The sequence below is a fragment of the Uranotaenia lowii genome, chromosome 2 (assembly GCF_029784155.1).
Source record: "Uranotaenia lowii strain MFRU-FL chromosome 2, ASM2978415v1, whole genome shotgun sequence".
Lineage (NCBI taxonomy): Eukaryota > Metazoa > Arthropoda > Insecta > Diptera > Culicidae > Uranotaenia > Uranotaenia lowii.
This window is the reverse complement of record NC_073692.1, coordinates 237429971-237502059: the sequence shown is the minus strand read 5'-3', so window position 1 is coordinate 237502059 and position 72089 is coordinate 237429971. Positions and strand designations below refer to the sequence as shown.

The window sequence follows — 72089 nt, the reverse complement described above, 5'->3', positions numbered from 1 at the left end:
ATACAATTTGATACCTTTTCTTTTCTATCTCATCAGACAGGTGCAGCGATCAGCTGCTAATTAGAGATGTTGACAGTTCCCAAATGAATCTCCCTTAATCGTCCGTCTTCTTCAGTGACTCAGTGTTGTAAGAAGGGTCTTCGATACGCTCTCTAGTAACCCAACATCCTCGCCCATCCTGAAACCGCTTGCGTTTCTGAAAATAAAAGAACAATCTCACGAACACAAGGGGGTGGTCTGATCTGTCTGGTTTTCGTAGGAACGTGGGTCATCTTCTTGAGGTTGAAACGCTTCTGGTAGTATGCAGAGTTTCTCAATTGGTCGCGTCGAAGGTCCTGTAGCGGTCTTCAGAGTTACTACTCTCACAACACCGTCTGATCCTGGATACAGCTTCTCAACTCGTCCCATCTTCCAGCGGCAGGGTGGTAGATTATCGTCTTTGATGATGACTAGTCTCCCAACAGATATTTTAACCGGTGACTTCCATCTCTTATACCGTCCTTGCAGCTGCGTAAGATACTCAACACTCCATCTATCCCTGAAATGCTGAAGTTTCTTTTGTAGAACTTGGCTCTGATTTAGTCGATTCATCGGTATTTCACTGTAGTCTCTTTCTGGTAGTTGTTGAAACGCCTCACCAATTAAGAAATGGCCGGGTGTCAATGGTTGAAGATTATTTGGGTCATCGCTTAACGCAGTAATTGGTCTCGAGTTCAAGCAGTTCTCTACTTGAACTAGAATCGTGGTCATATCTTCGAAGGTAACAGCGTTTTCTCCAAGAACCTTGAGAAGATGCTTCTTGGCCGATCGAACTGCGGCTTCCCAAAGGCCTCCGAAGTGAGGAGCTGCTGGAGGGATGAAATGCCATTGGATATGGTTTGTTGCACACTCCTTGGACACCTTCTCCTGATGTTGACGATTGCGCAAAAGATTTAGCAATTCTCGTAGAAAGTTGCGAGCTCCAACGAAGTTAGTCCCATTATCTGAATAAATATCCGAACAATGTCCTCTTCTCCCAGTGAATCGTCGCAATGCTTGTAAGAAACGGTCCGTTGAAAGGTCTGAGACTAGCTCGAGGTGTACCGCCTTTGTGCAAAGACAGATGAAAACTGCTACGTATGCCTTGATTGCTGGTCGTCTTGGTGCTAAGCGAACGTATACTGGTCCAAAGTAGTCTACACCGGTCTTGGAAAACGGTCTGGATCTTGTTACACGTGCTAAAGGTAGTTCACCCATGAACTGCTGAATGGGACTTGGCTTGGAGCGGAAACACTGCTTACAGTTGTGTACAATCTGTCGGGGAACATTCCGACCTCCAAGTGGCCAATACTTCAAACGAACGGAACTGAGCAACAACTGTGATCCAGCGTGCATCAACTTCTGATGATAGTGTTCGTACAACATAACTGTAAAAGGGTGTTTCGCTGGTAAAACTATAGGGTGTTTGGTTTCTTCTGACGCCTCCGATTTCCCTAATCGGCCGCCAACTCGTATTAAGTTCTCCGTAGAAATTCGAGGAACAAACCATCTTAGGGGCGAACTTCGGTGAACCTCCTTTCCTTCGACTAAGCACTTCCATTCTTCGGGAAACGTCTCCTGCTGTATTCGGCGGATTACGGCGTATTCGGCACCTCTAAGCTCCACCACGGTTAGAAAACTCTTGGGATTTGTTTCGTTTTTCCTCAAAATTCGCATCAGTCGCATCCAGTATGCGGTGCTGCGTATAAGCTTGTTGAACGACGAGAATTTGCTAACGTATTCCATTCCGAAATCGGTCTGACTTGTTGTCAGGTTCGCTGCAACATGCCGAACTTCTGCATCTGCTACCTCAGTGCAAAAGCTGTTGGGTTGTTCCGGATAATAATTTTTCAGGAGCCATTCGGGACCATTCCACCAAAGATTGTTCTCCTGGATCTGATCGGGATTTAAGCCAAGGGAAATTAGATCGGCTGGATTCTGTACCCCTGGAACATGTCTCCAAACACAGTTCTCCGTCGCTGATTGGATTTTCGCTACACGGTTTGCAACGAACGTAGCCCACGTCGTAGGAATCGCCTTCAACCACTGCAGTACGCATGTTGAATCCGTCCAGAAAAACATCTCCATTTCGACCTTCAACGCCTCTCGTACCTTTCCGGATAATTCAGCTGATAAAAGTGCCCCGCACAGCTCCATCCTGGGTATCGACTGGCATTTCAGAGGGGCGACTTTCGATTTCGACGCTAGTAGATGCACGAAAATCTTTCCTTGTGGATCGATGCTTTTAATGTATGCGCAGGCACCATACGCCTTCTCCGATGCGTCTGAGAAGAAATGCAGCTCCATCTTAACGGAATTTGGGATGATTGCACAACGCTGTATCTTCAACTCGTTCATCAAGTGGAGCTGCCGATGGAAATTACGCCATTCTCGTTCAACTTCAGGTGGAACCGAATGATCCCAGCCAAGCCTTTCTCCTTTCTCGTTCAATTTCCACAGCCTCTGCATGAAAATTTTGGCAGTTGTGGTGACAGCTCCTACCATACCAAGCGGGTCGAATAACATTGCTATTGCCGACAGAATTTTTCGTTTCGTAAGCCTTTCGTTTTCCGGGGTATCCAATATGGTGAAGTTGAATCGCAAGATGTCAGTTCGGGGTTGCCACACAAGTCCTAGGGTTTTGACTGCTGAGTCTGGATCCAATTGTATTTCGGTCGTATGCGGCAACGCAAGGTCTTCCTCGTCTACTAATCGCAAGGCCGTCGTCGAATTGGATGCGAACTTTCTCAATCGAAATCCACCGCTTTTCGTTAGCCCTATGAGTTGTTCGCAAAGTGTCGAAGCTGCTTCTTCGTTATCCGTTCCGGTTAAAACGTCATCCATGTAGACGTCTTCCATGATTGCCTTGGACCCCATTGGATAAGATTCCTGCTCATCGGTGGCCAACTGCATCAGTGTTCTCGTGGCGAGAAACGGTGCCGGTTTGGTTCCGTATGTAACGGTGGTGAGTTCATACGTTTCTACTTCCTCCGAAGAATCCTTCCTCCACAGAATGCTTTGTAGCGGCATGTCGGCTCTGTCGATACCTATTTGTCGGAACATTTTCTCGACATCCGCAACAATCATTATCTGCTTCATTCGGCAACGCATGATGAGGGCTCGTAGTTCGTCTTGGATCACAGGTCCTGCCAGGAGTGCGTCGTTCAGAGAAACGCCACTGCTGCTCTTACACGATGCATCAAATACCACTCGAACCTTGGTTGTTGTGCTTGCCTGTTTGATGACCGGATGGTGTGGTAAATAACAACGCTTCTCTGGGCCCACATGCGCCCTACGCATGTGCCCTAGGTCCACGTACTCCTCCATGAACCGGTTGTATTGGTTTCGCAACTCGAGATCTCTCGCCAATCTACGTTCCATGCCATGCAGTCGCTGAAGTGCTATGCCTCTCGACTCGCCCATCGTCGAAAATACCTGGTCGTTCTTTGGTAAACCCACAGTATATCGTCCGTCAGAACTCCTCTGGATTGTGCGAACAAACTGCGCCTCGCAGCGTTGTTCTTCCGGGGAAAATGTATTCGGAGACCCTATCTCCTCACACGACCAAAACCTGGTGAGAAGTTCATCTAGATGTACTGTAGAAGCCGTATTACAAACGATGCGCCGAGTTGAACCCTGGTGTTCAACTGCTCCGGTGACTAACCAACCAAATACTGAATCTATCAGCATGGGCAATCCATTGCCTAGCGGGATTTTGTTGTCGGTTTGGAAGAACGAAAAGAAATGCTGTATACCAAGTACCATATCTACCGCCTTCGATTGGAAAAAACCTGAATCTGCTAGTTCCACACCCTGTGGGAACTTCCATGATGATACTGTAACGCTGGTAGTAGGCAGATCTGCGGTAACTGTTGGTAGAAGTAGAAACTCCATATTTTTTACGAAACTAGTTGTACGTGACCTGACAACTGCTGAAATCTGGTACTTCACAGTTGTGTTTGCGTTGCCGATCCCAAGCACCGAGATATTGGAACGCCTTCGGGAGATCTTCATCCGCTGACAGAGCCTCTCTGTCATGAAGTTGCTTTCTGATCCGGAGTCTAGTAAAGCCCTTGCGTGGAAAGCCTTTCCTGTGTCGTCTTCAACCAAAACGACTGCTGTGGCGAGGATTATCGTCGATGAATGGTTCCTGGCAACATTTGACGAGACTGTTCCTGCTGATGTATCTGTTGGCTGAGATGACTGTTGACCTCTTCTGGGGGGTGTTGCTGTTCGAGGGTTCCGATATACTCTTTCATTTTCTCTGAAGCACACTAAAGTGTGGTGCTTTCCTCTGCATTTACGACACACTTGCATGGATCTGCATTCTGTAGCTTGATGACCACGTCGAAAACAATTTCTGCATAGAGAATGCTGCCTCAATAGTTTATCGCGAGCGGATGGACTCAACCTTAAAAACGTCGAACACGTATAAAGCAGGTGAGACTCTGGGCAAGCAATACACGTTGCGGATGACACCTGAGCTGCGCTGTAGCTTGTTCTAGGGGCGAAGTTCTTTTTAAGAGGTTTTGAAGGTTCCAGCTTCGTATCCTGAGCCTTTGATGGTAGTGAGGCAAGGATTTTGACTCGCGTTTGTAGAAATTGTGTGAGATCTTTAACAGTATCCTGGGTTTGTAGCGCGCTGTGTTCCTCCCACGCACGACGAGTTACGGGATCCAGCCTAGCGCACAATATCTCCAACAGTAACAGATCCTTGTAATCCTCGGCCTTCACCAATTGATCCAAAGTTTGCACCACTCGCTCGAAGCCTTCCAGTAATACCTGAATTTCCGATGACGATTCCTTCGTAACCTTTGGGAGTTTGAATAGGTTTGCCACTTGTCTGCGTTTCAAGACCTTACTATCGTTGTATCTCGTCATCAGTGTTTCCCAGGCGATGGTGTAGTTGGCCCTTGTCAATGCCAAAGGGTCGATGATAGCTCTGGCTTCTCCGGCTAGGCATCCCTTCAGATAATGGAATTTTTCAACATCCGGTAAGTTCACCTTGGAATGGATCAGCGACAGGAAAAGATCCCGGAAACTCAACCACTGATCTATGTTGCCGTCGAACGTCTGCAGCCTAATTTGGGGTAACCTCACGTGCTCCGTTACTGGCTGAATGGATGAATCCATGATGCGGGTGGACTGCAGAACACTGGTGTTCACTGCGTTGCCTTCTAACTCCTTGATCCGGTCTAACATGCTCGCCTTAGCATCGTAGAAGCGTGTGGTGAAGTCCAACCTGATGCTTGGACATGTGCCTTCCTTTGCCGAATACTCATCATGCATTTCTACATCCATGATAGCATCGTTGACCTTGTCCCACAAATCATTCAGCTTTTCCAACCTCACTTGGATTTGTTGAACCGATGTTACCTCCCCCAAAGTATTCGAAAAAATGGTTAGTGCTTTGAACATCTCCAGCATCGCCTTTAATCGAGTCTGAAGATTCCTCAGCGGTGGGTTCCTAGTAGACGATGAGGCGCCGGAAGTAGCCATGGTTCTTGTTGATCGGTTGCACGCAGTGATTCACAATGATACAAACAACAGGTGAGTATTCGAACTAATTTCAAGCTTCGGCAATGGACATATACACTGTAGAGCTTAACTTACTTTAAAGAAACTAAAGTTGCACCCCTCTACAGGTATCGATCGACTTCCGAAAGCGTTGACGTGAACACGTGTACGTTGTCTTCAAAAACGTGGGTACGCGCCTCAATATGCGCCTCAACATGCGCCTCAATATGCGTCGCGGTGGTGATGATTTATTCTCAGACCAGATCAGTTAACAGGATACATACGAGAAAATATCGATGTAATATTCAAATTCGACCAAGCTTCGGCAAAGAACATATACTGTAAAGCTTAACTTACTTTAAAAAAAATAAGGCTGAACACCTTTACAGGTATGCTCGTCCAGGCTTCAATTTCCGATTCGAGGAAAACTTCACGCCTCGTTCCGTGTTAAAATTTGTAAATGACCAACTCGTCGATGTCCTGATCGAAAACTTGTTGAACGGTTTCAATCCCAAAATATTCGAATCCAAAATTTTGTTGACCGGTGTATGATGTTCGATTTGCACACAGTACCGTTAGTGCATCATACAAAATACCGTTGCTCCAATCAATAGCCAAACAGAAACTCATTCATATGGGGATACAATTTGTGTTCGTGAGATATGATAATATATATGTATAGGGTTGTATGGGTACGGTACAGCTTCAGCTGCTAGTTGTAATCGGACGGTAGAAATAAGTGCGCAGTTTTTCACTCACCTCCGCGATCGGTGCTGTTGTTCGGTCGAGAAGTGCTTTCCGTGGATTATTCGGCCGGGTGATGATTCGCGGGGTATTGTTTGGTCGGTACCGTTCGTCGTGAAACCAAACAACAACGATTTCAACAGGATCTTCCAGGTGAGTTCAAGGTTTGGATATGACCTTGAAAATATCCAGTGGCAGCAACAATGGCTCCTCGCATCAATCATCAACCGTGGAGATGATCAATATGATGTTGTTTTGTTGAACCAGGTTCATGTGATTCGCCTCATCAATTCACTCTAGGATTCGGAAAGTGATTGAGAAATTCCCTTGGGGTGATAACCGTAGTGCCGAAATGTGTTTGGAAAAAGTGGTGTGGTGACGTCAGGGCAGTTTGCAATCAGTGATGATCGCAAATTGATGATTGATGATATGACGTCAACGCTGCCAGTAGTGTTGGTGCTTGTTTCTCCCAAAGCTCCAAGCCGTGGGTAGTGGTGAGATTCGTCGATCAGATGCGGTAGTAGTGATGATCGCTGTAGCGTGATGGGGTTGGTGAGATGTCTCACGTGCGATGTTATGTTTACGAATGAGATGGGAAACAACGTTGTAGTAAACGAAAATATCCAAGGCTTCGACTGAACGTAACTATTCTCGTGTAATTTACCTGAGAACCGTTTTTAGCGGCTAAATGATGGATATCCTGCGCTGACCGGAGTGTTGATGGGTAGATGGGCTGGTGGATGATGGAAATTCCAGGTGATATTCAGCGCCGATTCCAAGTGATGTTCAGTGTCGAAGATTCCAAAAGGCATCAATCAACAGAAGGAGTGCTAAACGCAACGTTTGAGTTTTAAATGGCGATAGCTGACTTCTGTTGCACGGAGGTGGCTAAAGTCTACCAGCTAAAAGTGAGCCGGTGACTTGGTGATGAGCGTTGATTGGTTGTGTGTTAATTGTGCTGATTTGGGGACCTTCTTCTAGTGCCAATTTTTCTGAGCAATGGCGATCGAAGTTGTGATTTTTGGCGGTGTTATCGGGTTGGGCTGGCTGATCCGGTTCGGATGGACCAAAATGTTGGGGTGCTGGGATACCTTGGGTGGACTGTATGTTCCTTGGGCGATTCTGGGTGGCGAATTGGTAGGGCTTCCTTCAGGTGAGTACTCGATCCGTATGGGGCATTTCTGCATTTCTGGGATAGATGGAGTGTTGAGTATCTTACGCAGCTGCAAGGACGGTATAAGAGATGGAAGTCACCGGTTAAAATATCTGTTGGGAGACTAGTCATCATCAAAGACGATAATCTACCACCCTGCCGCTGGAAGATGGGACGAGTTGAGAAGCTGTATCCAGGATCAGACGGTGTTGTGAGAGTAGTAACTCTGAAGACCGCTACAGGACCTTCGACGCGACCAATTGAGAAACTCTGCATACTACCAGAAGCGTTTCAACCTCAAGAAGATGACCCACGTTCCTACGAAAACCAGACAGATCAGACCACCCCCTTGTGTTCGTGAGATTGTTCTTTTATTTTCAGAAACGCAAGCGGTTTCAGGATGGGCGAGGATGTTGGGTTACTAGAGAGCGTATCGAAGACCCTTCTTACAACACTGAGTCACTGAAGAAGACGGACGATTAAGGGAGATTCATTTGGGAACTGTCAACATCTCTAATTAGCAGCTGATCGCTGCACCTGTCTGATGAGATAGAAAAGAAAATGTATCAAATTGTATTATTTTGTCCCTTACCAACAACACCATTTTTGTATTGTATCCAGTTCTTTAGTTATAAGTAGATTCGCCATTCGAATAGACGATCGTTAAATGTAGTCAGTAAAATTGTAGTAATAAATGTTCAAGTTCAGCGTTGATTTTCTCTAAGTAATGTGTTATGAATAAATTGTGCTTAAAACCCCAATAAAGTTGTGATAAATAAATTGTGTGTAATTGTTAAACCCACGGATTTTCATTGCGGAATTGGCACCGATAAACCCCCCCATACGGATCGAGTACTCACCTGAAGGAAGCCCTACCAATTCGCCACCCAGAATCGCCCAAGGAACATACAGTCCACCCAAGGTATCCCAGCACCCCAACATTTTGATCCTGTTGAAATCGTTGTTGTTTGGTTTCACGACGAACGGTACCGACCAAACAACACCCCGCGAATCATCATCCGGCTCGAAGGACCAAAATGTTGGGGTGCTGGGATACCTTGGGTGGACTGTATGTTCCTTGGGCGATTCTGGGTGGCGAATTGGTAGGGCTTCCTTCAGGTGAGTACTCGATCCGTATGGGGGGGTTTATCGGTGCCAATTCCGCAATGAAAATCCGTGGGTTTAACAATTACACACAATTTATTTATCACAACTTTATTGGGGTTTTAAGCACAATTTATTCATAACACATTACTTAGAGAAAATCAACGCTGAACTTGAACATTTATTACTACAATTTTACTGACTACATTTAACGATCATCTATTCGAATGGCGAATCTACTTATAACTAAAGAACTGGATACAATACAAAAATGGTGTTGTTGGTAAGGGACAAAATAATACAATTTGATACATTTTCTTTTCTATCTCATCAGACAGGTGCAGCGATCAGCTGCTAATTAGAGATGTTGACAGTTCCCAAATGAATCTCCCTTAATCGTCCGTCTTCTTCAGTGACTCAGTGTTGTAAGAAGGGTCTTCGATACGCTCTCTAGTAACCCAACAACGTGAGAGCAGCCATATTTCCGACCGGCGTCACGCAGGCTGGTTGCGTCCTTGTTGTCAAACAGCTCCTTTAACGATGTCTTCCTCTGCTTCGTCATTATCGTCACCGGACGACCACTTCCGACCTTCCGCTCTACGTTCAGGGAACCCAGGATACGATATACCGTACTGACAGGTACATTTTCTTCCTTAAAATGTGCCACCGTGAACTTTTTTCCTTGCTGGAAATGCGTTTCGTAGAATCGTACAATGCGTTCGCGGAGCACGTGCTGTTTCGACGCCATCTTTGCTTTGACTAAATTCAAACTAGAAAAACCAAAAACGCCTACTGTTTCTAGGGAGCCCAAAGAGCAATTTTCTTGGAGAAAGAGAATTTTACGCTCTTTATTTGAGTTACTGAAAGGTATTGAAAACATTCTCATTTTTTATTTAACACCCGTTAGTGACATTTCCGACCGACTCCGTTAAACGCTCACTTAATTGTCCGTGAGATACCCTACAGTGAAAAGTGTACATTGAACCACTCCCCGCACTGAACCGGATTGGGCGATTAAATTCATAGTGTCATTTTAATAAATCTTATTATTCACAGTCAAATTTTAGCTACTAAATTACCCTTTCAAAAATATAAGAAAATCCAATAAATTGTATCTTACTCACTCACTTGGTGAAATGCATAGGACAATCCAATAATTATTAAACTAAATAGGGTAATAAAATTTAAAGGGTCAATCTGATAAATCTTATCATTCAGTGTGTGATAGAAGCTAACGATAAATCCATTACGAAATATAGACAAATCCAATGAATATCAAAAGCTGTTATACCTAGGGAAACATACATAAAATTCTAATACATTTAATCATTCTGAAGTTAGTACACATGCTGGGGTGCCTGAGTCGTGATCCGTATCAATCTCTGTTAATTTGTTTGGGAAACATAATCCCAGAAGAACGATTGTTTGTGTTTTGAGCCAGTAGTAATTTTTCGCCGGAGGATTTTACCAGCTGAGTGGCAGCAAAAATAACTAAAATTTCATCGCTTTGATATAATCCAATCATTCATAAGCGTAAGTTAGAAAAGTGGAATGGCTGAACTTCTTGGTGTTAATATTTTAATATATCTATTCTAACAGGTAAAACGCGGGTCTTAAAATGAGGGACAGCAGCGAAGGAAAACAGATCCGGACTTCAGCGAGAACGTGCACGGTTCCATTCTTCGCAATGCATAGGTAGTTCATTTTTTAAAACATAATTCGTTTGAAACTTAATGCGGATTTTTTTTCCAGGAAATATCAATCCACCAGAACAACAGCAGGATCCACCATGTACCAGCCAGGATCAACATGTATCAGGCATGAAACTGTGTCCCACCATCCATAAAAAGTGTTTGAAGTGCAGTGCAGTGTTACTTTTTAAATATCTTGATTTTTTAATAAATGTTTAAATAAAATAATTTTGGTTAAATTTGTTTATTTGAATAAATAAGATGAGAAATAGAAATTAAATTCCAGGTATATTTGATTTCAATGATGGAACCATTCATTACACTAGTTTAAATAATAAATCGTAATAATTTTGCTCTCTATTAACATTCATTGAAAATTCTGATAAAATAAATCATTTTTCTTCTGATAAAAAGTATTGGATTTTCCTTTAGTGCGAAAACACTAAAATTCCTAATAAACCTTATAGCCGGATTTTGTTCAGTGCGGGCATTAAGAAACGCTGGCCTCCGTCAACATAGGTCAATTCGTCGCATGGGACCGTTAAACTAACGGTTACCTACCTGTCCTCCGTCAACATTGGCCAGAGGCGAAGCCGTCGGTTACGACGACCAATTCCGAACCGCATGCAACTTACCTGGAATCCTTCTCTTACTCAGTCGTCATATCCGCCATTACCTACCTGTTCATCGAGGTCCATCAACGAGCATCACGGCCGCAACGAGTCCAGCATCATACTGAAAATAAAAGAAGAAACTAAAAGCGTAAGTACTTACCTTATTTAATTTTTTTCTTAACAGTGAATTAAAGAAAATGCAGAATCATGCATATGTAAAATGATAACCTAAAACAAAAATCAAAACTTTTTATGCAATAAGGATCAAGTCATGCATCAGCCGAAAATGGAGGAGGAGCCTTCTTGATGTCCGCAACAAACGAAGCGCAGACATTGCATCTGACCATCACCTCGTCCTTGGTGAGATACGACTGAGAGTTGCGCGTGTCCAACGGCGCGAGGAGAAAGTGGGGTGTCCATACGACGTGCGCCGGTTGGAGAATCCAGAGGTGAAAAGGGCGTACGTTGAACAGCTAGAATCCCGAGCCTCGGAATTGCCGACAGACGGAACAGTCGAAGAACAGTGGTATGGAATCAAGAATGCCTTTATCACAACGAGACGTGATACTCTCGGTAAAGTTTGTGGAAGAAGAAGTGAATGGATGTCGGATGAAACTTGAAGGATGGTCGATGATCGGAGAAAGGCGAAAGTCGGAATTGAGCAGGTATGTACCGGGTCAGCCAAAGCAGTCGCCCGCTTACGATATGCGGAGCTAGAAAAGGCAGTTAAACACGCTTGTAGTCGAGACAAGAGAGCCTGGACAAACTACCTAGTCGAAGAGGGAGAAAGAGTTGCTGCCAATGGAGATATCCGCTTACTTTATGACATTTCTCGCCGCCTTAGTGGTGCAAGGACTAATGCTAGAATGTTGCTTAAAGACCGAATAGGTTAGCTATTGACCGATGGAACAGATCAGCTCAAACGATGGACTGAGCACTTCGAACAACTCTTCCGAGTCACGAATAGGTAAGTCGCAAAAATGGCGTCAACTCGGAAGCGCCCTCGCTGGCTGAAATAGTAGCGGCAATCAAAGACATGAAACCCAACAAAGCACCTGGGATCGATTTCATCCCTGCTGAAATGCTGAAAGCCGACCCTGCCCTGTCAGCACAAATGTTGCACCGTCTTTTCGCTGACATCTGGGATACTGCAACATTCCCGGCCAACAGAGTGCGGTAACTGGCGAGGCATAACGTTGATCTGTATAACCTTCAAAATACTCTGTAAAGTGATCCTGAGCAGAAACTAAGAGAAAATTGACGCTACCCTTCGGCGGCAACCAGCTGCAGACATTAGAGCTTCTAAACTCCAAACATAGGTCGATAAAATTTACTGTAGAAAAAGAAGTTGAAGGAAAACTCCCTTTCCTTGACCTCTTAATCTCAAGGAGAGAGGACAACACCATCAAATTTGGAATTTATCGGAAACCAATCTCACCCAACCAATAACAGCCGAGTCCAACCACTTTGGTGCGCAAAAACAAGCCGCCTTCCATTCTATGGGGCACCGCCTCTACAATATCCATATGGAAAAGGCAGAATTTGAAGAGAAAAAGCATAAAATCCTTGACAACGAATTTGTCCTCAAAATTCTCCGGAAACAAGCCCGAAAAAAGTACCGAAGTGATGCAACCACCTTGAGGCCAGAGAAGGAAGAGCCCTATAGAGTTAGTCTGCCGTTCCACCCTAAACTAACTAATGGGATAGCAAAAATCCTTTCTCAACATGGTCACCCTTAAGGATCGGTTGGTCTCCTTGAAGGATAAGATCCCGCAAGATGAGAGATCCGGAATTTATGAAGTTCCCAGTGAGAGTTGCTCAGCTGTTTACATTGGCCAAACTCGACGAAAATTTAAAGTTCGACTTAAAGAACATAGAAATGCGGTAAATAACAACAGAATCAATGAATCTAGCGTAGCCACTCACGCAACGGAAATGGGTCACTCCATAAACTGGGAAAAAGTGATCCATAAGAAATGTGTAAGAAAATCCTCACATTTGAACGCATGGGAGCCGATGGTCATAAGTAATTCCGAGAAACCGCTAACGAATGAAGATGACTCACCAATTATGTCGCCGCTTTTCACCTTCACCAAAAGAAAAAAAATTATAAAGGAACCATCCCAGGGTTGCCAACTATTTTTCGAAAAAGTCGGGAAGATTTTGCAAAAATGTCTGAAAATGTCTGAAATTGTTTGGATAGCTTACTTTTGAAGGTCGTGACCTCTTTTTTTAGTCGACAGATCTTCATGTTGCAGATAGCCACAAATCGTTTGTTTCTGTAACTACCATTACACAATAAACCATTTAGCCCTGTTATAAGTCGCATTATATAGGCCCTGTGGGATGAAAAAAACGAAATAAGGCGTATATTGGTTCTTTAAGCAGTGCTATAGGGCTTCCAAGCCTTGCAGAAGTCAAGTGACATGAAAGTCAATGCCTGTTTGCGGCTTTGTACTACATGACATTTGGGACCTGAAGAAAAAATATGGAACGAAAAGAAGAACTGTAAACAAACGTTGAATAAAGTTTTCGCGATCGAAATGGGAATTGTTATTTTGTTTAGGAATTCTTGGAGTCGTTCCTGATGAAAAGGATAGAGTCAACGACTATTCCAACAGAGTTCCCGATTTGGCCAGCAATGTTACTCGTAAAACACGGTCAACCCAAACATCGAACCCGACCGGAAACAAGAAGAGCTGGAAGAACTTTTGTTGCAGATTTCCGATGTTCTTTAGGATTACTGTTTATCAGGTGGAGTGAGGATGCCAGGTTCTGGACCATTTCTTCGGAGCCATGAAGTTAAGTGTTTCAAAATGCTGTGTACATTCTTGTGTTCCTGAGATTTTTGAGAACATACAAATTGAACGTGTATTTGAAATTCAAAACTTTGTTTTACTCCAATGTTTTCCTTCAAATCAGAACTCATGATTCATTTAAGAAGGCCCGATTTTCATACATTGTTATAAGAGCACAAATAGAGTAAGCAGCAGGGGCAACAATAAATACATTGTCTTTGAAATTCCAAGTTCGATTCCTGCTTCTATCAAATGGCAATGAAAAAAAAAACACAAGTTTGAGGGAGATAGAAAAAAAACAAAGAAAATAAATCAGCTTAGGCAGACAAGGACAAAACTATTTTTTTCTTTTTTTGCCGGAAAATATTTTGACATCTTCTCCTTGGCGTGTTTTGAAAGTGGGGTCAAGCCGTATATCTGCCGAAATATTCGCCAAAAGTGGCTTTTGAGCAGCCCTTCAGTCAAATATAGAGCTTAACAGGCTTTGAAGGCAGGTCCTACATTCGACTATAAGGCTAAATTAGGGCCAATTTTAACGGCTTAATGATTACTTGGGCAGCAGGGCTAGAAGTTGGTCACTTTTTAGTAACTTTGTCACTTTTTTCAGGCTGGTCACTTAGAAGTTACTTTTTTGAAATTTGGTCCCTAAAGTCACTATTTTGTATATAATTTCCTTTCAACTGAGCTTATTTTTTAAACCTTTTCTACTCTTTAAAAACCTTAAAAACGTTAGTGGTATGTATTCATTATGTTGTTATTAGGTTATTCGTTCATTATTTGACGGGTTCCTTTTTTTTCCTTTCAAATCCTGTGGTAATTCACACGACCTAAATTGAGAGAATGGCTCGGATTCAGTAAGGAAGATTATTGTTTTGTTTTGCTTTGATATATCGCTTGCTTATGCTTATGCTTATGATACATACACAGCCAGATCTTGTCAGCATCCCGGTGAGTAGTAAAAGTACATTTACTACTCATCTTAACTAGGCCGGGCCCACTGTGCAGTATTGGACGCAAAGACAACTGGAACACAGGGAGGAAGAAACGTGGACAACAGTACCATACGTTTCCATGGCTACTTAAAACTAAGATTTTAACGTTGGAAGCACATATGCTAAATTTTCTGTGCTCCTTGATGATGGCCCGTATGCATTCGTCCTTCTGTGGATGGAAATGATGTTTTTCTGCACCGAAATCCAAAATTCCAATATTTCCTTCCTAATTTCCTTAATTTTCTTTTTGATCTGTATTGTATTAACGTGGTTAGTAATAGTAACTTAGAGTTTCGGTTTTTGACGCACTATCATTTCTGGTCTTTGACCTTGGATATTGCGCCTTTGCTCGCTCTTGAAAAGAAATATTAGAAGAACAAAAAAACATAATTAGTGTTCCCAAATCCCCTTCCCCCAGGAAAACTTGTTTCAAAATAATTCAACGATAAAAACATATTGCGCATTTTACAGCGTCAAATGCGGTTCAAACTATCAATATAATATTGGAGGGAATCCTGTGAACAACCCCCTGGCAACTTGACAGTTCTGGCGAGTTTCGTGTGCCTGATTGAAATCCGCAGGTGTCGCTTGTGTACCGCTTGTTTACATACTTTTCGAGCCATGCGTATGGAAAGGGCAGATTATCAAATGTGGTGCAAATCATAAAATTCGAATGAATGAAAAAAAATTTCAACCGAAATTATTATTTTCATTGAATATTCTACATATTTATTTATTGTATAGGAACAGTTTTCCATAAACCGAGAAATGTTCTGCTATAATTTGAAAGTTTTGTTATACTAAAATTATCATATGTATCGCAGTTTATAAAAATCATTCGATGATTGTTGTGGTAATGTTTTGTTTTACATTTATTTTGTACGATCGTCATCAATAGTTTTGGTGGAAGGGGTTCTTTTCCCAAAAATCTGCCGTATATCAGTGAATTATTTTGATCAGTCCAAAAGTTTTAAACGTAATAAAGGACATACAGATTTACGTCTGTGTGCCCTTTATTCGACTGAACTTTTGAAAACAGATTCACTTTACGTATAACAGAACTAATTTTCAATTCTGAACGTTTTTTTCATTTGTTGAATCGGTTAAAAGAAAACATATTTCCATATGGGTCCTTCCGACATGTTAAGTCGCTTGATTTTCGATTTGACAGAACCAGAGAACCAGAAAAAACTGGCACACGCGATTTGTATGGGAAACGTCAAGTTGCCAGGGGGTTGCCTGTGAATAACATTCAGTAGGTTAACTTTACAGTGAATTTTTCAATTGAAACTTACTTGTTATAATAAATCTGTTGAAAATCTATTTTATTCATCTAAATTTATTGGAAGTATTTAATTAACTGAAGATTAAGAAAAACACGTAAAAATCTATCACTAGTACGAAAAAACGAGAATCAGAAAGGCGAAAAATTGGAATTGGCTCACCGAGTTTGCTGCATTCGCTCGTAGTTATCACATATATTCGAATATGTGCCAAATGTGTTTCGCCGACCCAGGGACATCATCAAGCACACATCGATTCAACTTGCCTTTCTTCACTTCCCACCACAAATCTACCCCCTTCCTCGTTTCACCCACACATACACTGAGAAGCCATGGAAAATATTGAAACTTTTCCATGTCTCCAGAATCAGTTGACATTTTCGCCTAACCCTCAAAATTCAGAGCATTTTTGGGCATAAACTCATTCAGGACACATGTATTTTCCCTTTTTCAACGTCTTAAACTTTGAACCAATTGAAGTGATCGCAGTAAGCCTCTGTATGCAACTTTATGACGTTCGCTCAATCGTAGCAAAATAACAAATAATGTCCGCTTCCACATCCATTTCAAAATTTGTTTCTCAGATGCCTTCCAAAATACAAAAAGATGCACACAAATGAGTACAGAAATCTTACAAATTTTCATTTTTCTTCCTAGTCTCGTCTTGTGTTTGTAAAAACACTCTTAAACGCACAGTTATATCACTTCTGACACTATGGACTTCGAAAAAACGCGTGCGCTGCATCAAAGTCAACGCCTCTAACCTGATCTGAATGTTCTTACTGAAAAAATGTTCACTAGACAACTTGAACTCTACGCATCGGAAGATTTGGTACAAACACTCAATCACTTCAACTCTCTCTGAAAGTTAGAATTTCGAAAACTCGTAAATATTTCTAAAAGTTATTACAAAATTTCCACGACCGAAAAAAACGCGTGTTATCCGTTCAGCACCCGCCTACTCCTTGTTTTGCTTTGATATATCGCTTACACTTAAACATTAACATTATATGGATGACAATTGGAATTTAAACGAAAATAGTTTTTCGCATAAAAATATTTAGTTTTTTGTTTATTTGTGACACTTTACCAACGTTTTGGCATCCGTGTCAAGAAAAATATTTCCTCAAGTGACACTATTACAACATGTTTAACCAAGATTTGAAGTGTTATGACTTTTAAAGCTTGAATTTGTTAAAAATAATTCTCAACTTAATTTAAAAAAAAACATCAATCAAAATCTGTACAGTGCATTAAATCACATGGCAGGAAACATTCCATGCATTCAATGCTCTTGGTTGTATTAAATGGAAGATGAATTTGTGAAAGTGACTCAATTGAATCGAAAATATCAGATATTTCATTTCTAAGTACCGCCTCCCACACAAGTACACCTGGAGATCACCGTACCAAACGCAATCACAGATCGACCACGTTTTGATCGACAGCCGGCACTTTTCGGACATCATCGACGTCAGATCCTGTCGGGGCGCCAACATCGAGTCGGACCATTATCTGGTGATGGTGAAGATGCGCCCAAAACTCTCCGTAGTGAACAACAAGCGAAACCGGCGCCCGCCTCGGTTAAACATCGCGCGACTGAAGCAACCTGAGGTCGCGGCAGACTACGCGCAATCGGTCGAAGCAGCGCTGCCGGCAGAGGGCGAGCTTGACGAAGCCCCTCTCGAGGACTGTTGGGATACCATCAAAACAGCCATCAACAGTGCTGCGGAGAACGTCATCGGTTATGTGGAGCGATCTCGACGGAACGACTGGTTCGACGAGGAGTGTAGGAGGGTGATGGACGAAGAAAATGCCGCGCGGGCGGCAGTAGTGCAAAGAGGCACCCGTCGAAATGTGGAAAATCACCGACAGCGGAAGAGGCAGCGAGTCCGACTTTTCCAGGAGAAAAAGCGCCGCCTGGAGGAGGAGGAGCTCCAGGAGCTGGAGCAGCTGCATCGTTCCCAAGAAACACGAAAGTTCTATCAGAAACTCAACGCATCCCGCAAAGGCTTCGTGCCGCAAGCCGAAATGTGCCGGGATAAGGACGGGGGTATCCTGACGGACAATCGTGAGGTGATCAAAAGGTGGAAGCAGCACTTCGATGAACACCTGAACGGCGCACATGCAGGAGATCAAGACGGTGGGGGAAGGTACATCGCCGGCGTAGCCAACGACGAAGAGGAGCCACTCCCAACGATGAGTGAAGTTAAGGAAGCCATTCGCCAGCTGAATAGAAACAAGTCGGCTGGGAAGGATGGCATCGCAGCTGAACTCATCAAAATGGGCCCGGACCGGTTGGCCGATTGCCTACATCGGTTGATAATCCGGATCTGGGACATAGAACAGCTACCGGAGGAGTGGAAGGAGGGGGTAATATGCCCCATCTACAAGAAGGGCGACAAATTGGACTGTGAGAACTACCGAGCGATCACTGTCCTCAATGCCGCCTACAAAGTGTTGTCCCGAATCCTACTCCGCCGCCTAACGCCACAAGCAAACAGATTCGTGGGAAGTCATCAGGCCGGCTTCATGGAGGGACGGTCTACGACGGACCAGATATTCACATTACGGCAAATCCTCCAAAAATGCCGTGAACACCAAGTCCCTACGCATCATCTATTCATCGGCTTCAAAGCCGCATACGACACGATCGACCGTAACGAGCTATGGAAAATCATGGACGAGAACGGCTTTTCCGGGAAGCTGATCAGACTGATCAAGGCGACGATGGATGGAACGCAGTGCTGTGTGCGGATTTCGGGTGAATTGTCGAGTTCATTCGAATCACGCAGGGGGCTTCGACAAGGTGATGGTCTATCCTGCATGATGTTCAACGTGGCGCTAGAAGGTGTTATTCGACGAACGGTGGGCGAAATGCGGGGCACGATTTTCATCAGATCCAGTCAACTTATCTGCTTTGCCGATGACATTGATATAGTCGGCAGATCACCTGCGGCGGTGGAGGAGATCTACCGCAAACTGAAACGCGAAGCAGGAAGGATTGGGTTGATGATTAATACGTCCAAGACGAAGTACATGCTGGCCTGCGGATCCGAGACCGACCGAACCCGCTTGTCCAGTAATAACAAGGTCACGATCGACGGCGACGAGCTGGAGATAGTCGAAGACTTTGTCTATCTCGGCTCACTGGTGACCGCAGACAATGACACCAGCCGTGAGATCCGGAGGCGAATTATCAGCGGAAGTCGTGCCTACTATGGACTCCACAAGCAACTGCGGTCGAGAAGACTTAGCCCTCGCACGAAGTGTAACCTGTATATGACGCTCATTAGACCGGTTGTTCTCTACGGGCACGAGACATGGATATTGCTCGAGGAGGACCTGCGTACACTCGGAGTATTCGAGCGACGAGTGTTAAGAACCATCTTTGGCGGCGTACAGGAGAACGGAGTGTGGAGGCGAAGGATGAACCACGAGCTCGCGCGCCTCTACGGCGAACCCAGTATCCAGAAGGTGGTGAAGGCTGGCCGGATACGCTGGGCGGGACATGTTGCGAGAATGCCGGACGACTGTCCTGCAAAACAGGTGTTCGCTACGAATCCGGTAGGAACAAGACGAGCGGGGGCGCAACGAGCGAGGTGGTTAGACCAAGTGGAGCGTGATCTGGCGAACGTGGGGTGCCCGAGAAATTGGAGAACGGTTGCCATGGACCGAGTGAATTTTAGGAATTATGTTCGTCAAGTTATGTCGTGAGACGGAATACTATGTAAATAATAAGTTTCCTTATTTCTAGACATTTTCGAATCATTTGAAAGATTGGTAGATATACATAGATTTCAAAGCCTTTTTGAAGTTTTCGATAACTTTCAGTAATTGTTGTACCTTTTAAGAGGTTTACTGATATATTTTCTACAATATTCCTATAGGTGTTTCTTGGATGGATACAATATTTCTGAGGTGTTTCTTGGATCTGTTAACTTTTTAAAGAAATTGTCGTGTTAAATCATTTATGAATATTTTTTTTTTAAATTCCTTCCTTTTTGAACATCTTTTTTTTTTTCTAGTAAATCTTTCTAATGATTGATATGTAAATCATGCAATAAAGTCTGCAGTGAATCTCTTAGGAAATGTTCCATTTTGTAAGTAAATTCTTTTTGAGTTAGTTTTAAATTTGAAAAATTATATTCTACCTTGAAGATTAGTCTCGTAAAATTATTTAATCTTTTTGTGTTATTATCATCTTAAGTCAATTTTTTCGCTAAGCTTTTTTAAGTCATTGTCAATCTTTTGTCATTTTGTCCTTTATCTTTTTTCAAACCTCTATCATTGTTTGTCACTTTTTCATGAGGTCCTCCCAATTTTTAATTTCATGACTCTTTCATGAAATGAAATTTCTATAAATGTAAATCTTAACTAAATTTCAAGTAAATTTTTTGAACTTTTCGTTTAACATGTGCTGGTTTTTTATTTGCATTTGTAGATCTCTCACATATAACAATTTTGTTGAAATTTTTTTTTCTGTAAATTTATTTCGAATTGTTAACTTTTTTCAATATAATTTTTAAAATTTGTGGGTTTTTATTTCAAAGAAAAATGGATAAACTCGAAGTTCTTGTCGGGCTAAGTTGTCCTAGTCTTTACAGTACGATCTTTTGGTTCCCTCCCATTGTTTGTTTAGGACTTTAGGATTCTGCGGTCGCTATTCTTTAATTATCTAAGCTCATTCAAAATGTTCCTCTTTTGTCCAACATATTGTTTTGCTACAAGCTAGACCAACAGCCTTCCGAAAAAACGTTTTGTTTTAGTTTTTAATGTCATTTTTTAGTTAGTTTTCGTCTTGATCTGGTCACTTATTTTACCCTAATTTTACTTCAAAGTAACTATTTTGACCTACTTTTTTACCGCATGGTCGCTTCTAGCCCTGGGGCAGTTACATATTCTGTTGGACTACATCTTGAAGCATTTGCCATAGTTAATACCTTTTTCAACCACTTCTAAATTCATAATTCATAAATTCTAATCATTTCCTGTCATTTTCTACCATGACCATTTTGAATTTTCATAGTTTCTAAGAACAATTTACGTCCAAACACAAAAGTCTGGAATTGTCTGGCAGAAATGACAAAAGTCTGGAAGTCTGGAAACCTGAAAAAATGTCTGGCAAAAGCCCAAAAAGTCTGGAAGATCCAGACAAAATCTGGAAGGTTGACATCACTGAACCATCCTTCGACGGATACTACGACACTCGTAGTACGATCCTGCCAGTAATTTCTTCGTGTGATCAGTTGGACATCGTCCTGTAGATGGGCAACATCAAGCCCGAAACCGGTCGACAAAAAAGGTAATTTTGTATCCCTTTTCCGTTTGTAAGAACGTTAAGTGTCGTGTCGTTTAATACGTCGTGTGTTAATTGTGTCATCTACTGATGTTCGTTGATTTCGAAAAAGAATTTGACCGATTCAACCACGAAAACATCTGGGCTGCTCTTAGACGACGAGGGAATCCCTCGGAGGGATCCCAGAGAAACTAGTCCATCTCATCAAAGCACAGTACGAGGCATTTTCGTTCGAAGTCTTGCACGACGGTGCCTTGTCCGAACCAATCCCGGTAACTGATAGAGTGAGACAAGGATGTATCTTATCACCGCAACTTTTCCTCATCGTAATGGATGAGATCTTGACTGGATCGATTCGACAATGGAGCAGCTGAACGACCTTGACTTGGCTGACGATATGGTTTTGCTCGCTCAAGACAACAAGACATGCAGAGCAACCTCGAAGACCTCACCGAAAGCTCCAAGACAGCCGATCTCGAAATCAATGTCGGAAAGACCAAGTCGTTGGAGATCAACACGGGAAATCCCTCCAGTTTCATGGCAGCTGGGCAACAAGTTGAGAAAGTCCGCGCTTGGTGGCCTGGTAATTGGATCATAAATAAGGAACTACATCGCCAGTGTCATCATAAGGCGCTAGAAATCGAGATTCGGGAACGCAAGTGGAGATGGATTGGGCACACGCTGCGAAGAGATGAGAACAAGATTTGCAAAGAGGCACTTGAATGGAATCCAGAGGGACATCAAAGGAGAGGCGGACCCAGAAGTTCGTGGCGGCGAAGCCTAGCCACCGAAATCCGAATCCGAGTTGACGAGAATCTTAACTGGGATTCAGTGAAGACGCTGGTTCCGGATCGTCAACAGTGGAGGTCTTTTACCACGACCACCGGAGAATCGGCGCGGGATCATTAAGTAAAGTAAGTAATTCTCCGGGACTAGACATAAGTTCTGACTGATGAAATATGATTAGTGATTATCATAGTGATCATATTGATTAGTGATTTCATAGTATGTATGTACTCAAATTTAACAAATTTCTTCAAATACACCATCTGAATCAACTGCAGACTGAAAGAGTACATAATTTGTAGGCAGAGTTATGAATAGTTTTCTTAAAACTTATCGTTTTAATGAAACTTCACCCATTCTTTGGTTCTTTATCACTCCCCGAAAGAAGACGAATATATAATTCTACGTGACAGGATGGCCTCGGGTTTTGGATGGTCTCTGGGAAGCCCACAGTGAATCATCGGACTTCATTTCGTTCGATAATAAATCTACGCGCGAAACTTTTAAGCAACACCAGTTGCAAGAATCAATGAATGAAGCTGTATTTTCCTGAATCACGCTTTCCCACATTGATCAAACACGCGATATTCAAAAAGATCAACCATAGGGCCTACATACAGCGAGTTGTGTCACTTCAGCTTTAGTATGTATTATCCGAACAGAGACAATTATTGTTTTGCAGTCATCTGAGTTTGCCTTTTTTCGAAAAAATTTAATAACAGAGATTCATATTCAAGAGAAGAGATTTTTTATTGCGGTTTGTATTCCCAAGCTAGTTCGCATCAATCAAACGCGCGCGCACTCTTTCTCTCTCTCTGTGTCAGAGTGAGTTAACACACATAGTGTAATATTGATATGGGTACTTTCGTTGGACTTCAAAAACAAAACCGTTTACTGTATAGTGTGTTGTGGAGTTGGTATTCCTGCATACGACTTACATTGTGGATGGATGGGTTCCGGAATTGAAGGCCGTCATTGGGGCTGATAAGTGCTGGTGGACGACCCGACTCGATGATGTGGGGTAGACTGGACGGATCAAAAGCGAAAAGAGGGCGGGTGGCGTTCTAGAATCCCAGAGATTGCGTTCAGTCCGTGAAAGTACTTGAGCGAGTGCGGAACTTGAGCTTCGGGAGCGCGTGCCGTTTTATTTTGATTTTGGAATACGCCGCCAAGTGACACTTGTCTGTGCTATACTAAGCCTGAAGTGGTGATACCGTTCGCAACTGTAAGTGCATATCGATTGTGCAACCTTTCTTCGACCTTTTGGTTCAATGATTATGCTAATCAGCTAACGATATTCTACCGGTTGTTGGGCAAATTTGTGTCATTTTGTGACATTTTGTGACTTGTTAAATGATTTAGTGACAGAATACATACATTTAGTGTTGTATATACATAAGTTTTGAAGTTTGCTATTATCTAATTCATAAAATTTTAATCAGTAGTTCAAATCTGGCGACGATAAATTTTCTGGGTGGTATGAACTGGTCCTCACTTTTCTGCACATTTCACACCTGTGTTGAATACATAAGTAGATGCCTTGTTTTGGAGGAATTTTAGCACTCGTATCCGTAGCGCACTGGTCTAATTTGGGCAGCACAGTTAATCCTCTGGCATTGACTGCCGTAAAGATTTGGCTGTTGGATTTCGGTTATCAGGTTTTCATTATCACAATTTGTATTTCTGTCAACAGGGTTAAAGCTTACAAGAATATCTACATTTGTCGTTACTTCTCTTGTTAACCGTCGCATAACATGGATGGTTCCCGTTTCGGTTTAAATGAAAAAAAAAAACTTTGAAATTAATGTTTTTGCTCTGATAACGTCATAACTGAAGTTGATTTTTTTGTGGAGCTAAACGTAAGGTAAAAACTTGATGGGCTCTCTTCACAACTTTAGTTTAGCTTGGTAATGCTCCAGCAATTAACTTGTACAAGTGAATATGAACACCTGAAGCTAGTGTTTCGAAAAGTAATGACATAGAAGCGTTCGCAATAAACATTGCATTGCATTAGTCCGTTGTGTCTTTTGGTTTAAAAAAAACAACTTTCTATTGTTTTAAGTCATTTTAAAGAGTTTTCTATTTTGAATGTTCAATATGCAAATCATCCAAAAGTATTTTTTTCAATATCAGTGCAACCCATCAGGTAAAAATTCTGTAATCCAAGCCCAGCGAAATATTTCAGAATTTTAAAATTCCAATTAAACGTAAAGAGCTTACAATTTATCATTATTCAAGGCATTGGCATTCAAAAATTTCTTAAATTAACTAAACAAATTGAATCATTGGTTTTATCCAATGATTTTTTCCTCCATACATTGTAGGCTACACAGTAAACCGCTGCAAGCTTCGTACGAAAATTTCAAATTTATAAATTTCTACACTTTCCATAACTTTTTCTTGTTGTTTTTGCTGCTAGAAAAAAAAAAGTTTTTTTTTAAAGCGATTCATTCAGTTCTGGATTTTCGTATGGAAATTTATGGTGGAATATTTTTTTTCCAATTCACTACAGCTGTTCCGAAAGTTCAAAAAATATAACTTTGGATTTTGAATATTTCTCTGTACTTGCAGTACATTTCCTGTGAACAAACCATGAACCTAACTTGTACTCCCATGAGCCATTGAGAGTTTGTGGACTCATAGGTACTTGGCTAAAACATTTCATGAAAATATTGAAAGCTTTAGCTAGCAAAGTCTGCCATTTTTAAACACTTTTCAATGGAGTCAGAATTTTTTGTTTTGAAATGGTTAACGATACTTAAAGCAAGTTCACTGGTGTTGGAAAAAAGTGGTAGAAATTTTGTCACTTTGCACATTTTGAAAATTTTGCCATGCAAAAACATTTTCAAGAACTGTAACCTCCAAGGTTTACAACACGTGTTGTATTTTCGCATGCTGTGATGCAAAAATAGCAATATTTCTATAACATACGGCTGAATTAGAAACAGTGTTGTAAAAAAATACAACGCCACAAGATCTTGAAAACATTTTTGCATGGTAAAGTTTTCAAAATGTCAAAATTTCTACCACTTTTTTCCAACACCAGTGAACTTGCTCTTATAGATAGAGAAAAGAAGTGAAGCAGGCGTTGGATTGAAAGGATGTAGAAAAATTTTCATCTCGTGTCAAAATTAGGAATTGTTATTTTAATTTTTGATATGAAATTAAATGTATTGTGGTTTTGTAAGAAAGAGCAGTCTTATAGGCTGAGGTCCAAGGCCAGGAACCTGTTAACTTCAATACGGTCGATTTCCCGGAAGAATCTTCATTGGAAAAATGGAAGCACGCAGCTAAGTTTTCTTAAATTTTCAATTTATTCCTTAAAAATTAATAATGCAATCAGAAAATCGACACAAACAGTGGTGGACTGCGGTACAAAAACAATTTTGTCAAAGGATTTGTGGGCAACTTATACGTCGTTTGATTGGTAAGAAGAACAAGTTCACTGATTTTGGGAAAAAGTGGTAGAAATTTTGACGTTTTGAAAATTTTACCTTGCAAAAATGTTTTCAAGATCTTTGGGCGTTGTATTTTTTTACAGCACTGTTTCTATTTCAGCCGAATGTGGTAGAAATATTCCTAATTTTGCATCACAGCATGCGAAATTACACATATAGACATTGCATTACTAGGTAATATCATAGAAAATTTCATCAATTTTCATCCACCCACTCAAGATTTATTCTCAAATGAAAAAGTTGCATTTTTTCGAATACAGTCCTTGATTCAGTCTTCAGTAGAGTGTATGTCCCGGGATTTCCCGGGAATTTTCAAAATTCGGGAATTCCCGATTCCCGGGAATCGTAGTTTCATTCCCGGGAAATCCCGACATGTATGAAATTATTTCTCTGGAAAAGCCTGAAAGCCTCCGGAATCATTCTTATTGTTTTTTTTTGAAAATGTAGTCATACAATACTCATTGAAAATATTCCGATTCCTGTGGCAGTATATAATTTTGCAGCCGTTTGGTGCAATTTTTTTATTCAAATAGATTAGTTTAAAAAGATTATATGTATTTTCACGTCGTATTTATTAAACGAAAAAAAACAACAGTTCGAAAAATATATGAAAAATCGCACATCAGGTAGACAGATTGTGTTTTCTCGAAAGTAACATTTATGCACTTGTTTCCCTTGGACTTTGAAAGCCAGATGAACTTCAAAACCTCAAAATGAATAAACATCGTTCTTTTCATATGAAGAGCAAATATGTAAAGGGTTTAGCGAAACGAAAAATGGTTAGAATGATCAAACAAATAAAAAAAAATTATCAACCCCCTAATTGCATGGACGAATTCTTTATTTGAGTTCGTTAAACTGTTTTTAATTTATCATTGTTGAAAACAGTTCGATTTATTTGATTAAAAATAAGTTAAAAAATATTATGAAGTGTATATTTTGAACAAATTATAGGTTTGTATGCACGAAAGGTTCGATAAGCTATGTATATTTGAATCGAAATGCATATATTTTTCATATTTTGAATATTTCCCGGGATCCCGGGAATTCCCGGGAGACAGGCCACCAGATTTCCCGATTCCCGGGAATGAGAAAGTGGCCGGGAAATGGACACTCTAGTCTTCAGCACGTCAGTTTTTGAACGAAATAAATCAAATACGTTGGTATGCATTTCAGAAAATTTAAGATCCACCAAAACATGAATTTTGCTTGAATCATAAATAGTAAAATAAAGTTGTAATCGTTTAATATAAAAATTCATACCGGAACCAAACGAAATCAACAAAACTATTGTTCTATGAGTCAGCCATGCTCAGTTTGATGAAATTTGCAAACCTGTTAAGACTTATGAAATTGCTTTATAGTGATTATTTTTTAGAAACAAAATTTGTTATTTACTCACTCACTGATCAGTGATTCAATCAGAACAAATTAACTTTTAGGCGATTTTTTTTTCATTTTTTTCCGTTTTTTAGCCCTGGATCTAGATCTATAATGTAAACACTGCCACAGGATGTACACATTGTTCCTCAAATTTCACGTTCACTGATATTTATCAAGCTGTTGCTCTATAGGTACTTGAGTTAACTTCATCGAGTTGAATTCGCTTCTAGATTCTACGGCAAAAAAAATGCTGATCTTGCCCCGATGAGTAGTGCTTCTAACGGCACCAGTAGGTTTTCATCTTGCCCACACAATAATTGATTTTCAGTTTTTGGTACACTTTTTTGAAATGTATTTTTCAACGTTTATATCAACTTTAAAAATTTCCAACCGGATAGGAAATGAACTTCTTTAGTGCCTGGACACGATCCAGTGATGCCACTTTCTTATAATAAGTGGTGATTATGGTTAAAAAAACTTCCGGGACTTTAACTATATTTAAGAGAACAAATCTTGATTATTTGGCTTATACATGAAAAAAAAAAACAGTTTCTAGAAAAAAGTAACTCAGAATAGTCCAAAATAAGTTTCATCATCTGGAATTTAATATCACCTAAAACACTATATCATCTGATAGATTTACAAATTACACTTATTTCATCAAAAGACAAATCAAATCTATTCGAGTTTCCCGGAGTGCTGCATGACGTGTTTGTGTTGATATACGCAGATGATCTAAAACTGTTCCTCCCTGTGCGACACCCAAAGGATTGTTTGACCCTACAAAATGCGCTTCATAGATTTTCAAAGTGTTGCAGCAGTTTCGGATTGAAAATCAATGCCTCAAAGTGTAATGTGATAACCTTTTCCCGGAAAGTGAGTAACATTTTGCACGAATATCGTTTCGAGAACAGCTGTGCCATAGCTGGAAAATCCTCCGTGAAAGATCTGGGAGTCGAGTTGGATGAAGAACTCAGTTTCTCAAAACATGTTGAACAAGTCGTAGCCAAAGCAAACTCTATGTACGGAATGGTAAGCAGGATTTGTAACGAGCTGGACAATCCTTACACTATTGTTTCTATTTATGTTGGGCTTATCCGAACCACTATTGAATACGCCAGTATAGTGTGGCAGCCGTATTATAACGTTCATAAAAACAGGATTGAAAGGGTTCAAAAAAGATTTCTGAAATACGCCTTAAGGAATCTTGGATGGCAAGAAGAAATTCCGGAATACAGATCATTGTGTATGTTAGTTGGACTGGAATCACTCGAAACTCGGAGGAAGTCAACAGATGCGCTGTTTTTAAAGGACTTGATCAGTGGAAAGTACTTTTCGCCATATTTAGTATCATAAATTTCTCCAAATGAAGGACGTAGCAGTTTGCGCAACGTGAGACCGTTTCAACTTCCAAATCGAATACAGAATTACGCTCGTAATGAACCAATCTATAGAATGATGGCGCTTTACAACGCACATGTTGATGTAATCAAACTGACTATGTCCAGAGAACAAATAAAAAATAGTCTTAAGATGTTTTTATCATAGATGTGTTGTAACTAGTTAGGATCAAAGGCTGAAGCCTAGAATCTGATAAATAAATAAATAAATAAATAAATACCTGAGTAAAATAAAAAATACCCATTCTTGCGGTGTTTATGTAAGAAAATGTCGGTGTTAGTATAATTAATAGGCCAAAAATTGTTGATAATAATGGCTGGTAAGTGTACCAGTTATCAAGAAAGTGTAGATTTTTAGTGGTAAATTGAGTCAAATGGATTATCAATGATTTTTGAGACAAGTTACTCATTATTGAGTGTATTCTAGCATTCTAAAATGTATTGAAGGGTTTTTAAGAGATTTTCCTCTACTTTATCAAACTGTTCAAGTTCTTCATTACAATGACGTGAAATTAATGATGATGATGAAGTATGAAACAAACGTCCTGGGCTTATTTTCCAATTTCAAGTCGTAGATGGCAGAACTAGCTTGCTGTTAACCGAAATTGAGATCCATTATCAACTATCCGGGATTAGTAAAAGTGTGCTGGATTATTTAGGTCAAGAAGTAACATTTCATGGGCTGGTAATCGGAATAATGATTTAAGTACTTTCGGATGAAGCTCGAAGCCAGCTGGTCGGCTAGCAATATAATTGGTGAAATTATTTGTTTACCCGAGGGAAAGAAAAAGAAATATAGAGATAGAGAGAGAAAAAAAGAGAGAACAGTTAAATGATTCGTAGAAGCTATATTTTTTACTTGTACAAAGTACATTCTAAGAAATGATCTTGATTTTGTAGAAACACATAAGTTGTACTATATCCCACCTTCTTTTCATATTTCTGGTCCTCAACACCAATTGTTTCATCCAAAAAAAAGTAAACTTATGCTTGATTTATCCGTTTAATAATTTAAAACAAATTGTAGCAGAAACTTTTGACGATTGTTCTTGTTATACTCACTACATAGATTGCGTATAGACCAGAAAGATATACCTATCAATAGATTTTTCAATACATTTTTCTTTATAAAATAGTGCTAGATAAATAAAATTGATTAAAAAGTGTCGTCGAAAACTGAGAATTGAAATTTTTTTGTTCTGAATATAGAGCAATTCCAAAACTAACGCTCCCGATGACAGAAAAAATGATTTTCTGACTTGATTGACTTTTTAGTTTTTTCACATTCACACTTTCTGAGTTTAAGCTTTAAAATTTTCTGTGTTATTCGGGCAATTTTATTTGAAAACCTGGCAAAATCCGGTCATTTATTTCCATTATTTTCTACTCAATATCCGGGTAAATTTGGTCAAAATCTTGAAAAACGCATCAGTAGCTTTTAAAACGTATTTTGGGACTTCGAAAAATCATTCATGAAAAATATTCATGAATAGAACTTGCTATAAAAATATAGTAGGTAACTTAATTTGAGTTTTTTGTTTGACTTTGCAAATAAAGTGGACCTTGCAAAATCTTTGCATTTTCAATGGAATTCTGGCATTTTCAATGGAATTCCGGCAATCTGGCCAGGCCGAACTTTTATCAAATTTTGTTTTTTAAACGAACACACACATATACACTCAGAAATGAAAAAAATATAAAAAACATTTATATTAAATTACTCAGTAATTTCTTTGCGTGTAGTTATTGCAGTTATTAAAAAATATGTCTCCAGTTATTATTTTTTAATGCATCTGAAATATTACTCGAGAAGAAATATTTCAGTGCTTAAAATCTGGATCCGAAACATTTCGATCTGTCATTTTTCGGCGGTTACGTTGTTGTTGTTGATGGAAGCTTATGTTTATTCGTTTGGGATCACGAGTAAACGAAGTTCTCGTAATTCGAAATACAGTAAGTATTTCCGAAATTGACCTAGAATTAAACAGCATCCCAGTCAGCAAAATCCATGACGGTAGGTAACTATATAGTTTAAAAAAGCATTTTTTTTTTTAAATCAATTATAATGTAAGCAGAATGAAGATTTTTTCAACTTAAAGATCTGAAATAAACGCATAAAATATAAGCTAATAAGGCTGTGTTTTCTTTTTTACAGGTGGTCCAGCAACATGCCAATCAGCAAACAAAATTTTATCATCCGGTAGAAAAATGCATACTTATTATAAAAGAGTCTATTGCCGCCAGACATGCGCCAACACTTGTCCTCCCGGGTCTACGCAAGAAAATATCTACCAAAGAAGCGATGGAATGGTTTGGAAAGGATTTCCTCCTCGAAAAGTATGCTGCCAACATTTCATATTAATTATTGGTTAAGATAGTTATTGATGCATTAAGGATAAATTTATTATATGTATTCTATTAAATTGAAAAATCTCAAACATTTTTTTTTATTAATTCCTCCGAAAATTTAAAATATTAGCCAAAATTCCTGATTTCAACAGGCGTTATGAATTTTGTTCCATTTCTCACCACCAGATGTCACTGTCGTAGATATTTCTCAAAATTTTAATACCCGAGATATTTCTCGATGAGAAATATTTCAGTAATTACACGCCGAGAAATAATTCTGGGAGTGGGCACGGTGAAGCTTGAAAATACATGAAAAATAATAAATTTATATTCTTTTCATTTCTGAGTGTAGGATTTCAGTGAAACTTCATGTTTCTATGAAGAGATCAAAACTCTGCTTAAGACTAAAGCGTACATTTTTCAAGGACATGATGGCTAGCATCTTACTAATGCTAACACTACCAGCCCACAGAAAGAGTACTATGTATGCCGTGACCGAAAATCAATCTCATGATCTCTGGCTTAGAAGACTTAAACGCTATCCTCTAAGCCACGGTCGGCGACAGAAAAAATGTCCGCACAAACTGCAAGCTTACTCAAAATGTATCAAATTTTTATCTACAATTTTTGATTGATCCTTTCAGTTTCATTTCATAGGAAAGAATCTACTCTACAACTTTGTTGGTAAACTTCTGTCATAGGGAACATCCATAAACTTAGATATTTTAAACCTAATCATACTCAGAATTCAGAATTATTAGCTTCGTTATGAAATAGAAGCATCTTCGAAGCAAATTATTTGATTCACTTAGCTTGTGTTAACCTCGAGGCCAACCGATCAGCCCCACTCACCAACGAATGGGTTGAATCAATTTACGGTGTCTTGCAAAAACAGTTCCAGCCAAGTAGTTACCTCCTTGGTCTTGTGATATACAACGATTAATTATACGTAGGTACGAAGGGAAAAGCTGACCAGTTCGTGGAGCAAAAGCCGGAATTGCATATACACAGGTACATATGTATGTACAATATGCAGGCTCTGTTCATATAGACTGCATCGAGTAGGTAATGATTGGGGCCATTCTTCGAACTGCATCTGTTACACTTTAAGTTGTTGACCTCAACCTTCAATGTGCAGCAATCAAGCTGGGATAATGAAAGGGATGTATTAGGTAAATGTACTAGAATTTCGTTTCAGAGATCAGAATTGATACCTAATTGAAAAGGAATCATATTTCAGGATAGAAAAGCAATCAATCATTCCAATTGGTCACATACCTTTTTCAAATGTTGTGCTCTAGATGAAGGAAGTGATATCAGTCAGTTGCAACAAAAACAAGCGCCTCATGTAAATATGTACGTAGTTGTCACACCTATTATTCCCGCATTAGTCGGTTAATTGAAGCTGTTCGACTTTTAAGGCCTCCATATTACTTAGTCGCTTATCGATCACATGCAAAAAAGTGCGTCAACCGATGATTAATGCAAGTGTCTAGCAGATCTTCAGACGATCGAGGTCTCAGAAAATGACGACAATGACAGTAGGAATTAATCGCCGACTAGCTTTGTTACGTGACTGGAACAAATTTGCATGAAATGCGAACGACCGTTTCGCGAGAATGGAATTGTGCGATTCACGATCCCGGGGAGAGATAAAGCCACTTTCGGGGACTCATTCACCTTTATGGATCGGCCACCATCGGGCTTCCTGATCGATTTGTTTCGTTTCGGGATCATCGAGAATGAACAACTCTTGACGAATGGTCTTACTTATGCTACGAGAACGAAACTTTCAGATTTCAAGGATGTTTGTCAATAGCTCGGCTCGTGATATTTGTTTGTCGTTCATTTTATTCCAGTTGATAAGGATTATTTGTAAACAAAGTTTATAATGTGTGCTCTCAAACGGCATCTTTATTTGTAAACATATGTTTCTGAGTTCTTGTACACCATCATTGAAATTTGTTTATATTTGAATATTCAGAAATTAAAAATTGAGATTTATGATTGTCAGTACTGTGTGCCAATTTTGGAATCAAATTTTTGAAAAAAAAAATCAACTTGTGCTCTTCATTAATTTCGGACTTATCGGAGTCATCTTGATCGGCATTGGAAAGGGATGAGAAGTCATCGCGTTCTCATATTTATCGCTAAGTGTTAAACAAATGATACCTGCTCGAGATCTGCTCGATTTGCTTTCCTGGGTACGGTTGAGGATAACCTTCATCCGTCTAGTGTTTCAATATGACCTTTGTGGATGCCAAGCGTCTTGAATCAGTTTTCTTCTGGAACCCCAGATAAATCAAGAAATCTTAAACTACATGTAGAGATGAGATGAAGGATGTGCAGGAAATAAATAAAGTTTTTATTAAAATCAAATTAAATAATAGATCTTTTCTTGAGAGAAGTATCTGAGAGAATCTATGAATTGATTTCGTAAGAATAGTAAAATCAAGGTTATTAGAAACACAAGGTTCTCTAACTGTCACAGCAAGTACACCCACAAATCAGACTATACTCCAATTATGAACTTGCCTGGAGGGGCAATTATCGGTATAAGATTACCCACGTTAACCCTAATCCGCTCTTGAGTGTCAATTTGAAACTATTGGAAGTTTGGCGGCTGCTTCTTCTTCTTCTTCTTTTACCAACATGGCCAAAACGTGTAAGCATCCTGGAAAATGAAAGGACTTGCATCCTTCATTTTTCTTTTCAACGTAATCTCTGTTACATGAAAACATGCATTGCAGAGATTACTACGGCCAGGCCAACCATGTGGTAAACACCGCGAAAGATACTGGAGCAAAGGGAGGAATAAAGCGTGGAGTTCCCTCCCAAACGCTTCATATGCAATGTTTAATTGATTACATAATTTAAACTATAAAGATCATTTAGTTATAATGAGAAAAATAGTTGTAGAATGTGAGGGCTGGATGTATCGTGAGAATGAGATGAAAGATACATTTTGAAAACTGGAGTTATAGAGCTACATCTACTACAATAAAAAAAAATAGTAGTTATTAACTCTATACGTAATAAGCAGAAGCTAAAAATGGGATGACAAAAATTCGATTATGCTCTACATTACTTTCTAAATACTTCATTACTCGATTGCTTTATTTCATGATGCAAGGGAAAAATGATATTGTAGAATGTATCAAAGAAATAAATAAGCTCTCTTTAGCTATAACATCACTCCAATGAAAATAAATCAAATAGATCGGAACGGGCTCACCAAGACAAGATACAGGGTTTAATTTCTTGCAAAGTTCTATCAAGTAAAATTCCGTCTATATCTTGATGTTCTTTTTTGGCCGATTTCGTGGCGCTTCGTTTACCGGTAGCAAGTTTCATGAAGTGTAGTAGAACCATCGTCCAATTTGATGAAAAACAGTAGCACCTTTTGACGACATTATTTCTAATCTTCCTGTCCACATTGTGGTCCGATTTCGCGTTTTTCAATTTTAAAATTTCACTTCCAGAAAAAAAATCTAACGAGATACTTTTCGCGGAGCTGTCATAAACACGACCGATCACTATTTTTTCTCATAGCCAACTCGAAACTATTGGAAGTTTGGCGGCTTGTAACTTTATTCGAGTGCATCCAAATAAAACAATTTCTTCGGGGACTCTCAATGAATTCTTGAAATTTTCCATCATTACTTTATTATAGAAGCACCATGAAAGCCCAGGAAGAAAACCCACTAATCAGACCTTGAGTGTCATTTTGAAACTCCTCGCTTAAAACCGCTATATCTCTCTTTTTTCAGAACCGATTTTTACAAAATTTATAGTTTTGGAAACTTCGTAATGTAAATCAAATGTATTCCTCAGATATTATTTACCTTATTTATTTATTTATTTATTTATTTGGTGTTCCGTCTCACGACATAACCCGATGAACAATATTCCTCCAATTGACTAGGTTCATGACAACCGTTCTCCAACTTCTCGGGCATCCCACATTCGCCAGATCACGCTCCACAACTGCGGTGGTGGAGGAGATCTACCGCAAACTGGCCGAAGCCGGAAGGATTGGATTGATGATTAATACGTCCAAGACGAAGTACATGCTTGCCTGCGGATCCGAGACCGACAAGTTCACGGTTGACGGCGACGAGCTGGAGATAGTCGAAGACTTTGTCTATCTCGGTTCACTGGTGACCGCAGACAATGACATCAGCCGAGAGATCCGGCGGTGAATGATCAGCGGAAGTCGTGCCTGCTATGGACTCCACATAGGAGTGTGGAGGCGAAGGATGAACCACGAGCTCGGGCGACTGTACGGCGAACCCAGTATCCAGAAGGTGGTGAAGGCTGGCCGGATACGCTGGGCAGGACATGTTACGAGAATGCCGGACCACTGTCCTGCAAAACACGTGTTCGCTGCCAATTCGGAAGGAACGATGCGAGCAGGGGCGCAATGAGCGAGGTGGTCAGACCAAATGGAGCGTGATCTGGCGAATGTGGGATGTCCGAGAAATTGGAGAACGGTTGAATTTTAGGAACCGAGGCGACCGAGTGAATTTTAGGAATTATGTTCGTCAAGTTATGTCGTGAGACGGATTAATATTAAAATAAATTCAAATAAATAAAATGTTGTCACACCATTTTTTATGACTTTGCAAAAAAAAAAAAATATAAATAAAAACATTCGGGCAATCAGGCAATCTCGGTAAGTCTAATCTTATTGAAAATGCAATATTCAAGACTAAGGACTGTGCCCAAAATATATACGAAAACTTCTCTTGTGAACAACTTTTGATAGCGTTTTTTCGAGTACAGTCATTAAATATCTACAAGTCCCGGCAATTGAACTGCTACATTACTTCACTTCAACAGTAATTATTTCGTTGCACACGAAACAGTATTGAACGACCCCTCGTCGCATTGTTTACATTAAGTCTTAGCTATCATTGGATGTAAGTGTTACTTTTGTAATCAGGTGTTATCCGGAAAAATGGATCTCGAACAGAAACGTAGCGCTGTGATTGCCTTGTTCCTAGATGGCAAACGGCAGAAGGACATAGTTCGTGAGCTGTCCGAAATAAGTGTGTACAGAATTTTTGTATACCGTGCAGTTGAAAGAAACCTGGAGACCGGAAGTGCCAAAAAATGGTAGGGTGGGGGACGCCTACCTACTGTGGTGACACCTGCCATGGTGAAGATCGTCAAGAAGCGAAGAGAAATCCTCGTCGTAGTGTCACTAAATTGGCAGAGGATCTAAACATATCGGATCGAAGTCTCCGTCGGATCCCGAAAGATAAACTTCAGACCAAGCCCTACAAGATCCAAAAGGTTCAAGAACTTTCGGTGAAGCAGAAACAAGAACGGGTAAAAACAGCGAAGGCGCTGATGAAGGGGGCTGCGGAAGGAAGGTTGAAGAATATCGTGTTTACCGACGAGAAACTCTTCACCGTACAGCAGTTCGTGAATAAGCAGAACGACAGAGTTTGGTTCCCAGACAGATCACGAAGCCATGCCGACTTGCTGACGGCCACTCGGCGAACATCGGTGATGGTTTGGGCCGGAATCACCCGTGATGGCCGGACTCCGCATGGTTTTTGTCCCTGTAGGAGTGAAGATCAACCAATGTACACTGCCGGCCAAAAGTTTGGGATCACCCACTTAAAAACATGCAAATTTTGATCGTTCATATCTCAGCCGTCTTAGGACATATTGAAAATCTTCTGATCTCATTTGAAAGATAATGAGCAATAGCTATCTCGGAGGTATTTTGCCCAAATATAATGTTTTAGTTTTGAACTTAAAACTTAACCTAAAGTTATAACATTTTCAAAAAATCGCACTCAATATTCAAAGCCGATCATCTCGGGATAGGGTGGACCAAACCTCAAAATTTGAGTGGCATTAGAATCCCTATTCTTTACTTCTCAAAACACAATCAAAAAAATTTGAGAAAAAAATCAAGAATGTATTTTTAATTTATAAAATAGACACTTGAGTTATCGTCCAAAAGTTTGGGATCACCCCTTTGTATGTTGAGTTTGGGATCATTCTTATAAAAACATGCAAATTTATTTTATTCGTATCTTTCTCATCTAACATCGTATTGCAGATCTGAAGGGTTCATTTGGAAGTTAAGGAATTGTTGTTTTTTAATAAATTCATTCAAAAATTATATTTTAAGGTGAGAACTATAAAAAAAATCCGGGAACTTTCAAAAAAAACAATTAATTTTAGGTGACTTTTTTATGGTTATCACTTCAAAATATAATTTTTGAATGAATTTATTAAAAAACAACAATTCCTTAGCTTCCAAATGAACCCTTCAGATCTGCAATACGATGTTAGATGAGAAAGATATGAGTAAAATAAATTTGCATGTTTTTATAAGAATGATCCCAAACTCGCCATACAAAGAGGTGATCCCAAACTTTTGGACGATAACTCAAGTGTCTATTTTATTAATTAAAAATACATTCTTGAATTTTTTCTCAAATTTTTTTGATTGTGTTTTGAGAAGTAAAGAACAGGAATTCTAATCCCACTCCAATTTTGAGATTTGGTCCACCCTATCCTGAGATGATCGGCTTTGAATATTGAGTGCGATTTTTTGAAAATGTTATAACTTTAGGTTAAGTTTTAAGTTGAAAACTAAAACATTATATTTGGGCAAAATACCTCCGAGATAGATATTGCTCATTATCTTTCAAATAAGATCAGAAGATTTTCAATATGACCTAAGACGGCTGAGATAGGAACGATCAAAATTTGCATGTTTTTTAGTGGGTGATCCCAAACTTTTGGCCGGCAGTGTATGTACATATCGTGGGCATGTCGACATTTTGGTTCCAGGGATTGGGTTTTCCAACAGGACTCGGCGTCGGCTCACAAAGCGAAGAAAACCCAACTTTGGATTGCGCAACATTTTCCAGGGTTCATTTCGAGCTCCGAGTGGCCGGCGAGTTCGCCAGACCCGAACCCTATGGACTTCGCTGTTTGGAGTATGTTGGAGAGTTTGTTGCAATAAAATATTTTTTTGAATCAAAATCAATTTTTTTTTGGTTCAAACACCAACATTTCTCTGAGTGTAGTTTCCCATTTCCACCCCATTCTTATCCCTTTCCCATCAAAGATAAAGGAGGATGAATAAACACCAGCTAAACGGCAGATGGATAATGCGGTGCGTGTTTTTGGTAATCGGCGGTAGCAGAAAGGCTATGACAATAAACTTTCATTTACTAACCGACTCAGATGGTGCACTTGGTAAGATATTGGACTGGAAAGCTGAGATAAGATGTTGCAGGGAGTTTGATCCTCAATATTTTTTTTTATTTTGAAAGAATTATGTAATATGATGAAAATCCCACAAAATGTTTTTTTTTGTTTCACTTGAATGTGGTGGTCATACACCACTGGGAGCTCAAGTTTTTATGCCAGTAGTGCTTTTGCTTTTCCAATCATCATTGGTACAGTGCACTTTTCAACGCATTTTCGGCACAGAAGATTAGCTAAATAGGCATTGGATTTTTGCAACCTCTTCTGTGGGTGTGCATAGACATTATTAACGCCTTTTTTGTAGAGAAATGAATCCAACTTAGATGAAATTTCAGGGACTAGATAAGAGAAAATCGATGTTGAAAAACATGCGAAAAAAATTTCGCCTTGTCTCCCGGTGAGACTTGAACCCACATCTTGCGCCTCTCCGGGGCCCATGTATTAACATTCTACTACAGGAGACCAACCTGGCGTATGAATATTATACTGGTTGAGGGTCGTTGTCTATCGGAATGAAGGGAATTTTTTTTGCATGTTTTTCAACATCGAAAAAAAAATTATTAACGCCTTTACTAAAATTTAGAAATTTTCAAGGAGCGATATACTTGGTATCTGAACTGCATAGACGCATTAAGGTAGGCTTACCAGATACTTTCAGAAAAAAGCGGGACATTTCACGAAAAAAGCGGGAAATTTTAGAAACTCTAAAAAAACATAATTTTTATGATTTTTCCTATACATATGTTTATAAATAGTTCTTAGAAAGTAATAAATAATGGATAACTGAAATTTGTTTAGGAAATTGAATTCTTAAGAAAACTTTCTTCTTTGTATATACTGCGAAAACTTAAGTCGAAAATGTTATAGTTCAGAGGGATTTAAAATCCGAAATTTGAAGAAAGTTTTTGTATTTTGAAACCGTCTTTTTTGTGATCTACCAGTTTTTTTTTGGCTCGGTAGTCCTGTTCTATTTTATCCGGAATTTGTGTTTTAAGCTTTACATTCAAGGGATGTTCGTCAAGTTATGTCGTGAGACGGAATACTATGTATATAAAATAATTCAAGGGATTAGCTAGGATTTCGGAGAAACTTACATTATATTTTCTTCAATCGAAAATATTAACATCGCTAGAACGTGCTCAAAGAACACTCAACTGAACCAGATTGTTATGGTCATGCTAAGATAAGCTTGCCAGATTGCCCGGTTTTACCCGGACTTGCCCCGGGTATTTGATACAAAATTTAGTAATGTTCGGTCCGGCCCAGTCGCCCAGATTTCGTAGAATAAAGTCTGGATTTTGCACTGATTTATTCGCTTTAATTCCACAACTCAAAAAAAAAACTTAAATTGAGTTGAAGAAAAATTTTTGCAACGATTTTTTGAACAAGTTTAATATAAATAATCCTTATCTAAGTTTGTGGCATATCGGCGAATTGAAAATCTAATTAGAGAGCAATTAAGACAGATATGAAAATTGATAGGTGGAAAGGTCAAAGCTAGAGCGCTTTGGGTAGAAGAAACGAATAGATGGTGAAACTGTGAGCTAGGGCATTGTTTCTTATCGACAGCATGACTGCTTGTGTGATTCTTTACCCGGCACCTGCTGGCTGTTTGTAGTAAGTGACGAAGAAGCCACATTGCTACCCACAACCAGCTCAGATGGGTCGAACACATGAGGTTGCGTTCGACCGGGCCCGGTCGTAGATTTTCAATTCGCCGATGTGCCACAAACTTAGATAAGAATATATCCCAGCGGCGATCAAAATAAGATAACAAAATCAAATGGCTAAAAGAAGGGGGAAATGGGAAAACAAATAACAACACGATTCAACACGAGGCACTTGGCGAAAAAGTAAGGCACCGGATGGATAACATGCGAAAAACAATAAGTAGCAACCATCTGATGTACCTGAACAAGTAGCACGCATCGATAGAATTGTTTCAGCAATCAAAACAGCACTTGTGAGCGCTGCTTGTGTGATTTTTTTTTGCCCGGTCGAACGCAACCTCATGTGTTCGACCCATCTGAGCTGGTTGTGGGTAGCAATGTGGCTTCTTCGTCACTTACTACAAACAGCCAGCAGGTGCCGGGTAAAGAATCACACAAGCAGTCATGCTGTCGATAAGAAACAATGCCCTAGCTCACAGTTTCACCATCTATTCGTTTCTTCTACCCAAAGCGCTCTAGCTTTGACCTTTCCACCTATCAATTTTCATATCTGTCTTAATTGCTCTCTAATTAGATTTTCAATTCGCCGATATGCCACAAACTTAGATAAGAATATATCCCAGCGGCGATCAAAATAAGATAACACATATAAATAATCACGAAAAATTTTATGAAGCCTAAAATACGATTTAAAACCGACTGATGTGTTTAGATGTTAAAATATATTTTTAAATGTATTTTTTTTTATTTTCTTAAATAATTCCGTGGTTATGACCAATCTTCCTCGGACATTGCACGGATTTTGGGTTGAAAATTTTGAAATCTGATGACCGAATTTTTCGAGGTTTTTAGATAAACTTACCCGGATTCGTCCGGTCCGAATATGCCTGGAAAATATTCTGGCAACCTTAAATGCTTAGAACTAAACGAGTTATTTACTCTTGTCTTATGTAAAAAAAATGCTACTTATTATGAGAAAACAAAACACAAAAAAAACATCATGTTTGAATGATTTGTTGTCTTGAACCAATAATTTAAATCAGCCTTATCGGTGGATGTCATGATCATTAAGTAGGGTTATTTCTAGTTATCATAAATCATAAATGGATAAAAAAAGATTTGAAAAAAAAAATTACAGGAGTTGAATATGATCAAGGAAAGATTTTTTAAGAAGCGTTTTCATCAAGCACAAACTATTTTGAAGTGCTAATCTAAAGAGGGTTGAATCTACAACAAAACTTTTCTCAGAAAAAAAGCGGGGCATTTTGAGAAAACAGCGGGACGGCGGGACATTCTTTAGAAAAGCGGGACATGTCCCGCTTTTGCGGGACGGATTGCAACCCTACATTAAGGTAGATTAAGCAGAGCAGTCGTATGAATGTAATTTTTGTATCAACTGCAATCACGATGATCCATTATCTGTTTAAGTCAATATTCATTCAAATATAGCCCTATTGAATCTAACTAAACCATGGTTTTAAATATTTGTAATTTATTAACTTAAAATAGGCAGAACTCGCTTCTCAGAATCTTCGGTGGAACGGTCGAATTGTGTTTTATACTTACAGTTGCATCCGATTTTCACTAAGCCTTAAATAACCGCACGTGGCTTTAAAACTCCACTGGGAATCTAGATTGTTACTTCGCTTAAAGAGAATATTTTCTGTCGTTAGGTTTACTGATACAACTAATAACTGCTTTCTGATACTGAAAAAACATCTCTATCTATTGTTAGTTTGCTCTACTGCCACTGCGAATGACCCGGCTTCGTGCGAGGCATCAATAATTGTGTATACACAGCTCTGATAAATACCGCCCAGATTCACGCACGTGGTGCTGCATACTAATTAATAGCATCTAATCGAATGCCTCACTTTCTTCCGATTCGATCTAGAACAAGAACCAATAACATCGAACTGGGTGTCAGGCGCTAGTTGTTTCTATCATGGTGGGGACAAAGGCGGACGGCAGTACTAATGGAAAACATCCTCAGCTAATGACGGAAATCACCCGGAAATATCCAACGAACAGGGATGACTCGTTGAAATCCCCCTATCGCTGGCTAGATGGGAGACGTGCAGATGATGGAGCCGAAGGTCTCTGGAGGATCCACGACACGTTGTACGATTTGAGTCAGTTCATCGAAAGGCATCCGGGTGGCTCGGAATGGATTCGATTAACTCAGGTTAGTGCGAACGGGAATCCGATAATGTGTGTTGATTGTGAAATTTCCGATTATGGACCATTGAAAAGTGGCTCTTTAAATGTTAATTTTTTTTCGTCGCTATTTAGTGCATGATAATTTATCACAAAATGCAATGAACGGTCTAAAATAATGTCTGAGGGCACTTTTTTTTCTGGGTGCTGTGTGATGAGAAGACTTGGCAACCGATAAGGTATTAGATCAAACATAAAACTTATTTCGTTTGATGTTTTAAGCGGTTTCCCACGCTGATGAACAAATGGGTATAGATTAGCATAAAAAGATGTGTGTGCTTATGCTTCATTATCCGCCTACGGTTGTAGTAGCTTTCACCTGTCAATTATTATGGAAGTATAAGGGGTCAATTTCAAATACTGATCACAACAACTTATCGTTACATTGACCGAGTTTGGTAGAAGTTTAATAACGCGTCTTCTATTAAGAATTGGATGATTAAGTAAGAACAACAAAGCATCTGATATAAACCCTCAAAAATTTCGATTAACACAGATGATTTAACCATGGCCGTAGGAACGGGGGGGGGGGGTTTTGGGGGTTTAACCCCCCCCATGAGGGTCCAAAAATGCAAGCGAGGTATTCTACTCTACACTCAAAATTTGAAATTCATAATCAAATTTTGTTAATAGAGCAAAGATATTCAAGAGTAACTATCTGAACTAAAAACTAGTACCAACCAAAATCCATTCCAAGTTCAAAATTCTGCTACAGTTTTTCAAAATTTTCTCACTTGTTCATAGAATAATGTTGTCAGATTTTTTTCAGCACGTATGCCGGCCGGACAAATCCGGGCTGTTTTATATAAAAACCGGCAAAATCTGGGTATTAGATTTCAAAATTGTCGACCAAATCCAGGCAAAACCGGTCAATTTTGGTCAAAACCTAAGAATTGCTCATCAAAAATTTAGAAAAAAAAACTTAAAAACCTTTCATGATGATTTTCCAATGAAATCTGGGCAACCGGGTCCGGCCGGACTTTTTGCAAATTTATTATTAAATATCCGGGCCAATCCGTTTAAAACCGGGCAATTTGGCAACCTTATCATAGAAATAAGGTCTTAATATTAAATTTTAAATTAAACCCATTTTGGAGGTTCTGGTGAATTAAGATTAAACCAACAATACAGAATTTAAATAAAAGATTCATGTATGAGGGCTCTAAGATTTGGCTCATGAAATTCTGATCTGGAATTAAGTTTCGGATATCGTATTTTTTGTATGTTTTGGAAATCGTATAGAAATTCGGAAACAGATTTGAAGTTAATTTTTTGAATTTAGGTTTAGAATTCAGAAGAAGATTTAGCTTGTGAATGAGTTTTTCAACCAACATAAAATTGTTCAGAATTTCAAGAGAACATAAACATAAAAATTTGCTTGTCAATTCAATTTCCAGATTTCATTGTTTTTAATCAAAATAAATTTGTACACACAATTCAGCTGAAAATCACAAATTTTAGTTTTTTTTCTAAATTTTGATTCATGCAAAATATCCCAAATTATATTAAAAAAAATCATCCACAGGATTTTTAGTATGGAATTGATTTCTTATGAAAAATATTGCCTGTTTAAGAAACATGTACCTGATCTTCACCAAAAAAAATTTGCAGATTGTATTTTATTTTCTCTTTTTTTTATTTATATTGCAGCTTTCTTTAAGCCAAATTTCAAATTAAAATCATAAATTTAGTTCAATTTTGCATCAAGCAAGTTTGATTCGAACTTTTTTTTTATCTCTTATTGTTTTTATTCGAAAATTTTAATTATTTTCATCAAAGGTTAGAATCTTGGAGTTTGCAAAAGAATTTAGAAGATTGGTCTTGTTTGATTTGAGTATAGAATAAGTTTTTTTAAGAGAAATTGAAGGCTACCCTAAAAAGAGCTTATTTTATGCTCAAATAAACTAACTTTGATCTACCAGACTTTTAAACAAATTTAAAAAAAATTTACCATCGATGAAAGCAAATTTCATATTTTATTTCTAGAGGTTTCATTTAAAATAATTTAGCTCACCCTTTAGGTTAAAAACCACTTTTCTAAAGTTACTTTTTTTAAGGTTTTCTATGCCATCCTTGTGGCATTCGTGTCTTCTCTTGAGTTACAATTTCATACTAAAACTATTAATGAGTACTTAAAAATGAATAATCATATAGTTTATATAATAAGCAACATAATTTGTTTTAATTTTTTTTATTCGTGTGTTTTAGACAAAAAATCATAGGTCAAAATAAGTCATCAAAACCCCCCCCATGAGTCGGTTCTTCCTACGGCCCTGGATTTAACATCATCTTCCTACATATTGATGCTTCAATGAAACCTAATTTTACCATGAAACCATGCGACACTGAATTATGCTATCAATTAGGCATTGTTTACTCATTTTGATTACTGTTTACTATCGATTTAGGTATCAAAGTCTTCTCGGGAAGGGTATTTTCCGGCATTGCAAAAAATTGTGTATTAAACTGCATAAATATCTATTATGTAACAAGTTGCAAAAAGGGAGTTTTTTCAGCACGAGTCGTTAATTCATCCAACGAGGTTTGCAGTCGTTGAGTGCTGAAAAAAATCGAGCTTAGCAACGATTTTTTAAAAACAAACATCACAGTCAAACAGTGCCTATAAGGTTTTGTCTTGATTGCACAGCAAAAATTATGTTCTGTAGAATTACACCAAATATCCTGTCACAAAAAGTTTTCCCGTCTATCTTTTAAAATATTGAATCCAGAGGATGAAGATTAGTGCTTTCGTTGCAAAATTCATAACGAAATTTAGCATTATTTCTACTACTTCCTCAGGAAACGGTCGTATCCTGTGCAGAAACTCTATTTTTTCAAAGAACCTCACTCGAAATCAGAAACAAATTTGCAAACGAATAAACGAGTGTACTGTGCAAAAACGTTCTGTGCATTGAAAAACTTTCGATAGTTTTCATAAATTTATTTAAAAACTAAATTTCTTCCCTCGAATCGTATTCGCTATGCACAAAGCTGTCACTTGTTCGCCCAACGGCCTACTAATACTAATGCATTGTGCAAAAGCCCTATCTACGTGATATGCCGGAGCGTAGCACCAATGTGGTACAAAGAAGGTGATGAAGAAACACGCACACTATTACAGAACTTGTTATTCAAAAAGTAAAAACGTAAACAAAGCCTACGTCACTAGCCAGGGTGTTTACGTATCCTAGGCCTTAACCGTAAACAGCAGTTGGCAATGGTTTTTTTCTCTAGTTTTCGCTAGATGATGGTTGTTTGTTCGAAAATGCAACTGACGTCACGAATTGGCATGGTTACAATGTTTACAAAAAAAAACCTTTACTAAAACTTAGCACGGGTTTTCCATCGCCACCTGAGATGTGTATACAGGTTGGCGTAGCACATCCATTTTCTTCTTCGCCAATTAAAGCGTTTAGGCGAAGGTATAGACAGCCTACTTGTTGTTTAGTTTTTTATTATTCAAATATTAAAAAAAAAAACGGTTTGATGTTTACGAAAAATGTTTAAGGCATTAAAAGCTCGTATGAAAAAGCATAAAATAGAATCAAAAAGTCTAAATAATGTTGAAACTACAACCACCGAAAACCAAAAAAGAACTGAAAATTAAGTTCTTAAGCCCTGTGGTTATGCAATTTTGGATAAAACTGCTGAGAATACCGAAAACTGATCGAAAACGGTGTTTTAAACTTTCATATATACATACGTCACCCTCCAATTCATTTGAACAATTGTTTGAGAACAAATAAACTGGATCAATAAATTAGATAATATCTTACATTTCCTCGATGTATTTTAGCACCGAAACAAATCTAACCGCATGCTCGTAGCAGATTATGTAAATATTTGAAAACAAAAGTTTATCTACTGTTTTATCGTTTTTATTTACTAGCCAAGTATTTGCTTTTGCTTGAGAAAAATATTTCCAAGCGATTTTTGTAATGCATGGATTAAGGAAGCTTAATTTAAAAATCGTACAAGGTGTTAGGTCATTTGTTTGATACGAGATATAAAAAATGCTTCTTCAATAGTGTGGTCCAAAAACAACGATGTGTTCCGGAATAAAAACCTTGGAGACTGAAATCGTTCCTCGACCTGCCAAAATCCACCTTTGCCGCAGCCCGTGGCGTAGAGGACAGCCTTCAAGTCTTCTAAGCCAGCGGGTATAAGAACGAATCCCGGTCACGGTATACATAGTAAACTTTCTGTGGGTTGGTGGTTTTAGCATTTGTAAGATGCTAGCCATCATATCCTCGAAAGATGTACGCTTAGAGATAAGAAAAAATAATCTCTTCGAGGAAACATCAAGTTTCATTGAGATCCTGTATGTGTTTGTGTTCGGTTTTTTTTTTCATAAAAAGACAGAATTGGCGTTAGAAGCGCAGATATTTAAGGCTGCTGCTGCTGATTTTTTTTTTCATTTAGCCTTCCGGTGAAATAAGACGGAATTAGCGTTAGGAGCGCAGATATTTAAGGCTGCTGCTGCTGATTGTTTTCATTTGGCCTTCCGGTGAAATAAGATGGAATAGGCGTTAGAAACGCAGATATTTAAGGCAGCTGCTGCTGATTGTTTTCATTTAGCCTTCCGGTGGAATAAGACGGAATTGGCGTTAGAAGCGGCGATATTTAAGGCTGCTGATTGTTTTGATTTGGCCTTCCGGTATAATAAGACAGAATTGGCGTTGGGAGTGTTTGTTTCGATTTGACAACCCTGTGGAAAAAGACGGAATGGATTTTGAAGCGCAGATTTTCAGTCAGCTTTTGCTGATTGTTTGCTTTGATTTGGCCTTTCGGTGGAAAAAGATGGAATTTGCTTTGGAAGCGCAGATTATTAAGGCTGCTGTTGTTGATTATCTGCTCCAATTTGGCCTTCCGGTGAAAAAAAAAACGGTGGTGGGTAAGAAAGTACAGATTTTTAAGGCTGCTGTTGCTGATTGTTTGTTTTGATTTGGCCTTCTGGTGGAAAAAGACAGAATAAGCTTTAGAAGCACAGATTTTTAAGGCTGCTGCTTCTTATTTGTTATTTGGATTTGGATTTTACGGCTACTGCTGTTGATTGTTTGTTTTGATTAAGCCTTCTTAACTCTTTTGAGAATAGAGCTGAGAAGGAATGTAGTGATAAGATGAAGGATAAGCAGAAATTAAATAAAATTTGTAGGATGGAGAATAAAGATGCGGAATATAGATTAAAAATTAAGAATATTTGGTAAAAAAATATGTTCTAAAGGAGAAAAAAACGGTTGAAAAGTTTTGAATGAGAATAGAGTTGAGAAGGAATGTAGAAATGAGATGAAGGATATGCAGAAAATGAATCAAATTTAATGAAAAATAAAATAAAATAATAGTTGTATTCGGCAACACTGAAGATAAATAAAATGAAATAAATCTGTACCAACACGTGAAAAGGATGTTTCTCCATACATGGCGAATCGAGAAAAACGCGTTTGAAGAAAATACAACCTATTTTAAATCGCTAATTAAAAATCACTTGAAATGTTTGCATTTTATGAAAGTCAAACGATGTTTAGAAGCATCCCCTATATGTTAGAATAGAGGAATATCATTTTTTATGAAAAAAACAACGCGCTATCGTAGATAGAACCTAGCTCACGTATTATTTTGTCTCCCGTGTTTATACACCCTTTGCTATTTTCTCATTTCTAGCTTTAGTTTTAAGCTCGCGTTCATTTGTAACTAACTATGTTTTTATGTTGAATAAAGTGTCAAATCTTTACCAACATATAAAAAGCATCTATCTCCATATATGGCGTATCAAGAAAAATGCGTTTAAAAAATACAACCTATTTTAAATCCCTAATTAAAAATCACTTCCAATTTTTGGTTTTTATGATAGACAAACGATTTTTAAGAAGCATCCCATGTTAGAATAAAGGAATATCAATTTTCATGAAAAAACAACGCACTATCGTAGATAGAGCCTAGCTCACGTAATATTTTGTCTAACCTGTTTATACACCCTTTGCTATTTTCTTATTTTTTGCTTTAGTTTTAAGCTCGCAATCATTTGCAACTATGTTTTTATGATGAATAAGTAGACAAATGGATTATTTTGAGTTTGTTTGCGGAGTAGTAGCGAAAAATTGTTCCGGAGTAAAGGATGTATATCCATGTAATGGCAGTTCTGGTTTTAGAATGTTTATAGATCCTTTACTCAAATTGAGTTTTCAATGTAACGGAATGTTATTTTCTCAAAAGGGTTTTACCGTTAAGTAGAGCAACTGTTGGCCTATCATGAGGTACTGAAAATGGTTTTTATTTACTTTTGTAGATAGATCCTTTTCACGTGTTGGTACAGAAATAACTATGGCAACGTTTACTATTTTGGCAACACCTGGGGGAGGAAGACTGAAATTCGCTGTATCGTTTTCTGTATCGTTTTTTTACTGTTCGGCAAAAAGCCAGCAATTGTTGAAAAGATTTGTAATCGTTAAAATTTTAACTTTAGATGATCAGTTTCGTGTGGCGAGTCATGTAACTCAGTTGTTTAGGTGCTAAATTTAGATTAAGCTGTTTTTAGAACAACTATTAATCAAACCATTTTTATGTATCAGCTTCGAAACTTTAACGAAATTTGAGCGACTCAATACGCCTGATCATGCACTCAGGCAAATTCTTATTATAATTTTTATAAGATGCATCTTATGAACCGCTTTTTAGAGTGTAAAATAATTTTTCATAAGAGTCTTATGACATTCTTCCAATTTTCATACGATGTTCTCATGAAAAATAGAAGAAACGGCATTGTGTGAAAGTAATGAACACATTCGTTCATTTCAACAGTTTTTTCATCATCTAACAGAACGGAGCAATCGCCAGTTCATAGTTACTAGTTTTACTTCAAAGATAAATAATATTGTCAATGGTAAGTCCGATTTGTTGATTCTGATGTAAGCGACATATTAGTAATTTGAAATACATTTTTGTTTACTTTTCAGCTAATCTAACAAGGTCGAAGATTGGGATGCGGCAAAAAAAAACTTTGATGGAAGCGTCTGTTGATGCACTGCTGATGGTGACCATAAATGATTTGATTTCAAACAAATTTGGCAAACAATAAAGAGAATGTTTTCAGCATGAAATATCTAAAATTATTCTTATTAGAAAGTGATTTACTGTTTCCATAAGAATCTCTTATGAAAAGCAACAACCTCTCATTGAAGTAGGCGTTCATCTTCAGAATTCATTCGCGTCATAAGACAATCTTATGAATTTCAATGATTTTTCTTATGGCGCCACTTCATAAGAGAATCTTATGGCATACATAATAGTATTTTTCTGAGTGTGCTAGAATTTGCCAGAGCACAACAAAACTTAATTAAATCATTGTTTCAAGCAAAACAAGTGCGTTTCAGCATCAAAAAAGATTTATTGAAAATCACTAAATAAGAAAGTAAAATTTTGAACCTTCGCACTGGTCGGTAGATTGATGAGAGAAATTTGACGTTTGAAAGATTTTTTTCTTTTTTTATTCAGTCTTTCTCCCCCAGGGCAACACTAGGCAAACAAACAAAACAAAGTCAGTCATTGATCTATTCTTGTGAGCGACAGACGTGTAGAAGTGAATCTCTGAATTGAGATCCGTAAAATCACGACAGGAGTGTGATACCATTTGTTATAGCGAAATGGCAGAAACCGCAGAAGCGAGGTATTGCATGACTATTTTTCATGCAATACTTACGCGGCACCCAGCAGTGGTGTCAGGGTGTGGTGTCATCTGAATTTGTCGCTTATCAATGAATGCCGAAAGACATACCCATGTTAAACAGCTAATTGTAGAGTTCATATGAAATGCAATGTTAAACAAATCAGCAGGAGATATGTCAAATCGAAAGAGAAGGAAATACGACTGGCAGTTGACTGCGAGTCGTGAACGTTATCGGTTCATTCATAGTACCGTTTCTACTGAGTAGAAGTTAATTGATCGGAGTTCGAGAAAAGGAAAGTTTTTGGTATGTCCGAAGATTCTACACTAATAACTTTATTGCCTTATAAAATACGAAGTTATGGTCTTCGACAAAGTTGTTCAGCGAAAAACTTCCTTAAGAGAATTTATAAATTGGCACAAAAACCATAACCGAGATCGGTTCCACAGAAGAAACAAAAATGATGTTGATTTTTCAGTACAAAATATTCAAATTTCCCAGACAAATCTTAAAGTTAAAATTTACTCATGTATACGTTAATTATAAATTCTGCAAAAATCATGGATGAGGTTTGTACCAAAACGAAGCTTAAGACCCCAGGGTTTGAGAAATTCAAAAATGTCTACAACTCGACGCAGTCTAATATAAAATAGCTGTCAAAAGTTAAAAATCTTTTAAAAATTTAATTGGATGGGATGGACTATTTTTATTTGGAATTAATTTCTGATGACCTGGTAGAACATATCGACTTTAATTTGAATTACTGAAAAACTAGAATAAATTACCTACACAATGAATCTAATATCAACAAAATATTTTGCTAATAGCTGAGGAAGGGTAAACATTTCTCGAACATTAGTGTTTACTTGTTAAGTTTTTGTAAGTAACCGTTGATTTTTTTGCAAGATTTATAAATCATCAACCTGCAATCGCCGGTTTATCTAACAACACTTTAAAAGTTTGAGATTTGATGAATCGGAGATAGCCAGTTGAAGATCCTCAAAGTGTCGGTGAGTGTTTCTAAATTTCGAAACATATTGAGATTGCTTCATAGCTATATTTTTCATAATAGTTTTGTTTAATTCAGTCTACTAATAACTATGATATTTCAACTTATAAGGAAAGTGAATTTTAAACTTAATTAAATTGAAAAATTGTAAGATGCTAGGAGAAACATAGAATGAGATTTATCACTGTCGGATGTCCATTAACAGCGATAAAACTAAGACTATGTTTCTCCCGGCATCGTACAATATTTCTAATTCATCAATGCTGATAGTTGGTAATGTCATTACCGAATACGTAAAAGACCGAACAAATGTTGATGTAATTATTCAAAATAACCTGCAATGAACAAGTTTTGTAATTTCACACTTCTTATCTTTGGTGCTGAACATAGACATTTTCCGATTTGCTTTGGTTTTTTTAGGGGTTTATATTCCATCTCTTATACCTAACATAAGATAATGTTTTTCTCGATAAAATCAATCCAAAATGGTTGTAACTCTTAGACATAACAGCCAATTTTTAGAAACACATGGAACAAGCAAAACTGAGGATACCAACATAACAATTTCTCAAAAAAAATCCCAGTTCACGTTCCTAAGCTTCTCCCAACCCCGCCATTAGACTGGGTTTACTAAACTCGGTATAAAACCAAAGTCACTCATTGTTTCAACATACTTATTGTGCAGAATTTTTTTAGAGCATGTTAATCTAATTAGTGGCAACTTTTGGCTAACAAATGATGTAGCTAAGAAAAGCTTAAAAACATGAGAAAAATGGAAATGGACCTGTTTTCGGAAAAACTCCCATTTTGGTAGCCCCAGAAATCCTTTGGTCATTGTGTTGTTAATCTAAAGAAGGTTATTGGCAGTTAGATCTAAGAGTTTAAACCATTATGTATTGATTTTTTTTCAGAAACAACAACAATGATTTTAAGTGGTATATATATGGAATATATATGATATGGTATGATATTGAATATAAACTCTGCTTAGGCGTCGTACACAAATTACGTAATGCATGTAGGGGGGAGAGGGGGGTTGAGTCTGCGTTACTTGCTGTTACATAGGAGGGAGGGAGGTACTTGGTTCAGTTACGTAACAAATTAATGAAAAAAAAACATAAAGAAAAGAATTGTAATTTTCTATTTTTGGCGAGCAAATCTACGCGCCTCTTGTTCGAAAGCGTCGATGATGGTTAAGTTTTTTGTAAATAAAATTTGATTCAGAAAAACCGCACTGCGCGAATGAAACGAAGTGAGCTTTGCTGTTTTGTTTATTTTACTGTAACGTCATCGACTGCAGCTCATTCAGTGTTTATGTGCAGTGTAGGGGAACAGGGGGTAAAATGCCCAGTGTGGGCAAAACGCCCCACTGTGATATCTCGCTAGATATACACTTATATTAGTAATTCTGTACGTTATTTTCGTCTAATTTACAAAAGAAACCTTTTCTGTAAAACGTTAGCATCAAATATGCGATTAATCACTGGAAAAATCCAAAAATATTTTTCAAGCCTTATTCCGTGTAATTTGTTCCTTGACTTTCATAAGGTTTGCTTCTCTTATAATTAAAACTACTCACTTCTCTATTACTCTGCTGATAAACACTGGTCTTCACGATGTAGGTAGTCCTACAAAACATCATTTAATTGATAATTTTGGCTAAATTAAATCTAATCTAGTCGATCAAGTCACTGCGGGTTAAAATGCGCCGCTAGAAGAACGAAATTACTCAACCAATGTTTGCAGTGCATCCAAACATTATCAGAAAAAATCAATAATGTGTATAGCATTTATTTTAGGTTTCTTATTGATTATATTGATTTTATGACCTGTAAATGTAGTAGATATTACAAAGTATACCAAAGTTATGTAACTAAAAATATTATACCTATTTTAAGTACATTCATTATTCAAAAATCCACAAAGCAAAATGTATCTAAACTATTTCAGAATAAAAAAATCCTCTTTCCAGCAACACTGCACGCAGCCAAACCCTAGCGCATGCGCGTTGCAATACACAAAAGAGAAAACGTCAATAATCAAAATAGTGCGTCTCGAGCTCGTCAATTGCGTTTTTTTTAGATCGAATCGGATTAAAACGGTGAAAAATGCCGCGTAATTACGCCAGAAAAACGGATCGTCGGTCGTGGTCAGAAGACACACTTGCGGCGGCATTAAACGCGATCAAGATGGGGCTATCGAAAAGACAGGCTGAGGCGATTTACAAAGTGCCGAGGAAAACACTTTCCCGGTATCTGGAAATCGATTCGAAAAGCAAGCAGACTCCGAGATTTTCGCCCCTGGGAAGCTATTCTCCCGTGTTCAACGCTGCCCAAGAAATGGAACTGGTGCAACACGTCGTCCGAATGAATCGGTATGGCCTCGGAGTGACAAAACATGATCTGCAGAGCATCGCCTTTCAACTAGCAGAGAAAAATCGAGTGAAGCATCCCTTCAACCGTGACAAGGAGCTCGCAGGACGTGATTGGTTGTCGGGATTCCTGAAGCGGCATCCGGAGATTTCCCTCAGATCCCCGGAGCCCACGTCTCTAGCTCGACTCAAAGGATTCAATCGGACCAATGTTGACCGCTTTTATGAGCTTCTTAAAGAAGTTTACGACAGTGCAGAGTTCCCTCCCAGCCGTGTTTGGAATGCTGACGAAACCGGCTTTAGCACGGTAAGTAAATCTTTTTATGAATTGGTCAAATCATTAAAATAATAACACTTATCGACTGTTTTAGGTTCCCACACGAGCTGATAAGGTTCTGGCAGAGAAAGGCTCACGTCAGGTAGCGGGAGCGGTTTCAGCCGAACGGGGAGTAAACACAACAGCTATAATGGCTATGTCAGCCGCCGGTCAGTTTCTCCCCCCAATGATCATTTTCCCCCGGAAGCGTATGAACGAGGCTTTGAAGGTTGGCGCCCCTCCAGAAGCTATTTTCGCGTGTAATGCTACTGGGTGGAGCACTACCAAAACGTGTTCGATGTGGTTTGACCACTTTTTGGCCCACACACGGCCAACGGTAGATGCCCCGGTTCTTTTGATCCTGGATGGCCATTCGAGCCACACGCGCAACCTTGAAATGCTGGAAAAGGCGAAGAAGAATCATGTCCGGATTTTGGCTATTCCACCCCACACATCACATAAGCTGCAACCCCTGGACGTGGCGTTCATGGGGCCACTGAAGGCGAATTATATCAAGGCCATCAACAAACTGCAGAAGGAAAATCCTGGAAAGCCCGTTTCCATCTATGATGTTGCCGGTTTGATAAACGATACTTTCACAGCAAGCGCGTCCATCGCTACGGCACGGAACGGGTTCCTAGCAACAGGGATTTTCCCAATCAACCGGCACGTCTTTTCGGAAAAGGATTTCGCAACATCCGATTTTTTGAATGGACAACCTTCCAACGATATGGGTAATCGTACATCTGCAGCTGTCGATCCATTTCCCGATGCTCAAGGAACTGCCCATTCTTCAAATCAGACGAATGGGAGTGAATCCCTTGACCGTGGTGCAGTTGATGACGTCGTTGAAGACGGTGATCCACAGCTAGATTTGACAAATTTGCTCGTCGTGGATCCAAACGTGTATTACAGTGTAGAAGAAAACGGCAACATCCTTGTACACTCCATGGTTGCTTACAGCCCGAATGATGACAGCAACTCGAGTCAATTTAACTCCACCCGTTCTGCTATGGATGAAAATATGGATGCCGACAATATTCTCGTATTGTATCCGGATACCTACTACAGCGTAGAAGAAAACGGAAACGTTGCTACGGATAAGGTCGAGGAACCGTCAACAGAGCAACCACGCTGGAGCTACGGAAAAGTACCAACTAAAGGGGAGTTGAAGGGATTTGACGTACCACCTGTCGTGACTGAAGTCGTATCAAAGAGGAAGGATCGTAACGCAAAAAGAGGACGAAAACCAAGAAAGGAACAAAGCGAAGAACTGACGTCATCTCCGTACCGCAAGAAATTGCTGAAAGACAACGCTGCCAAGGAGATCAAGATAATCAAAAAGAAGAACGTGACTCGGAAATGTCGGCAACGAAAAACAGCAGGATTAACTACGATGGATGATATTCTTTGTTCTTATTGTGGGGTTGTCTTCAGCTCGTCTGACAATGGCGAAGGATGGATGATGTGCGTTCAATGCAAAACATGGTTTCACACTAAGTGTGCCACCGATCCTGATTCAATCACCTGTGAAATGTGCGTTTGAAGAGAAACGAAAGCGGTAAATCTTTATTAAGTTCCTGTTATTATTTGTTTACTAAGCTGTTATGAATTTTTACTATGTTTTTATTATTTTTTACTCAACTGTTATTATTTTTTTACTTTGCTCTTTATTAAAAAAATAATTCCTGAACTTCAAAAGAATATGTGAGTATAGACATGAATTTAAATAAAAAAGAATTAATTTCAACCAACGATTGTTTCATTTTTATGTCTCCATCATATTACCCTTCTTACTAAGAAAAACTTATTAATCAATTGATCATTTGATCTGTGATCCAAGACATAACAGAAAAACCCTCCAAAAAGCATCAATGACTCCATAACTATGCCAAAATACCTATCCATAGCGCTGGATCTACTAATAGATTTTTACTTGGGGCATTTTACCCCTATATTGTGAAGCATTTTAACCCTTTATTATGGTTCGTTTTGTACACACATATGCGCATTATACCCCTACTGATTCTGAAATCTAATTTCCAACCTAGTCTTCAAACTTCATTAAATTTGTAGCTTTTTTTACCTTCCGGTTATTCAAACTATCAGATTTAGACAAAAAATAAACTTAACTTCCAAACACAATCGAAAATGGAAGATAATATTTTCAAATGTACTCAAAAACAAGGCTTTCTTCTTAACGTGGGCATTATGCCCCCTCTTCCCCTAACTCAAATCAAATAAATTTTTGTGTACTTTAACTTTTAATTTCAAAATTGAATATGGGGGGGGGGGGGGGGGGTATTTAGCGTTACGTAACTATAGAAGGGGGGTCCTATCAAACGTTACTTATTGTTACATAGGGGGGAGAGGGGGTCTAAATTCTAGATTTTTTGCGTTACGTAATTTGTGTACGACGCCTTATAGCCAGCAAATCGAAAAATATGTGGAAATAGGTAACTTACTTTTCGTATAAGTCATCGTTAGTTCCACCGTTAGTCTTCAAATGTTACAAAATTAAGGAAAAAATAGTTGAAGTGGGTAAAAACTCAAACCGGAAAGGTATCGAAAATTAACCCTCTACTGCATACGAGCCCATATGTGTCATTGATGTTTTTTCTTATTTTATGCATAATTCAGTACTGTAGAAGAATTCAAGCAAATTTAATGCATCAAAAATTCAATAGGAAATTATAAAATCAGGAAAAAAATCCCATTTCTTACACTATTTAAACAATAAAATCTATTGAAAATTAATTTTGTTTTTTTTTCGGAGTAAATTGCCTAGTTAGAGGTCAATAAAGCTATTTTCGTTGATATTTTTTTCTCTACGGAGCCCATGCAGTGAAGGGTTAAGTTTTTTAGCCCCTGTGGTTATGCAATAATTGAAAATATTGTGAAAAAGTTTTCCTCGATGATAAAGTTTTTCCTAGAGCAGAAGTAGTTTGTAAACATAGGTTTAGAGGATTACATACATCTAGTGTCTGGGTCCTTGGAAGAAGGCTTCGGATAAGCTTTCAAATAATTTCGAGGAAAGTCTAAGATTGTCAAGCAACATGAAACATATTTTAATATTTTTAAACAATGATCTTCTCACACAATCACTATTTAGTGAAGTATATTAAGGGGGGGGGGGGGGGGGGTTAGGGTCTAACGGGTATAAAAAAACACAATTTTCACGATTTTTTTCTAGAGCTATCGTTTAAACAAATGTATTCAAATTTTTTGCATTATACAAAGCATTGTTAAAAGAACATTTTTTCGTAGAAAAATATTGAAAATCGAGCCGGTGACGAAGCACTTTCGAGGATGCCTTTTAGAAAACAGGATTTGCGGTGGACACTGTATCTCAGCACAGAATCATCTGAAGTCAAAAAATCAGAGCAAAATATTTTTAATAGATATTTTTCTGGACCCCAACGTTTTTATTTAACTTAAAAATATTTTTATGAAATTTTTGTGGCTGTTTGAAGTAAAAACTACGATTTTTCACTTAAAAATCCGCCATTTTTCACCTGTAAAATCTCCCCAAATTAAAAAAATCGAAAAAGAAAAACGTTGGGGTCTGGTATTTTATATGTAGAAAATATGTTCCAAATTTGAAAAGAATCGGATAAGTAGTTTTCAAATGACGATGTCCACGGACTTTAAATATGTGCTTTCGAGAAAAACGCGTTTGAAGTTTCTGCTCTTGCTTTCTTGCAGTATTAGATAGGAGGAGATAAAGGCCTATAACTTCTACAGTTTTGCTTCAATTGACTTGAAAAATTGACACAACATTCTTGAAATGTTTTACAATAAGAAAATAAAAAAAACAAAAAAATCGATTTTTTGAAAGTGTTAGACCCTACCCCCCCTTAAGTTAACATTATTTAATTTATTATTTTTTCAAGGGTACGGACATAACAGAGGCCTTCGAAACGCATCACATAACGGCTAACGCCGAAAATCTGCTGCCCAAGTTCAAAGTACGGGAAGCCAGCCAACCTCGCAATGTTCAACTCACGTTCAAGGATGATGGATTCTACCGCACGCTCAAACGAAGAGTCCGGGAAAAGTTGGAACAGCTCGATTCCAAACCCATTCACAAATCGGAAACCGTAATCGATTCGCTTCTGATCGTGATGCTGGTGTTGGCATTCCTGGCCGTGCGATCCGGAAGCTATCTGATAGCAGCTGCTTGTGGACTTTTTGTTTGCTGGACAATTATAGCGGCCCACAACTTTTTCCACCAGAAAGACAACTGGCGGATGCGGTTGTTCAATCTTTCGTTTTACAGCTATCGGTACAGTTCGGTTGGGTTTATAAATTTGGTATCGCGCTTTATTTTGTGACCTTTTTTCCCCAGGGAATGGCGAATTTCTCATGCAATGTCTCATCACTTGTATCCCAACTCGTTGCTGGATTTGGAGATTTCATTCTTCGAGCCTGTCTTCTGCTGGCTGCCCAATCCCGCAATGAAAGGGACCGTGCAACGCTTTGGATCATGGATTTATGGTCCCATGTTGTACACCCTTGGCTTTCTAAGCGATTTTCTTAAGAGGTAAGGGTACCACTTTAAGTATGGCATCTAAGAAACTTTTCAGATGTTTGTTTCTATTTCAACAGACTCATCTACACCATCAAAACTGGCAAGTGCAGCTTCTACGCTGACGATTTGATAGCATTTGCACTTCCGACCTACATGTACGTGGTAGGATCTCCTGTCCCTCTTGGAGACGTACTGAGAATGTGGCTGTTCATCACTCTGGTAGCTAGCTTTTGTTTTGCGTTCACTGGTCTGAACGCAGCTCATCATCATCCGGATATTTTCCATTCTGGAGATGAAATTCCGTAAGTTATCCATTTTTTGAGAAGCCACTGCTATTTTTTCAACCAATTTTATCCATTTCAGAGCCCAGATCGACTTCGGAGTGTACCAGATTGCAACGGTCATCGATCGGGCCGATGTGAAGGGATCGCTCTTTGCGGTGTTGACCACTTTCGGAGATCACTGTTTGCATCACATGTTCCCGACGGTGGATCACGCCATCCTGCCGCAGCTTTATCCTGTGTTTCACAAAACGTGCGAGGAGTTCGAAACGATCTACCGTGAATGTTCATGGCTGCATCATATAGTCGGGCAGCATCGGCAGTTGGCTCGAATCGAAACGAAAACCTACGATCCGGCTAAAAAGTGGAAGTAGTTATGGTCAATAGGTGCAATAATAGTTTAAACTAATTTTACCAAAGATATTCGGGGGGATGTGTACTGATTAAAAAAACAAACGGGTGATATTTTTGTAAATAAATTTGTTTTTTTAGGAATGTTAATATTTTTATGATTTTTTAATCTATTGTGAAAAAAGTAGAACCCCCCTTATCCGAGCCACCGTCATCCGAGCCATCGGATTCATATGAGATTCTCACTTTGGCCGAGCTATGGGCCTGTAAGATATGCAAAACCGAAGCATAAAGATATTATTTTCTATGTTTATTGTGCTATCCGAGCTGGTCGATCTCCCAACTACCGTCAACTGGGGTAGCATGCAAAACTTTTCAACTTCAATGGTTTCTAAAAACTTATGTCGACAGACTCACACAACTTATGCATCAAAAGTTTTGGGGATGATGGGATGTCTCATTGACTTAGTCAGAAAAATTATCAGTTTCTTCAGTTAATTTTGATAACTCTAAAACATGTGTTTTTTACCTTACCCAGAGAAAGAGGTTATCGCAACAAACATGTTTAGTAATTATCTAATGAAAACCTTAAAAGATCTATAGTTTTTGACAAATGTGTTATGCCATGAAGGCTAAAATACATCAAAACCCAAATTTCAGTAGTTTTCAGTTTTGTTCGAACTTAATTTAAATCTTTTTTTTTCGCTTAAGAGCAAGTTCACTGCACCCAAAATTCAGCCTCTGTGCCAATAATGGCGTGTAATCAATTACATAGCATCATCGGTACAAGAAGATAACGCGACCGGTGCTGATTCGATTTGCTCCCACCGGCATTAACCTCCCAAGTTAACCGAATTGCGTATGTCTGAAAGAAACAAAATAAAAACGAATTCACGTCCCTCCCTATCGCATCACAAGACGAAGAAGGATAGAAATAAATACCGGCCAACACCAGGCAGCCAGCGAACCGAACACTGTGCGTGTGTAGCAAAAGCAACAACAAAAATATTCCTTCAATTCAATCCGCCGGCAAACAACCACGGCCAAGCTGTGCGTGTGTATGTAGTAAAAGCAACAAAAAAAAACATTGCTTCAATTCAATCCACCGGCAAACAACAACGGCTAAGCTGTGCGTGTGTATGTAGCAAAATCAACAACAAAAACATTCCTTCAATTCACCGGCAAACAATTACCGGCCACACGCTTTTATTTTTTAACTCAAAATTAAGTATGACCGAGGTTCAAAACATAGTTCGATTCTAAGAACTTAAAGTTAAGTACCCTTTTTTCCTCCTTGCGATGCATCAAAACGGAGTTCGAACTGCGTACTCAAAATTGATCCCTTTTTTTCCTTCGGCGAGGGATCAAAGCTGAGTTCGACCTTATGAACTAAAAATTGAACTCTCTTTGTTGGACTGAAAACACTTAGCGAGTTCAGTCCGAACCAGAACAGCAACCAACGAACACGTCGCAAAATTATGTCGTTCCGGAGCACTTACCGGAAGACTATGAAGGAACTTCATAATGAAATGCATGGTCACCGTGTCAGCGTAAAAGTCTGTCCGTCATTGTCATCATATGGTGAGCGGCTTGGAATGTCCGGAAACTTCCGGATGTTGTTTACTTCCCGTGGGAAGTAACATCCGGAAGTTTTCTTTGACCGGGAATGTCAAAACTTTCCACTGCTCTGTAATTGCAATGCAATGTACCGGAACAGCAACATCCGGGTACAATAAATTTTAATCATCCTTTAATTCCCTGAAAATCAGCTACCCTCGAAAAAAAAAAAGGATAAATCCGAGTTCGCGAACTTAGTATTGAGTATGCCTATCAGAACTTAGTTTTGCTATTGCCCAGTCAAACTCAAAGGGAAGCCACCGAAGTGCTGTTTTGAACCAGAAATACTTAATTTTGAGTTTAAAAAAAAGAGCGTGTACACTTTGCGGCCTTTGTTGCCTCAACACGCTGACTTAACACTACGAAGAAGTTTCAAAATCATCTTCAAATCGAAATAAGTAACACGGACATCTTTTAAAACAAGACTATGACGTTTTGTGGTGATTTTTCCATGGCACTTGTTTGGTTGTTTGTGGTTTTCTTTTTTCCTGGTTGACATAGTTTCTTCAAGCATCGGTACCTATTGTAGATCAGTTCTTTACAACGGTTTGTGCCTGCCACATTTAGGTTCGTGCCATCAATTGCTTTTAACAAATATCTAACAGATTCAGCAGGAGATATTATCAAATTGTAATATGTTATAGGGTCAGACTTCATTTACTTATTTATCATTGGGTCACCTGAAGAAGATTGCGTTCTAAAAATTGATCCTAAAGATCCTAAGAACAACAAACTGACCAGTATTTAACATTACAGAACAAATTTCGTCAAGATGCTGTCGCGATTTTCAAAACATGAACATGAAACATGAAAAAAACGTATTAGGTTTATGGGTGGTCCAAAATAGGTCCAAAGGGTGGTCCAAAATAGAAACCTGGTGGTCCAAAATATCGACCAGTCTAATGATCGAAGAATCGAGTTTTTAGGCTTAAATCTTGTTATTTTACAACAAACGACGATATGTCTCGATAGAATAAGCCCTAATCTTCGTAATGAACGGATAAAACAGTCAAAAATTGTAACGTATACTTAATTAATTCAGAAAATAGCATAGTCACTTCCCAAAGCGGTCCAAAATAGGTCCGTTACCCTATTTCCTATTAATAAATGCATAGTTTTATACTTGGATAGCTATATCGGATTTCCGTGCAAGGTACGTCTTTGGGAAATCTTCTCTATCTTACGCTTAGTAGAGAATGCTGTAGGCCTGATGGCGTTTGCATAAATAATCCGGTGTGATTGTATGTTATATGATATGCTGAAAATGCCTTCATTAGTCTATCCAGACCACTGCTAGTGAGGAAGCTTCCTATAATATCCATATTGAAATAAGCAAAGTTTTAATGAATATTGTTAAATTTGCTAATTTTTATAAATTCTTCCATTCCTAACTTTAAATTATTTTTAAAACCAACATTATTCTTATGATCTTTGATAGTTAATGATCATATATTTATTTATTTATTTCGCCAAATATTGTAGGCTACATATTAGGATATATTGACAGTTCTACACGAACACCACTTTAACAGAAGGCCTCAGCCCTAACCTCAAACCATGGGAGAACAGGATCGATTTTTGAGAAGGGCGCACGATAAACGCAATTTTCCGGTACTAAAATCAACAAATTCGCCCTGTGGAAAAGTGATACACAGATGTTCGTGTTTTGATTTTTTGGGTGTTCAGGGCTGCCAAGTGCATTGGTATTTGAAAAACGGTGATTATGCAGTTAAAAGCATTGTTATTGAAAAACCTTTTCATGAGTACTGAGAATTTACAACTTTCCCGTAGATTTATATTCGAATGTGAAATTAAACGCATCATTTATCTGAACAAAAGAACAACTTACTGTATCGCACACTTAAGCGACGAAGCGAAATATGTGGATTTGTTTAAAATAGTCAGAGCATGCAGGCGATTATTTTCAAATTCAACAAAGACGGGGCTTTCACTTGTTTGTAACAGTGAATGATTTTGCATTCGTTTAGAAGTTAAGTTTAGAAGAGTTAATCTACCTAGCAGTACATGAAAATATATTTCAGATGTTTTTAATTCACCTTGAGCATTCATTAGCAAAAGATAGCTTATCTTCATCAATTTATGGACGCCCCGTAATGAATTCAATCTTTTAGCTGTTGATAGTTAAAAAATTTATTCAATTCAGAAATATTATAATCAGTTTAAAACAAGCAAATACTGATTTTAGTAACGCACCTAGCATCACTGGTGAGGCCGCCAGCAAATTAAAATTTGAGGTTATGACTGAGGCCAATTTTTCGTCAATACTATCGTCCGTATATACCCTTAGAGCACCTGCAACGGTTCAGGCGTAAATATTGGTTTTAAGTATACCAGTTTTAGCACAATTTGAAATTTTAGAATCGGCTAAAACACCCACTCCCCACCGGTGTAGGAGCAAATTTAAAACGGAAACACTTTCATTGCAGACACTCAATAATTGAGAAGAAAAAACCCATTTTATTAGAAAAATTGCATAAGTTTAGAGTTTCACGGTTAATTGTCTTAAAATTAATTCTACGAATATTCTTTTTGACAGAACAATGATTTCAACTATTCTACCAGGATTTCATTAATTTAAAAGCAAAAATGACTACACAACGAGGAAAAAAGGTCAATTGAAACAATTCTTTAATTAATTCATTCAAATTGCTTTGAATCAATGGAATAAGGCTTTGTTAAAATGAAATGAAAAGCAATATTTTTTCAAGTTATTGCTGACATTGATAAAGGAAATGAGAAATGTTTATCCCAAAATCAAAGGAAATTTTCCTTTGATTTGTCGACATTTTTGTTTGACAAAAACTTGTTTCACTTTGGGGCCGTTCACATACCACGTGGACAACTTAGGGGGAGGAGGGGGGGAGTATGGAAATGTCCACGCTTGTCTACGGAGAGGGGGGTAGGGGTTTGGGTCATGTCCACGTGGACAAATTTACTTTCAAAATATTTTCTAAAGGTGAATTAATATTCAGATGTTTAAATCAAAATCTTAAAATGGCATACCTTTCCAGTTTAAGTTTAAACAAAAAGTAGCTACTTAAAAGCAAGTGATAAATATGATAACTAACAAGTTTAATTTTTTTTTATATCAGTAAATTCTTTTTCGGTTTTACAAAATCAGCCATTTTTATAACAAAAAAGGCAAAAAGTGGTGTTTTCTAACTGTCAAATTATAGGTATCTAAAATAAAAACTTTTCCAAATCTGTCCACGTGGACATCCGGGGAGAAGGGTAGGGGTGTGCCAAATGTCCACGCTTGTCCACGGAGGGGGAGAAGGGGGTCAAAAATCTAATTTTTCTGTCCACGTGGTATCTGAACGGCCCCTTTGTAAATTTATGTATGGATACAGAAAAATATGCTGATATTGACGAAAACTCCGAGCAATCCATACGAAACTAAAAATCTCTCAATATCTCAAATAAAACAAAAATTATAGAACAAACAATAAACATTTATTTTACCTAATCGAAAAAGTATTAAAATTTTCTTTTCGTTTATTTTTTTTTTTTTTCAAATTTTAGAACGCTGACTGGATTCACTAATACGTCGAGCCCAAATGAAAAGCTTTTTATTCAATTATATTAAATCGAGAATAATGTGACATCTATTATTTATACTTGATATGGTTTTTATTAACATCTATTCTCAATTTATGTTGCGTATAGGGTGGTTGAATCGAAAAAAAACATTCAAATAATATCTCAAAAAGAAACTATTATCACACCCAATGTTACCCAAACATGTGTGAAAGAAATCATTGTTGGCTAAAATTTTCTCACCGTGAACTAAATCGGTCTGTCGTATATTTTGAAATCCTGTTCCAAATTTGCATGAATTTGGAACAAAGGCGTATAACTGTTGGGAATTCTGAAATCGATAACTGTGCTAAAACAGCAATATACGCCACCGGTGCCAGCCGAAATGTTTTAGCGTGGTCGAAAATCGTGTTTTGCATCTACCGTTGGGACAGCCCTTATATATGTAATAACCCAAATACTGTGAAGATTTGTAGAAGAGATTATTCACAGCGTAGCAACTGTCAAATTTAAGTGCAATTGAATAACTGTGAACAAGATGGACAGTTCATGCCTGTATTATACAAAACAAAGTGAACCTCCCTCCGTTCAACACTAATTGTTCATCTTGTTGAGACAGTGTTAGTGATCCAAGCATGGCTGCTTCTTGGCCATTTTGAGATTCATAAAAAAAACATGGTTGCTTAAGGCAATGATGCCAGCAAATATGCTTTGCAAATATTCTAGAAAATTTGATTCTCAGATAAAATCTGAGTAATGGAATGTTATTTCAGTTGCACAAATGCTATCTCCAGTGGTCGTGATATGATCTTAGGTTTTTGAGATCATCATTTCAAATGGATGTTGAATTTAAAGAAAATGTACTTCAAGGAATTCAATTGAAAGTTATGTATATAAATTGAATAATTTTTTAAAGCAATTACTCGATTTCATATTCAAAATTAATTCAAAACATTACATTTTGAACTTTAATTTTGAATATTTAAACTTTAACTTTGAAATCTTCAATTCTAAGTTCTTAGTTTTCTAGCTTTTTCTTATAATTTTCAATTAAAACACATTTTGTTTAATTTTTTTATTTATTTAAATTTTCAAATCATCAAGCGGTATGGCATCACTGACCTCAGCGACGAACGAAAAACATCATCGATCGTCCGTTTTGCTTACCAGCAGAGGTGCCAGGTCGTTTTGTCAAAAATCAGGACACCGCGAAGAAAAAATCAGGATTTTTCAGGACACCCTCAAATTGCTGAAAACAAAATGCAGTTCAGCTTAGATTGCCTAACTAAAGGCGAAATATAGGTGCTTAAGACACCTCGAATTATGCAACTGAAGCGAGAATAACCTTGGCTGGCCTGCAGTTAATATCGAAAAACATCATTTTAATGTAATTTGAATAAAAGAATCTCATTGGTTCAACTGATTAAACTATTTTATTTAAGATTTGTTTGATGTTCTCATCATTTAACAAGAAATTTAGTTATGATTTGGATATTTTTTAAAAATCAGGACAAATCAGGACATTTTAAGGGTCATTTTTCAAAAATCAGGACAATTCAAGCATTTTTGAAAAATCAGGACGGTCTCTCAAAAATCAGGACAAATCCTGATAAATCAGGACACCTGACACCCCTGCTTACCAGTCATGTTAGGTGCAGACACCGTTGCCAACCTTCCAGATTTTTCTGGAATCTTCCAGATTTTTAAGTGTCATCCAGAAATACAGACCTCATGTTGTCTGGTCCAGACTTTTCATAAATTATCCAGATTTGTCAAGAAATTTCTATAAGCTCAACTCTGTCATGAAGAATTTGACTATCTTGGACGTTGTAAATGTTATTAACAGGAAACACCAATCGATTCTGCCGCTCACTGAATGTTTCCCATACCTTATGAATCGTTACATCGTTCAAGAAATTGATCAGGAATCCAGACAGCTGCTGAACATCGACTTTTCGGATTACTCTTAAGACGAAAGAACCAGTGTTGTTCTGTTTTGGAACAAGATTTTGACCACGACTAGATGTACCGAAGAAATGGCTTTTCCGCATCGAAGGAAGTTTATTCCAAGCATTCTAGCTTTACCTCACTCATCAGCTTCTGCCGAGCGCTTGTTTTCTGAGTATAATATAAATAAAACCAAATCAAGGAATAGATTGAACGTTTCGACCATGCGTGGAATATTGGCTACTAAATATATGTTAAGCTTAACTCTGAAGATAATGAACTGGGGAATATGTTTGCTTCTATTAAATCTAAGTACAATGTCGCAATGTATGATCGGAAGTAATTACAATACCGTAATGTAAAAAGAATTAAATAAAATGTAATTTTTAACTATCCAGACAAATCCAGACTTTTTTATTGCCAACTTCCAGAGTTTACTAAAAAACACCTGGCAACCCTGGGTGCAGACCGTGCAGACGCTTCGGATAGCTAAATTGCTTGTAAGTTTCACTTGTTTGTTTGTTTGAATAACTTTATTAATAATAATATAATTTTCATTTCAGCGTTCAAAAACAACACAGAACACCCGGAATCCGGTTAGTGGTACGTTTAAAGCTGAAAAAGAACCTTGAATTTATAAAAATGGTTGACCGCCTGGATTTCGTCCCCGGTAAAACCAGTGGATCCAGTGGAGCACAAATTTTTGGCGAACAGAAATTTCGGCGGTTCAGGAAGATCAGGAACCAGAACCGGCTAGCCAAATAGGATTATTCTCGGCAGGTTACTCACGATCGTTGGCTGCTGATAATCAGGATTGAACTCCGGTAGAGATTAAAAGTGTAGAAGAAATTGTGTTGAAATGTTCTGTGTTTAGATGTATTGGAAATAAATAAAATTTAAATCCAAATAGTCTTTAATTTCATATTAAAATGGTTTTTTTTGTATTTCTTATGCATTTTTCCAGCACTCACGCATACATACAAACATTCTTTGAATGCACTAACACATACGTAAGGACGTACCAATCACACTAATACAACCCAACCATGACAAACGTCAACGAGATCTGTCATTCTGAAACCATAAAATTCATTTCTAGTCATTAAAATTCATTAGGTTGGGCCATTTTCCACTAGAAAACAATGGGACGGCCACTAGACGGATGCTTGGATCCTAGTAATCTTTCTAGTGGTCTTACTATTCTTTTTATTAACCGGGAACTTGAAGCTACACTGCAAAAAATATACACTTAAAGAGTATATGTATCATACACATACCGATTTCAAATCGTTCTACACATAAATTTTATGTTCTTCAAATAATTATTATATTTTGCACATACAATGTATGTAATAAAACTTTAGCATGTATATGGGTAAAAATAAAAATTATGGGTAAATACAAATAAGCGTACCCGAAATTTTCTGCTTTGTTCAAAATGGCGACCGAGAGAAAAAAGTTGGCGTCTATCGTATTGCACGATATGGAGCTGTCGGTAGAAGCGCTGGAAGTGTTTGGTAAGTATATACGAGGTGTTCGTAATTTGATTTTTTGTATTGCATTGATTTTTCTATCGATACTGGCGTTCGTAAATCAAACAAACTGCATGCAAAAGCATTGGAAGGTGATTTGACATCTACCAAATAAAAAATCGATGCATCACCCAAAAAATCAGTTTACGAACACGCCGTTGATAGATTAAAAATATAAATTTGTTTTAATTTTCGATATTGATTTTATTTTCTTTCAGGAAGAAACCAGATTGACGCGAAGCGGCTAGGGGAGGTATCTCGAGACGAAATTGTGGACCTTTTTGCTTCATCTTCGTCAGGCTTGGAAATCAAATGGAATACGGAAGAAATTTTCCGACGAGTCTCGGATTGGCGTCAAATGCAGGTAAGTGTTTTTGTGGCAGGAAATTAGTGACTTTTAATAATCCCAAGTTGTTTGTCACGCTGATGACCTCGAGTGCGCTGCTAGTTTTCTTTTCGAAACCTCTGTATGACCCATTTATTCGGCCATTAGTTCGGTCCGTATTCTTTTTCTTCTTTCTACTTTTGGACTGCGCACCGTTTCCCGGGCCAGCGCAAGTGGGAAGGGCTAGTGGCAAAGACTATATGCCCGAATTTTTCTCATTAGTGTTAACTTTCTTTGAAAATGATATTAAAAATCAAAAGCTAATGGAATCAGCGAAAAAGCTAACCAAAGACTAAGAAATTACCCTATACTACTGGCCTATAGAAGGCTGTCCGCGATATGAAAACTGTGTGCAAATAGAGTGTGCTAGACAGAATGTTTCACTTATGTTAGACGTAATCAAATAATCAAAAATTTTCCGAACGCACTTGCTGATCAGCATCGGGTTTCGCATCTTCTACGGGGAGGTTCAGGACAGCCTTTCAGATATGCAGTACACCAATGTCGACTACCGGGTGATAACGGATGGAGCTAGTCATGTTCTCAACTCAAGCTTGCCTTCCAAAAGACACACTTATCGTTACACATACAGTTGCGTTCAAAAAAGAATGAAATCGCGTGAACACAAAATTTGAAGTCTTTACAATGACGGGAAACAAAGATACAGGTATTCCCGTAAAAAAAGGGAAATTTGGAACTGCTTCACTAAATAAGCTGTATCTTTGACAATTTCATTGAAAAATCTTGAAATTTGATCCAAAGATGTAAAAATGTTTGATCTAATACCAGGCCAAGTTTCGTCAAAATTGATGAACGTGATCAAAAATGGTGCCTGATTGAAAATGAGGTTCATTATCGCCCAGCAGACGATTTCATTCTTTTTTGGACGGATGTTTGTTTGGAAAACATCGTAATCTATGTATTCTTGGTTTTTCTTTCACGTATATAACTGCATTGATTCGTAATAATGTGCATGCAATCGTATACCTTTGCAAATTAATTCGCATGTCTGATTTTCGTAAAACGTATTTGCTGGAAATCGTAAAAGAATACAAAAAAGTTCAATAATATCGTTTATGATAATGGGACATCGATGATTGGAATCGTATTGAAGGAGGCTTCAAAATGTTGGTCTATTTTTAGATCATCGAGAACGTGTTCTACGATTTAAAAGATTCAAGTTATAGAAATATACGATTTGCTTTTGGTTTAATGCCTTTGAAGCAAATCCCCTTGATATATATATTCCAGATAGCGTCGAGGAACCATCATGAGCTGCAGATCGTATGGTCAGGGGATCAAGTCCAGGTACTGACAATAACTTCATGAACGTTGAAAAAAATCAGCAATCAGGCAAATCATAAATTTGTACGCTATAAACTTGATTTGACAGCAAAAAACGCATTTCTTTGAAATAATCTTATTTTTATTATTTTTGCGGATTATTATTGTTAATATATCAACAGATCACGTATTGATCATAATGATTCGACTTAAAAGTAACATTGATATAAAATTAACAAAAAAAGTATATACTTCAGACTACACAGTTCTTAACATAGCTAGGATTCTTCTTTTGAACATATTTCTAGAGGTATTAAAATCGAAGAGCTCTGAGAAACGGTTGAATGTCCGTGTAATACCAATCAGGGCACTATTAGCTCCATAGTTGTTCTGGCGAAGAGGAATGTGAAGCTGAAGGTTCCGATCTCTTAGTCCTGGAGGTCGAACGCACAAATTGATAGTTTCCAGCAGCATGGGGCAGTCTATATTCGAAGCCAGAAGATCGGAGACTAATAGTGCTCGAATGGTAGCTCGCCGGGCTTGGAGCGTGTCCAAGAATATGAGGTTGCAACGATTCTCGTATCGAGGAAGGTGAAACGGATCTTGCCAATTCAAGTGTCTCAAAGCGTAACGTATAAAGCGTCTTTGGATGGCCTCGATTCGATCAGCACCATTCTGATAATAGGGACTCCATACGGCAGATGCATACTCCAAAGTTGAGCGGACAAGGCTACAATAGAGACTTTTCAGGCAGTAAATGTCTTTGAAGTCTTTAGTCACGCGAAAGATGAATCCCAGACTTCTCGATGCTTTGTCCACTACGTAGTTAGTGTGCGACTTTAAGTCCAACTGTTGATCAAGAATTACACCCAAGTCATTTACGTGCTTTGTTCGAGCAATTATCTGGTTTCCAAGAAGATAATCAGCAATAACAGGGAAAATTTACGGGAAAAGGTGATGACCGAGCATTTTTTGCGATTTAATGGCAGGCAGTTGTCGTCGCACCAATTGGCAAAATTGTCAAACTGTCGCTGTAAAAGTACAGTGTCTCCGGAACATTTTATAGTGTAGAAAAGCTTCAGATCATCTGCATAGGCGAGTTTTGGACCGTCAAGTAGTAAAAGCACGTCATTGAAGTAAATCAGGAATACGACACGGCCGGGGTGGCTGCCTTGAGGCACGCCAGATGTGGCAGAGAATTGTTCGGAACATGAGTTACCAGATCTTACAGAGAATTTGCGTCCAATGAGGTAACTGCGAAACCAATCTAATAAGGACCCGCAGATTCCCAGCCTCTCCAGCTTCGCAATAGCTATTTCGTGGTTCACCTTGTCAAAAGCAGCTGACAAATCGGTGTAAATGGCGTCGACTTGAAAACCGGCAGCAAAACTGTCTTGCATGAAAGATGTGAATGTCAATAAGTTCGTAGTCGTAGAGCGCTTGGGCATAAATCCATGTTGATCATTACATATATATTGCTTGCAAAACGAGAAAATTGGGTCAATGATAACAAGTTCGAACAATTTAGCTACTGCACACAAAGCCGATATTCCTCTGTAGTTATTAATATCCCTTCTTTCGCCTTTTTTGTAAACCGGGAACATAAAAGCGGTCTTCCACAACGATGGAAAGATAGCTTTGTCTAGCGATGCGTCAAATATGCGTTTGATAGGAATTACTAAATGAGGCATGAAGCATTTCAAAAAAGTAGCTGGTATGCCATCGGGGCCCGGGAAAACAGAATTTTTTAGTTTAATAGTCGCCTTCAGAATAGTTTCTTCATCAAAAGAGATGTGGTTTAAAAGGGTATTCAATGATGGAACGTTTCCAGTTGCACTAGTTATTCTTTCTGAGGATAAGGGTTCGGAGGAGAAGACGCTAGAAAACTTTTTAGCAAAAAGATTGCATATATCGTGGTCCGACGAGGCCGTCTCGTCATCCAGAAACAAGTTAGTTGGTAATCCCGACTCTTTCCGCTGGTCTTTGACGTGTTTCCAAAAAGACTTAGGGTTTTGTTTAAAATTCCGTTGCAATCGCGATAAGTAGTTCTGGTAGCAATTGGCGTCGATAATAATGTTAGAGGCAGTTGAGAACGAAGAACATGTAGGGTCAGGATACAGAAATCTTCCCTGCGATGGACACCACTTTATGCCCGGAAAATTAAAATCACCGATGACTAAGAGGTCGTCTTCAGGACAGGTTAAAGACAGTATTTTAACAAGGCTCGGAGAAAAACATTCAGCTAAATTCATATCTCGCACGCAATCGGGGGGCAGATATACAACACAAACGTACAGTTTTCGGTTACCTAAGTTTATGCAGGTCCACACAATTTCCAAGCACTCAAAGCATTGATCGTTGATAAGCACGGCTGAGAGGGTAGATTTGATGGCTAGCAAAACACCGCCTCCTCCGGATGAATAAACCAATTGGTTTAAAGTACAAAAAAAAAAAAAATAATCTTATTTTTATTCAACTGACGGAAAATGAGATCCCTGCATTCAAGTCGCAAAAGACGACCAAATGAGTCGTCAAACTTTCCATATTGTTACGAAAAATGTCGTATATTACAACCAAAATCATCTATATGATGATGTAAATTGTCATAGTATATTCCAAAAAGAATCAGGGTAGTCGTAAATGATGCGCATGACAAGTCGTGCAAATCGTAATTTAATACAATCCAAATCAAGAATATGTTTGCTAATGTACCTATATGGCCTCCAAAATGATACGTATGTACTGGTTTTGCTACATCATATACGATATGTTTATACATGACACAGAACTCGGTTTTCTGATGTAAAATACCGTCATATATGAAGATTCTTTTTATTTACATCATATTCGATGTAATTTTTCATAAGAAATTGATAATAATAATATTACGTGACACGGAATTCGATTTTTAATCTAAAGTTCATAATGATGAATCATAAACAATACTGAATTTTGACTGTATCAATAATAAGTGTCACGGAACTTGAAGAATTTCTTAAGTAAATTCAAAACGTTGAATTCTAGGCAGCACTGACAATTACTTGATATTGTGTTTAACCATGTCATGTGAATTTACATCTATATTAAGCTTGCCAGATTGCCCGGTTTTATCCGGGTTTGCCCGGAAATTTGATGCAAAATTTCGATAAAGTCCGGTCCGGCCCGGTTGCCCGGATATCGTGAGAAAAGTCCGGATATCGCCCGGATTTTTTCACAATTTTCATAAAAAAAAACCAAAAAAAGACATAGTTTTTGAGTAAGTTTAAGCAAAATCGATTAACTGTGTAGAAATTTTCAACGGTTGCATCAAATAATTTCGCTGATTTACTTTTATTAACCTTTAAATATTAAAGTGTACCAACAAGTTTTGGAAATCTGCAATTAAATTAATAAAATATTAATTTCAATTTTTTTTTATTTTTTTTTTTGCTTTTATGTGTAATTACACCTAAATTTTGCCCGGTTTTTGCCCGGTTTTTGGATTTGAAAAATTGAAATCCATGCCCGGATTTTGCCAGGTTTTTTGTG

At 38.3% G+C, this 72089-nt stretch overlaps 2 protein-coding genes across 2 annotated transcripts; one reads left to right on the top strand and one right to left on the bottom strand.

Moving 5' to 3' along the window:
• Positions 1-216: 216 nt before the first annotated feature.
• On the bottom strand, positions 217-5517 carry LOC129742434 (uncharacterized). The gene has a single exon (XM_055734332.1). The coding sequence runs from the start codon at positions 5515-5517 to the stop codon at positions 217-219; it is 5301 nt and encodes a 1766-aa protein (XP_055590307.1).
• Positions 5518-23033: 17516 nt separating this feature from the next.
• LOC129747592 (cytochrome b5-related protein-like) lies at positions 23034-58388 on the top strand. Its single transcript, XM_055741880.1, has 6 exons — positions 23034-23224; positions 41396-41686; positions 56969-57360; positions 57424-57618; positions 57684-57908; positions 57970-58388. Exons 2-6 carry the CDS (start codon positions 41447-41449, stop codon positions 58259-58261), a joined length of 1344 nt encoding a protein of 447 aa, XP_055597855.1. The 5' UTR covers positions 23034-23224; positions 41396-41446; the 3' UTR covers positions 58262-58388.
• The last annotated feature ends 13701 nt before the right edge of the window (positions 58389-72089 follow it).

Excerpts from the sequence above, each read along its gene's own strand:
- LOC129742434 (XM_055734332.1), bottom strand. The coding sequence starts at position 5,517 with ATGGCTACTTCCGGCGCCTCATCGTCTACTAGGAACCCACCGCTGAGG.
- LOC129747592 (XM_055741880.1), top strand. The coding sequence starts at position 41,447 with ATGGTGGGGACAAAGGCGGACGGCAGTACTAATGGAAAACATCCTCAG. Across the intron at positions 41,687-56,968 it reads AATGGATTCGATTAACTCAG|GGTACGGACATAACAGAGGC; the intron begins GTTAGTGCGAAC and ends TATTTTTTCAAG. Across the intron at positions 57,619-57,683 it reads CTAAGCGATTTTCTTAAGAG|ACTCATCTACACCATCAAAA; the intron begins GTAAGGGTACCA and ends CTATTTCAACAG.